The 72,089-nt window shown below is 40.3% G+C and overlaps 1 protein-coding gene across 5 annotated transcripts; it reads right to left on the reverse strand.

Annotated features, from left to right (window-relative positions):
• Positions 1-27,708: 27,708 nt before the first annotated feature.
• On the reverse strand, positions 27,709-58,705 carry SLAMF6 (SLAM family member 6). Of its 5 annotated transcripts, none has more exons than XM_063627003.1 (8): positions 58,528-58,705; positions 38,747-39,079; positions 33,821-34,084; positions 33,271-33,381; positions 32,894-32,932; positions 31,784-31,863; positions 29,798-29,869; positions 27,709-29,447 (listed from the first exon to the last, which is right to left on the reverse strand). In XM_063627003.1, the coding sequence occupies exons 1-8, from the start codon at positions 58,574-58,576 to the stop codon at positions 29,400-29,402; spliced, it is 996 nt and encodes a 331-aa protein (XP_063483073.1). In that variant the 5' UTR covers positions 58,577-58,705; the 3' UTR covers positions 27,709-29,399. The 5 variants fall into 5 exon arrangements, with proteins under 5 accessions (XP_063483073.1, XP_063483072.1, XP_063483074.1 ...); XM_063627002.1 differs by having other exon boundaries at positions 31,784-31,866; XM_063627004.1 differs by lacking the exon at positions 33,271-33,381 and having other exon boundaries at positions 31,784-31,866; positions 58,528-58,672.
• Between the last annotated feature and the right edge of the window lie 13,384 nt (positions 58,706-72,089).

Genomic DNA, 72,089 nt, shown 5'->3' on the forward strand with positions numbered 1-72,089 from the left:
TAAATGGCAAAACCCACAATTATTTTTGCACCAACCTATATAAAGGACATCTGAGCCCTTGGCCCCTTCCTTGGAATGCAGGTTGTGAAAGGAACTGAACTGAGATTCTTTGTCTTGAGCTCGGTGGAGGTTGCTAGCTGAAGGATGCTAAGTGAAAATTCCTATATAAACTGCATGCATTTTATAAACAGTAGCAATTTTTTCTGTCCAGGCCATTGCTCCTGGGCCATTCTGTGTGTAAGTCCTCAATACACTCTATGTCTGGTTTGCTGGTTCTGGGTTTCTTTTTTGGCCTCTTGGACATGGTGCTATCCCCATTGGAATCAACAGGGTTCAAGGATGACAAGTAGCCAATGAGGCCCTGATGCTTGCTAACAGTCATGTGAGTAAACTTGGAAGTAGATCCTTCAGCCTTCAGATGGCTGCAGTCCTGGCCAGCATCTTGACTGAAACCTCGTGAGAAATCCTGAACCAGAACCATCCAGCTAAGCCATTCCTGAATTTCTGAAGCTTGGCAACTGTGAAAGCTAATAAATGTCTCTTTTTTCAAGCTGTTTAATTTTAGGGTCACTTGTTACATAGTGATAGGTAACTAATACAGGTACCATAATTGTTTGACTAGCTTAAGACCTCAAAGATATAAATCTAGCATTGATAATTTTGATCTATTACCTTTATCTTTTTGGCTGATCTTTTTAAAACCATCGTTTTCTATACATCCATAAACTAGACCTTGCCAGTTATCATCTAAAACTGCTCCACTCTTCTGAAATATTAGATTCTATATCCTACCTTTGACTACAGCTTCATATGCTTCTATCTCTTGTGTCATTTCTCCATGCAAATGATAAGGCTTATCAATGACCCACTCATTTATTCCCAGTTTGTCTCCTTTCTGGTTTTGCTTAATTCTTCTACTATGGTCGACCTATTGCTTTTCTGTATGTTAAATACCTATGTCTTTTGGGAGCTGCTTTTCTCCCACTCCGTTTCGTGTTGGTGGAGCTGTCACTCATATGACCTAACCATTCTCACCACAGCTGTGGGCTCCTGACCCAGGTTGACCAAGCAATCCCTACTGGGGATTGATAGGCACACTGTGAAAGAAAGGGTTGGAGTCTGCCTATGGCGTTATGTTTTCTAAGGAATATGTAAGACTAGAACTGCTGGAGATTGTCCTGTTGCGCTTGGATATATTTTAAAGGGAATGAAGTCAAGCAAAGGCAAGCAGAGCTGAGAGATGAAGAGGGACAACATTCTTATGATGTTATTTGAACCATGGATCCTGTTGGACTTGAGGCCATTTCTATTCCTTAGACATTCCAGCTATATAAACCTAAATCCTTTCTTAGCTTTTTTTCTTATACTATTTTGTAACATTTTTGTTTTTTAACAACCAAAAGCATTGTGACTAACACTCTTAGCCTGGACCTCTATTTCAGTTATGAATGCATTTGGTTGCAAATCACCAGAAAACACAAAAACCATGTCTTACATAAATAAGAGTTTATTTGCTCCACGTGGTAAAATCTAAGGTAGGGCAGTCCAGAACTAATGCAGTAGCTCAGCAGTACCATCAGGAATCCAGGTTCTTTCTGTATTTCTGCTCTGCCATCCTTACTGTGTGGATTTTGTCCTACTTGTTGCCAAGTGGCTGCCGCTTCTCTAGGCGCCACAACTGTGCTCTAGGCAGAAGGAAAGAGGGCGCGGAGAGGCTGTATTTGCAGACTTCTGTTTATGTCTCATTGGCCAGAAGTGTGTCCCATGGCTTACCCAACTGCAGGGGAGCTAGGAGATTAAGTGTTTAGCCTTTATCATCTCTGTATTAGAAGTAGGCAAAGGAAAGAAGAGTTGGAAATGGACAAACCCAAGTTGAAAATTTGGATTTTCTCTGGATTCCAGAACTATATCTTACATTTTCACCTGCCCTACAAACAACCAGCTACCTTCTAGCTTTACAAATCATTCTGTGTTTGAATTCTGTGTGTTATTGGATAGAACCTACAAAATTGTAAATAATGGAACTTTTACAAATTAACGGCATTAAGGCACCCAGAACTGTTAGTTCTTTTTATTTTGTTTTCATTAGCCGCCTCTCCTATTCCCTTTAATTGTTATTACAAATCTTTAACACACACTACCTTTATTAAGCCCTCTTCTCATATCCTTTTTACTCTCAAAGGATTGCAGTCCCTTGCTTTGCTGAGAAAATTGATCTATGACATACAAAATTTCTCAGTTTCCTGTAACCAACCTTTCCTCTTTTCTTTGTTTCCTTTCAGTTTTTAAACTAGAACTTACAGCTGTGGTCTTAACCTCACCCACAATCATTGTGCTACAAATTACCTGATGTTTATTTCAGTCATTATTGTATACCAACACTTGTCATCATGTGGTAGTAGGCACACCATAAATATTTGTGGAATACTTATTGAAGCCGCATTACAGAACTTTGCCACATCAATTATTCCTTTTCTCTCCTGAATCTTTTGCTTCTCCCTCTTGTACCTCCTATCTGTCAGTCTGTAAATATATTCAAACTGTTTTTTTTAACCCTGAAAGTAAAAAAGAATCCCAAAAGAACAAAAATCTTCCTTCTAATGTGCTTTTATTCACCTCCTAGCTAACAGCTAATTTTTCTCTTTCTGTACTGAACCAAACTCTCAAAATAATAATTTCCATTTTCAGTCTCTACTTCCATTTTTTCTAGTCATTTCTCAATTCATTGTTTACTGGCTTCAACTCTACCATGTGAATGGAAGGTCCCTGATGATTTCTTACTCACAAAACTCATGTTACTTAAGCTTTATGTAGAATTTAGTTACCCATTTTCTGTTTCTTGTAACTGTCTTCTTCCTTAAATTTTGTGACACTAGGAATTTTTTGTTCCCCTATCAATTTTTTTTTCCTTCTGTTGGGATTCTCATCATCAGTAATGTTACCCAGGGCTTTGTATGTGATCATCTTTTCTTTTCATTAAACACATACTCCTTACAAGATCTTACCAATACCATGGCTTCAGCTGCCACCCAAATAAAAATTGTTCCCAAGTCTGTATCTCTAGTTCCAACCATATTCTTTTGTTAAGACCTTAAAGAGGTAAAAGAATGAATCACATGAATATTTGGAAGAACAACATTTCAGGCAATGGAAATAGCAAGTGCAAAGGCCCTGAGGTAGGAGTGTCTTCATCATGTTCAAAGAAAAGCAAGGAAGCCAGTGTGGCTGGAGCTGAGAGAGTGCAGGAAAAATTAGCAGAAAATGAAGTCAGAGAAGCAGTGGGAGAGTGAAGGTCAAATCACATAAGGTCTTTTTTTTATTTTTTATTTTATTTATTTATTTATTATTATACTTTAGGTTTTAGGGTACATGTGCACAATGTGCAGGTTTGTTGCATATGTATCCATGTGCCGTGTTGGTTTGCTGCACCCATTAACTCGTCATTTAGCATTAGGTATATCTCCTAATGCTGTCCCTCCCCCCTCCCCCCACCCCACAACAGTCCCCGGAGTGTGATGTTCCCCTTACTGTGTCCATGAGTTCTCATCATTCAATTCCCACCTATGAGTGAGAACATGCAGTGTTTGGTTTTTTGTCCTTGCCATAGTTTACTGAGAATGATGGTTTCCAGTTTCATCCATGTCTCTACAAAGGACATGAACTCATCATTTCTTATGGCTGCATAGTATTCCATGGTGTATATGTTCCACATTTGCTTAATCCAGTCTATCGTTGTTGGACATTTGGGTTGGTTTCAAGTCTTTGCTATTGTGAATAGTGCCGCAGTAAACGTACGTGTGCATGTGTCTTTATAGCAGCATGATTTATAGTCCTTTGGGTTTATGCCCAGTAATGGGATGGCTAGGTCAAATGGTATTTCTAGTTCCAGATCCCTGAGGAATCGCCACACTGACTTCCACAATGGTTGAACTAGTTTACAGTCCCACCAACAGTGTAAAAGTGTTCCTATTTCTCCACATCCTCTCCAGCACCTGTTGTTTCCTGACTTTTTAATGATGGCCATTCTAACTGGTGTGAGGTGGTATCTCATTGTGGTTTTGATTTGCATTTCTCTGATGTACAGTGATGATGAGCATTTTTGCACGTGTTTTTTGGCTGCATAAATGTCTTCTTTTGAGAAGTGTCTGTTCATGTCCTTCACCCACTTTTTGATGGGGTTGTTTGGGATGCAAGGCTGGTTCAACATATGCAAATCAACAAATGTAATCCAGCATATAAACAGAAGCAAAGACAAAAACCACATGATTATCTCAATAGATGCAGAAAAGGCCTCTGACAAAATTCAACAACTCTTCATGCTAAAAACTCTCAATAAATTAGGTATTGATGGGACGTATCTCAAAACAATAAGAGCTATCTATGACAAACCCACAGCCAATATCATATTGAATGGGCAAAAACTGGAAGCATTCCCTTTGAAAACTGACACAAGACAGGGATGCCCTCTCTCACCACTCCTATTCAACATAGTGCTGGAAGTTCTGGCCAGGGCAATCAGGCAGGAGACGGAAATAAAGGGTATTCAATTAGGAAAAGAGGAAGTCAAATTGTCCCTGTTTGCAGATGACATGATTGTATATCTAGAAAACCCCATTGTCTCAGCCCAAAATCTCCTTAAGCTGATTAGCAACTTCAGCAAAGTCTCAGGATACAAAATCAATGTACAAAAATCACAAACATTCTTGTACACCAATCACAGACAAACAGAGAGCCAATTCATGAGTGAACTCCCATTCACAATTGCTTCAAAGACAATAAAATACCTAGGAATCCAACTTACAAGGGATGTGAAGGACCTCTTCAAGGAGAACTACAAACCACTGCTCAATGAAATAAAAGAGGATACAAACAAATGGAAGAACATTCCATGCTCATGTTTTGGAAGAATCAATATCGTGAAAATGGCCATACTGCCCAAGGTAATTTACAGATTCAATGCCATCCCCATCAAGCTACCAATGACTTTCTTCACAGAATTGGAAAAAACTACTTTAAAGTTCATATGGAACCAAAAAGAGCCCACATCACCAAGTCAATCCTAAGCCAAAAGAACAAAGCTGGAGGCATCACGCTACCTGACTTCAAACTATACTACAAGGCTACAGTAACCAAAACAGCATGGTACTGGTACCACAACAGAGACATAAATCAATGGAACAGAACAGAGCCCTCAGAAATAATGCCGCATATCTACAACTATCTGATCTTTGACAAACCTGACAAAAACAAGCAATGGGGAAAGGATTCCCTATTTAATAAATGGTGCTGGGAAAACTGGCTAGCCATATGTAGAAAGCTGAAACTGGATCCCTTCCTTACACCTTATACAAAAATTAATTCAAGATGGATTAAAGACTTACATGTTAGACCTAAAACCATAAAAACCGTAGAAAACCCAGGCAATACCATTCAGGACATAGGCATGGGCAAGGACTTCATGTCTAAAACACCAAAAGCAATGGCAACAAAAGCCAAAATTGACAAATGGGATCTAATTAAACTAAAGAGCTTCTGCACAGCAAAAGAAACTACCATCAGAGTGAACAGGCAACCTACAAAATGGGAGAAAATTTTCGCAACCTAGTCATCTGACAAAAGGCTAATATCCAGAATCTACAATGAACTCAAACAAATTTACAAGAAAAAAACAAACAGTCACATAAGGTCTTATATGCCACGTTAATGATCCTAACTTCTACCGGGAGTGCAATGAAAAACCACTGCAGGGTTTGAGCAAAGAAGTGATATACTCTGACTGAAGTTTTAAAAGGATAACTTTGTGTTGAATATAGATTGAAAACAGCAAAATAGGAATCAGAGCAACCAGATTAGCAGTCTATTGCAATAATTTAGATGAGAGATGATGGTGGTGATCTGGACCAGAGTAGTGGCAGTCAAGCAGCTGGTCATGAATACATGTTATTGGAGAGCCAACAGCATATGATGACAGATTGGATGTTGGGTTCTGAGAAAAAGGAGAACTCAAAGATTTTTGGTCTGAGTAACTGGAATGATGGAGTTGCAATTTACTGAGCTGAGAAATACTGTGGGAAAAACAGATTTGAGGGAAGATTAGGAGGTCAGGTTTGGACGAATTAAATATGAGCTATTGATTAGACAATGAAATGTGAAAGTCTTGAGGCAGCTAAAGAATGGAGTTTAGTGGTTAAGTGGGACTAGAGGTATAAATTTGAAATTCATCGTCCTGTAGATGGTATTTAAACTCATGAGGCTAGATGAGTTTATCACTGGAATGAAAATAAAAAGAAAAAGAGAAATGCTTTAAGAACTGAGTCCTTGAGCAATCTGGTGTTAAAAGGCAGGGGTGATGAGAATGAACCAGCAAAGGAAATTAAGGAATGGCCACTATATGGGATGAAAACTAGAAGAATGTGATGTCTGGGAAGATAAGTGAAGACATGTTTCTAAAAGGAAGGAATTGACTATGGCAAATGTTGCTGATAGGTCAGTTAATTTGAGGATTGAGTGTTTCAGTGGGTAAAAATAGTAGGAGGAAAGAAATAGGAATTTTTCTGTAAAGGACGGAAAAAAATGGGGCAGTAGCTAGAGAGAGAGAAGTGGGCTCAAGAGAATTTTGTTTATTAGATGAGAGAAATAAAAGCATGTTTGTAATTTGATGGGAAAGATCCAGTAAAGAGGAAATTTTGTCAAAGCGGGGAAAGGGTAGAATTGCTGGAGTGATGTCCTTAAGTAGGTGAGAAGAGGTGCGTTCTAGTAGAGGAATTGTCCTTTACTAGAAGCACAGTTAATTCATCCATAGTAACAGAAGAGAAGACAGGGTAGGGTATAGATGTAGGCAGGTGGTAAATGTTATGGTGGAAGTGCATAGACATATTCTTCAGATGGCTTCTATTTTATCAATAAGGAAACTGGGAGTGAGGATGGGGGTAGAAGTATTGGAAGGTTCATGCTCTCATTACCTCTCTGCTAGTTGTCTTGGGGAGTGAGAGAATGAACTAAGGAAATAAAGTATAATTATCTGTCAGCATTGAGATTATGGATCATAACTTTCAGTAAGACTAGTCAACATGGTTGTATGCTTTTCTCTAACTACCTTTAGTTGTGCAAATTCAGGCATGATTGAGCCAAACAGTTGGATTTAAGTAGTATTTATTATTATTATTATTATTATTATTTGGCCTGGCAGTTACAACATAAAATTGAGGGACAACGGAGTCAACTGCTTTGTATGAAAGAAAGTGGTGAGAATGACTTTTATTTAAGCTGAATAAGGAGGAAAGTGATGGCACAAGGGGTGTGAGGGATAGTGAATAGTGGTTGGATCAATGGATTGTAGGCCAGAGGATGGAAGTTAAAGGATTGTTGGAGTTGGGGCACAAGAGGAAATGAAAAAAAAGATATAAGGTAGTGAGTAGAGACAGTGGGGTGCTTGAAATTAAGATTATAGAAGGGTTATAGCTTTTGGTACTAGGGTATGACTATGGAAGTGAAAGGCTGAAAGGCTAAAAGACTCAAAAAGGTAGAGGACAGCATCATTGGAGGAGAGGAGGTCAAGGATCAGAAAAGCTGGGCTAATGGGAAGATCATCTACATAGAAAGAATTATGGAGTGGTGTTGAAGAATGTAAGAGTCAACCAGAAGCTAAACTCTTCAAGGAATAGGAGGTGGTGCCCTGAGGATAACAGATGACTGCAACAGGAAGAGTAGTGGTGGTACAATCTTGTAACATGAAATTCAAGGTTAAAATTGCTCATCTTATGGTCATGCATGACCTTCTAGTTACCAAAAATGGATCTGAAGTTTTATACAGAATTTGTCATCACTTCCACTTTCATGAAATTTTTTTTTTTTTTGAGATGTTATGACGCTGGGATCTGTTGGTTTTCCTACCTCTCTATCAGTTCCTGCCCCCAACTCACCCCCTCTTTTTTGTTGTCTCTTGGATTCTGCTTCTCAGTGGCAATTGCCTGGAGCTCCCTACATATCCTCTCTTTTCACAGTTCACACACTTCCTGGGTGATCTCACCAATCTCACGGCTTCAGCTTCCACCCAAATGCATGTGGCTTCCAAATCTGTCTCCAACCCCAACTATGCTCCATTGCTTCAGTCTTGTATTTCTGACTGCCTACAAAGTTGTCCTTGGATGACTTTCAGGCAGCTTAAATTCATTCAAGACTGAATTAGTTATCTTCCTCTCCAAACTTCCTTCTTCATTTTTGAATTTCAGTCTACCACTAAGACACTTTTAACTCATCATAGTCCCTCTTCCTCATCTCCTATATGCAGTCAAGTCACCAATGTCTGTGGATTATATTTCTGAAAGATGAATTCTATTTCTGAAATACTAACACTGATTAAATCCAACTCTGCCTCCTTCAAAGCTATGTCTGCGCAACAAAAAGCTGAGGAAGAAAAACAGAGGCATTGTCCTAGCCTTATAAGTCTAGGAAATATAGTTTAATAGATGTTCTGTTTCTATAACACAAGAAGGTCATCTAAGGAAGATAGAATGGATGTTGAGTATCAATCCACTTTATTGATGTCTCCTGACACTCAGTTACATGAGTCCCTAAAAGAGCATGTTATAGGTTGAGAATCACTCTATTCTTGTGTACCCACACCCGGTAAGAAGTTATTGTTGCAGTTTATTATTATTTGTAAATTTAAAAAGATGAAAGCAAAACAAAAAGTCACTACCTAAGAGTAGCCTTCCTGGTCACCCTATTTAGATAGGCTTCTCCTTGCCATTCTCTAGTTGTTTCTTCATTCGTTTGTCAAATATTTGGAGTATTTTGTATTAGGCATTATTCTGAGTGATAGGAATACAGTAGTGATGAAAAGGGACACAATCCATGCTTTCATTGAACTTAGACTCTAGTGGGGGAGCTGTACAAAAAAAAAAAACCTGTATAGAAATAATGTATTTTCCAATTGTGATCAGTGCTTTGAGAAAACAAAGGGCAACAGAACAGAATGAATGCTGGTGGGGAGACAGGGAACAATTTTAAGCAGGAAAATTAGGGAAAGCCTCTTTGAAGAGATAAGATTATAGTGTAGATATGAATGGTGAGAGGAAGCTAGCTAGACTAAGACTTGGAAGAAGAGAACTCCAAGGAGAGAACAGCAAGCATTAAGACCCTGAGGTGGTACAAGCTTGGCATCTTCAAAGACATGACCAATATCTCCAAAGCCCTCCTTCATAGCACTTATCACAAGATGTAATCATATATTTATTTGTGTGTACCTACTTGGATCTATTATATATTTGCTTACTGTCTGTTATCCCCATGATCTGTTATCCCTTTCAGGATGGAGGCCATTTTTTTTTATTATACTTTAAGTTCTGGGGTGCATGTGCAGAATGTGAAGGTTTGTTACATAGGTATACACATGCCATGGTGGTTTGCTGCACCCATCAACCAGTAATCTACATTAGGTATTTCTCCTAATGCTATCCCTCCCCTAAACCCCCACCCCCTCACAGGCCCCAGTGTGTGATGTTCCCCTCTAGGTGTCCATGTGTTCTCATTGTTCTACTCTCCCTTATGAGTGAGAACATGTGGTGTTTGGTTTTCTTTTCTTGTGTTAGTTTGTTGAGAATGATGGTTTCCAGCTTCCTCCATGTCCCTGCAAAGGACATGAACTCATCCTTTTTTATGGCTGCATAGTGTTCCATGGTATATATGTGACACATTTTCTTTATCCAATGTATCATTGATGGGCATTTGGGTTGGTTCCAAGTCTTTGCTACTGTGAATAGTGCCACAATAAACATACATGTGCATGTGTCTTTATAGAAGAATGACTTTAATCCTTTGGGTATATACCCAGTAATGGGATTGCTGGGTCAAATGGTATTTCCAGTTGTAGATCCTTGAGGAATTGCCACACTGTCTTCCACAATGATTGAACTAGTTTACACTCCCACCAACAGTCTAAAAGTGTTCCTATTTTGCCACATTTTCTCCAGCATCTGTTATTTCTTGACTTTTTAATGATAGCCTTTCTAACTGGTGTGAGATGGTATCTCATTGCAGTTTTGATTTGCATTTCTCATTTATTGATTTGCATATGTTGAACTAGCCTTGCATACCAGGGATGAAGGCAACTTGATTGTGATGGATAAGCTTTTTGATGTGCTGCTGGATTTGGTTTGCCAGTATTTTATTGAGGATTTTTGCTTTGATGTTCATCTGGGATATTGGCCTAAAATTTTCTTTTCTTGTGTGTGTCTCTGCCAGATTTTTGTGACAGGATGACGCTGGTCTCATAAAATGAGTTAGGGAGGATTCCCTCTTTTTCTATTGTTTGGAATAGTTTCAGAAGGAATGGCACCAGCTCCTGTTTGTACCTCTGGTAGAATTCGGGTGTGAATCCATCTGGTCTTGGACTTTTTTTTTGTTGGAAGGCTATTAATTACTGCCTCAATTTCAGAACTTGTTATTGGCCTATTCAGAGATTCAACTTCTTCCTGGTTTAGTCTTGGGAGGGTGTGTGTGTCCAGAAATTTGTCCATTTCTTCTAGATTTTCTAGTTTATTTGCACAGAGGTATTTATAGTATTCTTTGATGGTAGTTTGTATTTCTGTGGGATCAGTGGTGATATCCCCTTTATCATTTTTTATTGCATCTATTTGATTCTTCTCTCTTTTCTTCTTTATTAGTCTGGCTAGCGGTCTATATTTTGTTGACCTTTTCAGAAAAACAGCTCCTGGATTCATTGACTTTTTGAAGGGTTTTCTTGTGTCTCTATCTCCTTCAGTTCTGCTCTGATCTTAGTTATTTCTTGTCTTCTGCTGGCTTTTGAATTTGTTTGCTCTTGCTTCTCTAGTTCTTTTAATTGTGATGTTAGGGTGTCGATTTTAGATCTTTCCTGCTTTCTCTTGTGGGCATTTAGTGCTATAAATTTCCCTCTACACATTGTTTTACATGTGTCCCAGAGATTCTGGTATGTTGTGTCTTTGTTCTCATTGGTTTCAAAGAACATCTTTATTTCTGTCTTCATTTTGGTATTTACCCAGTAGTTTTTCAGGAGCAGGTTGTTCAGTTTCCATGTTGTTGTGTAGTTTTGAGTGAGTTTCTTAATCCTGAGTTCTAATTTGATTGCACTATGGTCTGAGAGATAGGTTGTTGTGATTTCTGTTCTTTTACATTTGCTGAGGAGTGTTTTACTTCCAATTATGTGGTCAATTTTAGAATAAGTGTGATGTGGTGCTGAGAATATTCTTTTGATTTGGGGTGGAGAGTTTTTTTTTTTTAATTTACATTTGGGGTGGAGAGTTCCGTAGCTGTCTATTAGGTCCACCCTGTCCAGAGTTGAGTTCAAGTCCTGGACATCCTTGTTAATTTTCTGTCTCATTGATCTGTCTAACATTAACAGCGGGATGTTAAAGTCTGCCACTATTATTGTGTGGGAGTCTAAGTCTCTTTGTAGGTCTCTAAGAACTTGCTTTATGAATCTGGATGCTCCTGTATTGGGTGCATATATATTTAGGATAGTTAGCTCTTCTTGTTGAATTGATCCTTTTACCATTATGTGATGCCCTTCTTTGTCTCTTTTGACCTTTGTTGGTTTAAAGTCTGTTTTATCAGAGACTAGGATTGCAACCCCTGCTTTTTTTTTTTTTTTTTTTTTTTGCTTTCCATTTGCTTGATAAATCTTCCTCCATCCCTTTATTTTGAGCCTATGTGTGTCTTTGCCTGTGAGATGGGTCTCCTGAATACAGCACGCCAACTGGTCTTTACTCTTTATCCAGTTTGCCAGTCTGTGTCTTTTAATTGGGGCATTTAGCCCATTTACATTTAAAGTTAACATTGTTATGTGTAAATTTGATCCTGTCATTATAATGTTAGCTGGTTATTTTGCACATTAGTTGATGCAGTTCCTTCCTAGCATCGATGGTCTTTACAGTTTGGCATGTTTTTGCAGTGGGTGGTACCGGTTGTTCCTTTCCATGTTTAGTACTTCCTTCAGGAGCTCTTGTAAGGCAGGTCCGGTGGTGACAAAATCTCTCAGCATTTGCTTGTCTGTAAAGGATTTTATTTCTCCTTCATTTATGAAGCTTGGTTTGGCTGGATATGAAATTCTGGGTTGAAAATTCTTTTCTTTAAGAATGTTGAATATTGGCCCCCACTCTCTTCTGGCTTGTAGGGTTTCTGCTGAGAGATCAGCTGTTATTCTAATGGGCTTCCCTTTGTGGGTAACCTGACCTTTCTCTCTGGCTGCCCTTACCATTTTTTCCTTCATTTCGACCTTGGTGAATCTGACTATTATGTGTCTTGGGGTTGCTCTTTTTTGAGGAATATCTTTGTGGTGTTCTCCGTATTTCCTGAATTTGAATGTTGGCCTGCCTTGGTAGGTTGGGGAAGTTCTCCTGGATAATATCCTGAAGAGTGTTTTCCAACTTGGTTCCATTCTCCCCATCACTTTCAGGTATACCAATCAAACGGATTTGGTCTTTTCATGTAGTCCCATATTTCTTGGAGGATTTGTTCATTTATTTTCACTATTTTTCCTTTAATCTTGTCTTCTCACTTTATTTCATTAAGTTGATGTTCAGTCACTGATATCCTTTCTTCCACTTGATCGATTTGGCTATTGAAACTTATATATGCTTCATGAAGTTCTCATGCCATGGTTTTCAGCTCCATCAAGTCTTTTATGTTCTTCTCTGCACTGGTTATTCTTCTTTTTTTTTTTTGAGATGGAATCTCACTCTGTCACCCAGGCTGGAGTGCAGTGGCATGAACTCGGCTCACTGCAAGCTCCGCCTCCTGGGTTCACACCATTCTCCTGCCTCAGTCTCTCAAGTAACTGGGACTACAGGCGCCTGCCACCACGCCTGGCTAATTTTTTCTATTTTTAGTAGAGATGGGGTTTCACTGTGTTAGCCAGGATGGTCTCAATCTCCTGACCTTGTCTGCACTGATTATTCTAGTTAGCCATTCGCCTAACCTTTTTTCAAGGTTCTTAGCTTCCTTGCTTTGGGTTAGAACATACTCCTTTAGCTCGGAGGAGTTTGTTATTACCCACCTACTGAAGCCTACTTTTGTCAACTCATCAAACTCTCTCTGTCTAGTTTTGTTCCCTTGCTGGCAAAGAGTTGTGATCCTTTGGAGGAGAAGAGGTGTTCTGGTTTTTGGAATTTTCAGCCTTTTTGTGCTGGTTTGTCCCCATGTTTGTGGTATTATCTACCTTTGGTCTTTGATGTTGGTGACTTATGGATGGGGTTTTGGTGTGGATGTCCTTTTCGTTGATGTTGATGCTATTCCTTTCTGTTTGTTACTTTTCCTTCTAACACTCAGGCCCCTCAGCTGCAGGTCTGTTGGAGTTTGCTGGAGGTGCACTCCAGAGCCTATTTGCCTGGGTATCACCAGCAGAGGCTGCAGAACAGCAACTATTGTTGCCTGACCCTTCCTCTTGAAGCTTCGTCCCAGAGGGGCACCCACAAGATGCCAGCCAGAGCTCTCCTGTATGAGGTGTCTGTTGGCCCCTACTTGGAGGTGTCTCCCAGTCAGGCTACACGGGGGTCAGGGACCCACTTGAGGAGGCAGTCTGTCCATTATCAGGGCTTGAATGCTGTGTGGGAGAACCACTGCTCTCTTCAGAGCTGTCAGGCAAGGACATTTAAGTCTGCTGAAGCTGTGCCCACAGCTGCCCCTTCCCCCAGGTGCTCTGTCCCTGGGAGGTGGGGGTTTTATCTATAAGTCCCTGACTGGGGCTGCTGCCTTTTGTTCAAAGATGCCCTGCACACAGAAGTGGAATCTAGAGGGGCAGTCGGCTTTGCTGAGCTGTGGTGGGCTCCACCCAGTTTGAACTTCTCCATGGCTTTGTTTATACTGTGAGCATAAAACTGCCTACTCAAGCCTCAGCAATGGCAGATGCCCCTCCCCCACCAAGCTCCAGTGTCCCAGGTCAATCCCAGACTGCTTCACTAGCAGAAAGAATTTCAAGCCAATGGATCTTAGTTTGCTGGGCTCCGTGGGCATGGGACCACCAAGCCAGGCACTGGATGGAATCTCCTAGTCTGCTGGTTGTTAAGACCATGGGAAAAGAGCAGTATCTGGGCAGGAGTGTACCATTCCTCCTGGTACAGCCTCTCATAGCTTTCCTTAGCTAGGAAAGGGAAATCCCCCAACCCCTTGCACTTCTTGGGTGAGGTGACGCCCTGCCCTGCTTCGGCTTGCCCTCCATGGGTTGCACCCACTGTCCAGCCAGTCCCAATGAGTCAAACCAGGTACCTCAGTTGGAAATGCAGAAATCACCTGCTTTCTGCATGGATCTCACTGGGAGCTGCAGACTGGAGCTGTTCCTATTCGGCCATCTTGCTGGACCCTCCCTGATTTGTATTTCTCTAATGACCAGTGATGATGAGCTTTTTTTCATATGTTTGTTGGCTGCAAAAATGTCTTCTTTTGAGAAGTGTCTGTTCATATCCTTCACCCAGTTTTTGATGGGGTTGTTTGTTTTTTTCTTGTAAATTTGTTTAAGTTCTTTGTAGATTCTGGATATTAACCCTTTGTCAGATGGATAGATTGCAAAAATTTTCTCCCATTCTGTAGGTTGCCTGTTCACTCTGATGATAGTTTCTTTTGCTGTACACAAGCTCTTTAGTTTAATTAGATCCCATTTGTCAATTTTGGCTTTTGTTGCCGTTGCTTTTTGTGTTTTAGTCATGAAGTCTTTGCCTATGCCTATGTCCTGAATGGCATTGCCTAGGTTTTCTTCTAGGGTTTTTATGGTTTTAGCTCTTACATTTAAGTCTTTAATACATCTTGAGTTAATTTTTGTATAAGGTGTAAGGAAGGGGTCCAGTTTCAGTTTTCTACATATAGCTAGACAGTTTTCCCAGCACCATTTATTAAATAGGGAATCCTTTCTCCATTGCTTGTTTTTGTCAGATTTTTCAAAGATCAGATTGTTGTAGACGTGTGGTGTTATTTCTGAGGCCTCTGTTCTGTTCCATTGGTCTATATATCTGTTTTGGTACTAGTGCCATGCTGTTTTGGTTACTGTAGCCTTGTAGTATAGTTAGAAGTCAGGTAATGTGATGCCAGATGGAGGCCATTTTTATCTTGTTCAAGGTCACATACCTAGTGTTTAGTTTAGTACCTGGCACACAGTTGGCAGTTAAGTGGTTACTAAGTGAATAACTAAATAATAACTATTTATTAAACAAAATGATGTGTAGGATTCATTGTTTAATAGGTACTTTTTGTTTTCTAAATATAAGATTACAATATTGACTATGCCCCTTTTAATGGCACATTCTGTCCTCTATCACAGGCAGGCTCCTTTCCTGCATCCTTTTTCCTTTGAAAATCTCTGTGCTAAGAAGTTAGATATTGGAATTACTTCCCCCTGTTTCTTTTTTTTTTTTTTTTTACACATGCACACGTATTTTCATTGCAGCACTATTCGCAATAGCAAAGACCTGGAACCAACCCAAATGTCCATCAATGATAGACTGGATTAAGAAAATGTGGCACATATACAATGATAGACTGGATTAAGAAAATGTGGCACATATACACCATAGTATGCAGCCACAAAAAAGGATGAGTTCATGTCCTTTCCAGGGGCATGGATTAAGCTGGAAACCATCATTCTAAGCAAACAATCACAAGGAGAGAAAACCAAACACCGCATGTTCTCACTCATAGGTGGGAGCTGAACAACGAGAACACATGGACACAGGGCGGTGGGGGGCTGGGGGAGGGATAGCATCAGGAGAAATACCCAGTGTAAATGACGAGTTGATGGGTGCAGCAAACCAACATGGCACATGTACACCTATGCAACAAACCTGCACGTTCTGCACATATACCCCAGAATTTAAAGTATAATTAAAAAAAAAAGAAAGAAGAAGGGCTAGGTGAATGTTATGGTAGTTCCAAGGAGAGAAAGTTGGATGTGACGAGGGATGGAGGAAATGAAAATTGGCCTGGACCTTGAAAGCTGAGTTCATCTTAGGAATGCAGAGAATAGAAAGATAAAATTTTAGGTGGCAGGAATAGTGCTGCTCAAGTACCCCCATGGTGCTGTGCAGTGCCCCCCTCACTCATGGAACATTTCCCTGCTAGATCTCACTTTTAACTAGAGCCAGAGTGCTGAACAAGCTGAGTTCGTGGGGTGTGAGCAGAAAGCAACATCACTGTGCTCCCATTATCCCTTTAAAATGTATTCAATGGGGAAATGTCATCCTCTGGCCTCAAATGAAAACTTGTACAATCCAATGAATTTTCTAATCACTGTTAATTAATAAAAGTCAACGTTCCTTTAGGTCATGAAGTATACTGCATTCAGATATTGGAATGCCTCTTCATACAATAATCTGCAATCCAAACTTGATTCCAAGGTCAATCTTCTCCCGTTCCCTGGGTAAGGCCCATGCTAGCTGAGAAGCCTGGAGCTGGGACTTCTCCTTCATCGAGTTTCTAAGTGGTTTCTGCCTCTCTGGAGTTGGAGAAGGGTAGAAATTAAGGCAAGGGGCACATGAAAATTTTTGCTTGCCTGGTGTTCTTGTAAGCTGGCTCTATATTCTTTGAGCACAGCAGATATTCAAAGATGCCTCTTTTTCTTAAGAGACATTTTTGTGGGTTCTTTGGGGGTCCCTCCAAAATTGCTCTGACCTACAGCTCGCTTGATGCAGAGGGTGCACAATTCTGTTCCGGCTGATGGTTTATTCCTTCCACATCTCCCAGGAATGTGGCCATAGCTCCAGCTGAGATCTGGGCTCCACTCTATGCAACGCTACTGAACGGACAGACTACAATCCCACACTGACTGTCTTGCATATAGAACATGGAAAGAGTGTTGTATTTGTATCCCTGAAAAGCTCTCAGAGGACAAGCTGCACGGTGTAGCCATCTCTCCTTTGTATCTTCCATCAGCATCTGGCCAGGACATCTCTTATCCCTCAAACGTCTTGGGTGGGAGTCAGGCTTAAGTCCACTGCAACCTGCAACTTCGAGAGATACACACTCTGCTCTCTGAGTGGTCTTGCTGAAACCCTTCTAGGTAGACTCCAATGAGGGACATTTTCCCTGCCCCTACCCACTGAGCTCAGTGGAGAAGCAGCCTCTACCAGGAAGTCCTCTTTCTTCTAAATCATCTTGCCTCCTGACACTTTCCTATCCTGGTGTAGGTGAGGCACTTAAGAGGGAGCTAACTACTGTTGACCACTGACTTTTCACAAGTTCTTCTGGGTGGTCAATCTCACGACACATTTTGGTGTGTGATAATCTGTTGTCATAGGATCTCAGCCAAAACATCCATGTTAACTTCCTTTCATATAATTCTTTACTATTCTGCAACTTTCCCAAGAGTCAAATCCCCCTTTATTTTTTTCACTTTTATAGCCCAGCCTCAGACACAGTATTCAGGAGTCATTGCTTGAATGAATGAATAAATTAATAGATACTGTAGGATTATATAAAGCAGGGTCCTCAAAAATTAAAGATATCAGCTTGACTGAAGAAGAGGGTTTGTTTAGGGAAGGATCAGGATCTAAAATGGAAGGAAGGGCTTAGATAATTGAGGCAGAAAAAACTTTATAGACCATGAAGCAGAATGGGAAAAAATATAGGTTTCAGGGACAGACGGATCCAGGTGAACACTCAGCTCTGCCATTAAAGTTGACTCTGGACCAGGAGCAAGTTTCTTAACCTCTCTGGCACTCAGCATTCTCACTGTAAAATAAATATCATCAATTCTATCTCATAAGATTGATATAAAGTTTAATTGAGATAGTGTATGTAAAGCACCTGGAATAGGGTTTATCACACAGTGGGTGGCTGACAGAGGGTAATAATAACTTTAAATCATATTTGAGCACATCCTGTGGGTCAGGGACTGTGTTAAATGCTTTATTTAATTATTTTATTTTTTTACTGGTTTTTTAGGTATTTTATTATTCAATACTAAATTCATATTTCTTTTTTTTAAATTTTATTATTATTATACATTAAGTTTCAGGGTATATGTGCACAATGTGCAGGTTTGTTAAATACACATACATGTGCCATGTTGGTGTGCTGCACCCATCAACTCGTCGTTTAGCATTAGATATTTCTCCTAATGCTATCCTTTCCCCCTCCCCACACCCCACAACAGTCCCCAGTGGGTGATGTTCCCCTTCCTGTGTCCATGTGTTCTCATTGTTCAATTCCCACCTAGGAGTGAGAACATGTGGTGTTTGGTTTTTTGTCCTTGTGATAGTTTGCTGAGAATGATGGTCTCCAGCTTCATCCATGTCCCTACAAAGGACATGAACTCATCATTTTTTATGGCTGCATAGTATTCCATGGTGTATATATATGTGCTACATTTTCTTAATCCAGTCTATCATTGCTGGACATTTGGGCTGGTTCCAAGTCTTTGCTATTGTGAACAGTGCCGCAATAAACATACATATGCATGTGTCTTTATAGCAGCATGATTTATAATCCTTTGGGTATATACACAGTAATGGGATGGCTGGGTCAAATGGTATTTCTAGTTCCAGATCCCTGAGGAATCGCCATGCTGACTTCCACAATGGTTGAACTAGTTTACAGTCCCACCAACAGTGTAAAAGTGTTCCTATTTCTCCACATCCTCCCCAGCACCTGTTGTTTCCTGACTTTTTAATGATCGCCATTCTAACTTGGTGTGAGATGGTATCTCATTGTGGTTTTGATTTGCATTTCTCTGATGGCCAGTGATGATGAGCATTTTTTCATGTTTTTGGCTACATAAATGTCTTCTTTTGAGAAGTGTCTGTTCATATCCTTTGCCCACTTTTTGATGGGGTTATTTGTTTTTTCCTTGTAAATTTGTTTGAGTTCATTGTAGATTCTGGATATTAGCCCTTTGTCAGATGAGTAGGTTGCAAAAAATTTTCTCCCATTCTGTAGGTTGTCTGTTCACTCTGATGGTAGTTTCTTTTGCTGTGCAGAAGCTCTTTAGTTTAAGAGATCCCATTAGTCAATTTTGGCTTTTGTTGCAATTGCTTTCAGTGTTTTAGACATGAAGTCCTTGCCCATGCCTATGTCCTGAATGGTATTGCCTAGGTTTTCTTCTAGGGTTTTTATGGTTTTAGGTTTAACATGTAAGTCTTTAATCCATCTTGAATTAATTTTTGTATAAGGTGTAAGGAAGGGATCCAGTTTCAGCTTTCTACATATGGCTAGCCAGTTTTCCCAGCACCATTTATTAAATAGGGAATCCTTTCCCCATTGCTTGTTTTTGTCAAGTTTGTCAAGGATCAGATAGTTGTAGACACACGGCATTATTTCTGAGGGCTCTGTTCTGTTCCATTGGTCTATATCTCCCTTTTGGTACCAGTACCATGCTGTTTTGGTTACAGTAGCCTTGTAGTATAGTTTGAAGTCAGGTAGTGTGATGCCTCCAGCTTTGTTCTTTTGGCTTAGGATGGACTTGGCAATGTGGGCTCTTTTTTGGTTCCATATGAACTTTAAAGTAGTTTTTTCCAATTCTGTGAAGAAAGTCATTGGTAGCTTGATGGGGATGGCGTTGAATCTATAAATTACCTTGGGCAGTATGGCCATTTTCACAATATTGATTCTTCCAACCCATGAGCATGGAATGTTCTTCCATTTCTTTGTATCCTCTTTTATTTCATTGAGCAGTGGTTTGTAGTTCTCCTTGAGGAGGTCCTTCACATCCCTTGTAAGTTGGATTCCTAGGTATTTTATTCTCTTTGAAGCAATTGTGAATGGGAGTTCACTCATGGTTTGGCCTCTGTTTGTCTGTTATTGGTGTATAAAACTGCTTGTGATTTTTGCACATCGATTTTGTATCCTGAGACTTTGCTGAAGTTGCTTATCAGCTTAAGGAGATTTTGGGCTGAGACGATGGGGCTTTCTAGATATACAATCATGTCATCTGCAAACAGGGACAATTTGACTTCCTCTTTTCCTATTGAATGCTTTTTATTTCCTTCTCCTGCCTGATTGCCCTGGCCAGAACTTCCAGCACTATGTTGAATAGGAGTGGTGAGAGAGGGCATCCCTGTCTTGTGCCAGTTTTCAAAGGGAATGCTTCCAGTTTTTGTCCATTCAGTGTGATATTGGCTGTGGGTTTGTCATAGATAGCTCTTATTATTTTGAGATACATCCCATCAATACCTAATTTGCTGAGAGTTTTTAGCATGAAAGGTTGTTGAATTTTGTCAGAGGCCTTTTCTTCATCTATTGAGATAATCATGTGGTTTTTGTATTTGGTTCTGTTTATATGCTAGATTACATTTATTGATTTTCATATGTTGAGCCAGCCTTGCATCCCAGGGATGAAGCCCACTTGATCATGGTGGATAAGCTTTTTGATGTGCTGCTGGATTCGGTTTGCCGGTATTTTATTGAGGATTTTTGCATCAATATTCATCAAGGATATTGGTCTAAAATTCTCTTTTTTGGTTGTGTCTCTGCCAGGCTTTGGTATCAGGATGATGCTGGCCTCATAAAATGAGTTAGGGAGGATTCCCTCTTTTTCTATTGATTGGAATAGTTTCAGAAGGAATGGTATCAGCTCCTCCTTGTACCTCTGGTAGAATTCGGCTGTGAATCCATCTGGTCCTGGACTTTTTTTGGTTGGTAAGCTATTAATTATTGCCTCAATTTCAGAGCCTGTTATTGGCCTATTCAGAGATTCACCTCCTTCCTGGTTTAGTCTTAGGAGGGTGTATGTGTCGAGAAATGTATCCATTTCTTCTAGATTTTCTAGTTTATTTGCATAGAGGTGTTTATAGTATTCTCTGATGGTAGTTGGTATTTCTGTGGGATTGGTGGTGATATCCCCTTTATCATTTTTTATTGCATCTATTTGATTCTTCTCTCTTTTCTTCTTTATTAGTCTTGCTAGTGGTCTATCAATTTTGTTGATCTTTTCAAAAACCAGCTCCTGGATTCATTGATTTTTTTGAAGGGTTTTTTGTGTCTCTATTTCCTTCAGTTCTGCTCTGATCTTAGTTATTTCTTGCCTTCTGCTAGCTTTTGAATGTGTTTGCTCTTGCTTCTCTAGTTCTTTTAATTGTGATGTTAGGGTGTCAAGTTTGGATCTTTCCTGCTTTCTCTTGTGGGTATTTAGTGCTATAAATTTCCCTCTACCCACTGCTTTGAATGTGTCCTAGAGATTATGGTATGTTGTGTCTTTGTTCTCGTTGGTTTCAAAGAGCATCTTTATTTCTGCCTTCATTTTGTTATGTACCCAGTAGTCAATCAGGAGCAGGTTGTTCAGTTTCCATGTAGTTGTGTGGTTTTGAGTGAGTTTCTTAATCCTGAGTTCTAGTTTGATTGCACTGTGGTCTGAGAGACAGTTTGTTATAATTTCTGTTCTTTTACATTTGCTCAGGAGTGCTTTACTTCCAACTATGTGGTCAATTTTGGAATAGGTGTGATGTGGTGCTGAAAAGAATGTATATTCTGTTGATTTGGGGTGGAGAGTTCTGTAGATGTCTATTAGGTACGCTTGGTGCAGAGCTGAGTTCACTTCCTGGATATCCTTGTTAACTTTCTGTCTCATTGATCTGTCTAATATTGACAGTGGGGTGTTAAAGTCTCCCATTATTATTGTGTGGGAGTCTAAGTCTCTTTGTAGGTCACTAAGGACTTGCTTTATGAATCTGGGTGCTACTGTATTGGGTACATATATATTTAGGATAGTTAGCTCTTCTTGTTGAATTGATCCCTTTACCATTATATAATGGCTTTCTTTGTCTCTTTTGATCTTTGTTGGTTTAAAGTCTGTTTTATCAGAGACTAGGATTGCAACCCCTGCCTTTTTTTGTTTTCCATTTGCTTGGTAGATCTTCCTCCATCCCTTTATTTTGAGCCTATTTGTGTCTCTGTACGTGAGATGGGTTTCCTGAATACAGCACACTGATAGGTCTCGACTCTTTATCCAATTTGCCAGTCTGTGTCTTTTAATTGGAATATTTAGCCCATTTACATTTAAGGCTAGTATTGTTATGTGTGAATTTGATCCTGTCATTATGATGTTAGCTGGTTATTTTGCTCTTTAGTTGATACAGTTTCTTCATAACCTTGATGGTTTTTACAATTTGGCATGTTTTTCACTGTCTGGTACCAGTTGTTCTTTTCCATGTTTAGTGCTTCCTTCAGGAGCTCTTTTAGGGCAGGCCTGCTGGTGACAAAATCTCTCAGCATTTGCTTGTCTGTAAAGGATTTTATTTCTCCTTCACTTATGAAGCTTAGTTTGGCTGGATATGAAATTCTGGGTTGAAAATTCTTTTCTTTAAGAATGTTGAATATCAGCCCCCACTCTCTTCTGGCTTGTAGGGTTTCTGCCGAGAGATCAGCTGTTATTCTGATGGGCTTCCCTTTGTGGGTAACCCGACCTTTCTCTCTGGCTGCCCTTAACATTTTTTCCTTCATTTCAACTTTGGTGAATCTGAGAATTATGTGTCTTGGAGTTGCTTTTCTCGAGGAGTATCTTTGTGGCATTGTCTGTATTTCCTGAATTTGAATGTTGGCCTGCCTTGCTAGATTGGGGAAGTTCTCCCAGATCATATCCTGTAGAGTGTTTTCCAACTTGGTTCCATTCTCCCCATCACTTTCAGGTACACCAATCAGACGTAGATTTGGTCTTTTCACATGGTCCCATATTTCTTGGAGGCTTTGTTCATTTCTTTTTATTCTTTTTTCTGTAAACTTCTCTTCTCGCTTCATTTCATTCATTTCATCTTCCATGGCTGATACCCGTTCTTCCAGTTGATTACTTCAGCTACTGAGGCTTGTGCATTCGTCATGTAGTTCTCATGCTGTGGTCTTCAGCTCCATCAGGTCCTTTAAGGACTTCTCTGCATTGGTTATTCTAGTTAGCCATTTGTTTAATTTTTTTTCAAGGTTTTTAACTTCTTTGCCATTGGTTTGAACTTCCTCCTTTAGCTCGGAGTAGTTTGATCTTCTGAAGCCTTCTTCTCTTAACTCGTCAAAGTCATTCTCCGTCCAGCTTTGTTCCATTGCTGGTGAGGAGCTGCATTCCTTTGGAGGAGGAGAGGCACTCTGAATTTTAGAGTTTCCAGTTTTTCTGCTCTGTTTTTTCCCCATCTTTGTGGTTTTATCTACCTTTGGTCTTTGATGATGGTGGCGTACATATGGGTTTTTGGTGTGGATGTCCTTTCTGTTTGTTAGTTTTCCTTCTAACAGTCAGGACCCTCAGCTGCAGGTCTGTTGGAGTTTGCTGGAGGTCCACTCTAGACCCTGTTTGCCTGGGTATCAGCAGTGGTGGCTGCAGAACAGCGGATATTGGTGAACTGGAATTGCTGCTGCCTGATCTTTCCTCTGGAAGTTTTGTCTCAGAGGTGTACCCGGCCATGTGAGGTGTCAGTCTGCCCCTACTGGGGGGGGTGCCTCCCAGTTAGGCTACTTGGGGGTCAGGGACCCACTTGAGGCAGTCTGCCCATTTTCAGATCTCTAGCTGCGTGCTGGGAGAACCACTACTCTCTTCAAAGCTGTCAGACAGGGACATTTAAGTCTGCAGAGGTTACTGCTGCCTTTTGTTTGTCTGTGCCCTGCCCCCAGAGGTGGAGCCTACAGAGGCAGGCAGGCCTCCTTGAGCTGTGGTGGGCTCCACCCAGTTCGAGATTCCCAGCCACTTTGTTTACCCCATCAAGCCATGGCAATGGTGGGCACCCCTCCCACAGCCTTACTGCTGCCTTACAGTTTGATCTCAGACTGCTGTGTTAGCAATGAGCGAGGCTCCGTGGGTGTAGGACCCTCTGAGCCAGGTGTGGGATATAATCTCCTGGTGTGCCGTTTGTTAAGCCCATTGGAAAAGTGCAGTATTAGGGTGGGAGTGACCCCATTTTCCAGGTGCCGTCCATCACCCCTTTCTTTGACTAGGAAAGGGAATTCCCTGACCCCTTGTGCTTCCCGGGTGCGGCCATGCCTCACCCTGCTTTGGCTCATGCATGGTGCACTGCAGCCACTGTCCTGCACCCACTGTCCAGCACTCCCCAGTGATATGAACCCAGTACCTCAGTTGGAAATGCAGAAATCACCTGTCTTCTGCATTGCTCACGCTGTGAGCTGTAGACTGAAGCTATTCCTATTCGGCCCTCTTGGCTCTCCCTCTATTTCCCCCTGTGTCTTAAATTGCCATGAATTCACCTTGTGTTTTAAATTGCCATGAATTCATCTTGTGTTTTGGATTGTGTTGGATCCTGAGAGGGATGTTCTACTTTCCTTGGGTCATTAGAAGTCAAAGGGAGAATGAAAAACAGAATTTAAGGTGATTATGAGACATCCAGGAAAATATCCAGTCAGCAGAACCTAGGGAAACAAATCTAACTATGGGACATAAATATTCAGAGAAACCAAGCTAGGGAGAGGTAAGGAGAAGCCAGAAAGACAAAACTAGGATGATGTGACTTAATGGGCATTAAAAAGAGGGAAACCTCAAGGATGATGGGGGGATTGTTTAATGTCAAATGCTGCAGAGAGCACCAGAATGCAGAGAAAAGATCCCTGCCTCTAGAGGTTGGTATCCTTCAAGAATGCAGCTTCAGAAGAGTGGGCTAGGGGTGAGGAAGCAAAAGCTTTGGATATGGCCATTCATTCTAGAGGTCTGGTAGTAAAAGGTCAGTGATGATGTCCCCTTCCTTTCTTCCCACAGGGAGTGCTTTTAGATAGCCTCTGGGAAGGGGAAAGTCAGGGGTCAGACTTGCTCCCTCCCCATTTGAGAAGTCACTTCTTAGCCCATTCTTTTCATCACCTTGAAACTCAGGGTGAAATGTCTATCCAGTGACCTTGGGCAGGGTAGCCTTCTCTCTGTTCTGCATCTAGCTGTGGCCCTGCTTCCTCATATCAACGTATACACTGAACCCTGAGGGAGGCTAAACGATAAAAGCTTCAGGCAAGTGTCCTAAAGCTACACGGGGTTCAGGTGTTGGCTTGAGGGGATGGGGTGTGGACAAGTGAGATCAGACATTGTTATTTTGGGGCTAGTTAATGTGCTCTTTTGACCAACTTGATGTGGGGCAAAGCTTCATGGTGTAGGTAAGAGGTTGGAAACTTAACTCTTTTCAGTACTAGGTAGGTATCTTAAGTGAGTGAAGTAGGCAGGGCAGGCCAGGAGTGAAATGTGAAGTGCAAGCCCCATTTAGAATAGAACAGAGGCTACTCAGCACCAGCTAATTGTTGCCTCATGGGGATGTGGTCCCAGTATGCATGAGGCACAGAAGTAGGAAGGAGAGTCTGGATTATTCTAGGAGCTGAATAAAGAACAGTGTGGCTGGAATGCTGTGAAAGAAGGAGTAGAGATGTGAGTAGGGGTCTTGTAGGCCTTGTCAATGCTTTGCGACCACCTAGCGGGAATGACTGGGGGCTGGCAGAGTGGGAAGAGTATTTTTATTCCCTTTCCAGGACAGCCAATCACAGCTATCTTACCTTATTCAAAGTAGTTTAATGGGGCTACCATTTCCTCAATTCTACAATAAAAATATTAAAGAACAAGCTTACCTCCTGGGCAAAGAAAGTTTGTTTTTTGGTAGGAATTTTATAAGCATTGCATGTTTTCTTCCCTGCTTGCAAAATGCATGATTTATCTTTTGGGAATGGGGCATCTGGGTCTTAATGTATTTAACTTTAGAACAATAGATTAGGTTATTGTTGATTAAATCCATTTGTTTCCCACAAGAAAACAAAAGTGATTAGTTATATGGTGAGTACTGGGTAGTTTTCAGTTTTGTAAAGGAGATCTGTTCAAGAGTGTCCCATAACAATGATACCATTTACTGATATGAAAAAGCATAGTAGAAGAAAAGGCTTGATAAGAGAAATCAAGAGTTTTGATTTTTTTTTTTTTTAGAGTCTCACACTGTTGCCCAGGCTGGAGTGCAGTGGCATGATCTTGGCTCACTGCAACCTCTGCCTCCCGGTTTCAAGTGATTCTCCTGCCTCAGCCTGCTGAGTACCTGGGATTACAGGCACCCACCATCACACCTGGCTAATTTTTGTATTTTTAGTAGAGACAGGGTTTCACCATGTTGGCCAGGCTGGTGTCGAACTCCTGACCTCAAGTGATCCACCCGCCTCGGCCTCCCAAAGTGCTGGGATTACAGGCATGAGCCACCGCATCTGCCCAAAAGTTTTGATTTTTTAAAAAACTTTGATATATCTACCAGATATGCAAATGGTGATGCCAAGTAGGCAGTTAATGAGGTAAGCCAGGAGGTCAGCACTAAAGATGTGTTTGGGAACCATTAGCTTATAAAGGCTATTAAGGCAATAGGAATGGCTGACATCAGGTAAGAAGAGTACTTAGATGGAGAAGTGAAAGGGACCCATATGTGAGCCTTAGCTTCAGTCTTTACTGGTCCTGTGGAGGAGGCAGTGGATCTGCAAAGAGCCTAAGCAGCTAGGAAGGAAGGAGTAAAACTTGGGGAATGTAGTGTCACAGAAGCCAGGAGAAGAGAATGTGGTATTTGTGATAAAATGGGAGAAGATTGAAGAGATTGAAAGAAATATAACAATCAGGAATTCTATGTTTTAGTAGCTGGTCTATAATGACATGTGAGCTTAGCTTTCTTATGAGTTCTTTTCTTACTCACCTCTTAGCTATCCATAGATACGCCCTTAGTTTTTGTTTTGTTTGTGATCCTCCCCAGTGCAGTCCAGATTCAGGGTAGATTCTGGTAGATTTCCTGCTCTAGATGGATTAGTAGTGCCTTCCATGACATATCCCCTAATTTTCTTGCTGGTTTTGGGCACCCTAGATGTTGCAAATTTTTTCTATCTGCACTGACTTTACAGATTATTCCTTTTCCCTCTCTCAAGAACCTTGGAATTCTTCAAAGTTTCCACACACACAAAAAAGCTTTATATATATATATATATATATATATATTTTTTTTTTTTGGGTCCCCTTGAAAGGAAAGCACTCTCTTACCTGCCCAGTGAGATTTCCTGAGCTTCAGGTCATGTTGCACAGACATGGCAGTAGCCCTCTTTTTACTCTTTTTTTTGAAGTCTCCATGAACCTAGAACCTATTCCTTGGAAACTCTTCCTTCTTCTTGATTAAGCTTCCCTATCTTGTCCTACTCCACTAACTAATACTGTAATTGATGGCTGGTATTTGAGATTAATTAACTTTGATTCTTGATTAAGCTTCCCTATCTTGTCCTACTCCACTGACTAATACTGTAATTGATGGCTGGTATTTGAGATTAATTAACTTTGATGAGCTTTGTTTTTTTCTATTCTTTTCAGCCATTATTTCAGTTTTTCCCCATTCCAACTCTCCCACCCCTTCCGTTTGAATCTTGTGGTCTTGAGAGCTGATCTGTGTCACATGTCTTGTGCTGAAGGTTTGTGAGATGATTCTGTGTAATTCAGTAATAATAATTAATTTTTACTATTATTAATTTATACGAATTATATCAGTAATTATACCAGCAATGCTGACTGACATTTATTGAGCTCCTTTATGTGGCTGAGAGCTATGCTAAGGACTCCAGGTGTATTGTCTTATTTTATTTTCACAAAACCCCATTACATATTCATTTATTTATTAAAAAATGTTTTTGAACACTTGCTATATGCTAGATACTGCGTTAGGTGCTAGGGTTACACTGATAAACAAAATAGTTATTGTCTCTGTTCCTGAAGAGCTTAGGGTATAGTGGGAGAAATAGATGTTAAACAAGTAAAAATAAATATTTAATGATGTGATAAATGACATATAAGAGAATAATAAGATCTATTTTATTTTATTTTATTTATTTATTTTTTGAGACAGAGTCTCACTGTGTCACCCAGACTGGAATACGCTGGCACGATTTTGGCTCACTGGAACCTCCGCCTCCTGGGTTCAAGCAATTCTCCTGCCTCCGTCTCTCAAATAGCTGGGATTTTAGGGGTGCACCACCACGCCTGGCTAATTTTTTTGTATTTTTAGTAAAGACGGGGTTTCACCAAGTTGGCCAGGCTAGTCTTGAACTCCTGACCTCAAGTGATCTCCCCCCTTGGCCTTCCAAAGTACTGGCATTACAGGCATGAGCCACCATGCCCAGCCTGGAAGACTAATTTTAGATAGAGTGGTCTGGGAAGGTTTCTCTTAGGAGGTGACATATTTAAATTAAGACCTAGAGAACAGGAGGACCCCAGCAGGCAGGGGAAGGGCCTGCAGGAAGATGTAAATAATTAACATAAAGAACTTTTCCTTTAATAGAGGAGCTGAAAGAAGATCAGGGAAGCTACATAGAGAGTGTCGGAAGAGTAATGCTAGCTGAGGCTGGAGGTGGGCCAGACCATCCAGGGCCATGGAAACTGGATTTCTTTCTGAGTGCATTGGGAAGCCTGCAGGGTTTTAAGCAGGCAACTGAATAATCCAATTTATATTAAAAACATTACTCTGGTCGTCTTGTGGAGAGTGGGTTGGAGAGGGACAAGAACAAAAATGAGGAGAACTGTTCTGAGCTTCAGGTAGGATTCAGGTTAGAGGTGGTGATGGTTGGATACAGGATGCTGGTCAAGGAGTTGGAGGAGAAGTGGAAGGTCCAAGAAATATTTCTGAGGTAGAGTCCAAAGGGCCTGGTGACAAAGACACTGGAGTCAGGGATGACTTAGATTCTTGGCTCAAACAATGGAGCTGATGTGATACCATCCTCTTCCTTTTTCAGTCTGGGAGACTAAGGCTCCAAAAGGTTAGGCAATATGTCCCAGGAGATGTGTCTAATAAACATTGTACAAGTTAAGCATTCCAAATCCAAAAATCCAATATCCAAAATGCTCCAAAATCTGAGAGTTTGAGCACTGCATCAACATGAATGAAACTCAAGGGAAATGCTCACTGGAGCATTTTAAATTTCGGATTTTTGGATTTGGATACTCAACCACTAAATATAATGCAAATATTCCAAAATCTGAAAAAAAATTGTAATCTGAAACATTTCTAGTCCCAAGCATTTCAAAGGGATGCTCAACTTGTATCAGGATATGAGCATGGGCCCATCCAACTCCAGAGACTACACATGTAACCAACACACTGTATTATTTCTCAATAAGTCAATCCTGCTGCTTTCTAAAAGGAGAGAAGTGGTTGTCTTCTGGATTACAAACTCTCTGTCAACCATAATTCCATTTGCTTAGTTATCAAAGAGAGAGTCAATGTGCTGGTGTGTTATCTTAACATGTTTTGGCCTGAAGTGGATGGGAAAATATTATTTGAATCACATGCTGGAAATAATGTTATCCTTAGGTGTTTGACTCAGGTAAGCAGGTTTAAATCCAAAGGACTGGAGGTGATCATCCTATCCTAGATATTCAAATTCTGTTGCTGCGAACAAGAGGAACCAAGCTTCCTGTTCTTTGTTCTCTCTCATGGGATCAGAAGATGTGTCATTTCTGAATTCCTTTGAGGCCTTTCAGCAACTTACACGACATTGTCAAGGGCAGTTGCCCTGGAAAAAGTGGGTTTACTCTGTGGGAAAAAGAGGAAGATGAAGTAGGTTAATTGGAACTGGAACCTCAGCCCACCTCTCATAACTACAGAGAGAGGATTGGAGACTACAGACAGGCAGGTAGTAGATATATTGATAGCATAGGGCAGGATTAAATTAAAAATCGTGTAATTTGAAAACTCAGTTATGCATGGTGATCCTAATACAAAATAACTTCTTGCATATGTTTTGGTGATGTCCTGAGAGTTTCCGTATGCTGTTGGTGTTTGTGCATCTGTAAAATGACCCTTTTATTTTTACTTTATTTGCAAAATCATAGGTCTGTGGAGAGAGGCAAGACTATAAAAACGTGGAGCAATTGTGGGCTTACCTCTTTGGAGTGATTAATTGTGGAGTAAATTGTGATAGTATCATTTTTTATAGGTGTCCAGATTTCCGTTTCCTGTAAAAAGAATCATACCAATTTGGCTTACACAGAGACAAAGAAGTTAATGCACAGATACATTCTTAGGAAATACTGTGTGACAAAAAAGAGAATATGTCAAAGTTCTTCCAGAGGAAGGGCGGGGAATGTTCAGTGGAAGACCAAGGACGACTAGCTATTAAACTTGCGAGGGTTTAGTGGCATTTCCTGAGCCCTAAACAGAACAGCAACACTGCAGCAAACCAGTGGGCTCAAAAGCCAGAGAAAGGCAGCCTTGCTGTACGAAGGGAAGGAAGTATTCTTGTCCTTTGTCCAGCTCTACTTTCCTTCCTCCATTTTTAAGAAAAAACTTATATACCAGATAGTTATATTATATGTTTTGTCTCAAATTTTTACTAGCTATGACTGAAACTGCCCATTTTGCCTGCTCCATCTTTTGCTATAATTCTAACTGCCTTGTCATCATGTCACTGGGGTCTCCTCAAGCATGGGGAATTGGTAGGATAGGAACACTCGGCCTTAAGAACAGCTCTGCCTGGAATGCACATTACAGAAATAATAACAGAAGTCCCTACGGCCCTCAAAGAACCTACTCAAAGATTTTAACACTTTAAATTAATGAAGAAGTATTTAGAGAATTATCAAGATCTCGACTGGGCACAGTGGCTCATGCCTGTAATCCCAACACTTTGGGAGGACGAGGCAGGTGGATCACTTGAGCGCAGAAGTTTGAGACCAGCCTGGGCAACACGGTGAAACCCCGTCTCTACAAAAAGTAGAAAAATCATCCTGATGTGATTGTGCTCACCTGTAGTTGCAGCTACTTGGGAGGCCGAGGTAAAAGGATCACCTGGGCCTCAGGAGGTTGAGGCTGCAGTGAGCTGTGATTGTGCTACTGCACTCCACCCTTGGTGACAGAGTGACACTCTGTCTCAAAAAAACACAAAAAACAAAAAACAAACAAACAAAAAACCAAAAAAACCTCAAACTCTCCAAAGCACATTTTTTTTTTCTTTTTGCTAAGGAGAAAGCTAACAAATTTGTGGGAAATTAGTTTTTTGATTTGTCTAAGTGTGAGTTGACTTGTCTTCAGGAGGAATTTGCAAAGGCAATAGAAATGTCTGAGCAAGTGAGAGTACCCCTTCTTGCTTCCTGTCATCAAGGAGCATACTTTGCAAATATAGGTGAAGGGAATCCAAGATTTCTAGCTAGATCATTGCTTACATCATTTGGAAAATCCTAAGCTTTCCCGGCTTGTTTTTCAGAAAACTGGCCTCACAAAATGTATAGTATTATTTAGAGACGTGCCACCTGCAGGTCCTTTATTTAGGGGTGGTGGGGAGTTGCAGATGCATGACAGATGAGTTGCTGATGCTTGACCAAGGCCATCCTGTTATGTTGCTAGATGAAAGGGGAGGAGTGAACCATTGCTCGTGGTTTAGTGGCCTCTACTGTGCCCCCTTCCCCTCTTGAGAGACTACTTCTGAGCTCCTCTAAGACCCCTACATGTAGAGTGAGAAGTCAGCCGCCTGCTATAGAACTATGTCCATAGGAAACTTTCAAACTTAGTGGAACTCTGACCCATTCAGCAAGTATTTACTGATCATTATGCTAGGATATAGGGCAAGAGAGAGGAAGACATAATTTGTACTTTCAGTCAGCTTGTAATTAAGCTGAAGGGACAAGACTTACTGATGCATCAAGCAGTTGGAGAGTTGGAGAACCGTGTAAGGCAGGGTATGAATAAACATTCCCTTAAGGGCGAGAAAGGCAGACACCAGAGTGGTCTAGCACATAACTTTGCAGCCCCTGTCGCTGTGGCTGTCTTCTCCCCTCAGTGGTCATTTGATCAGTCAGATGGTTATGGTGACAAGTTTGTGAACAATGGCTGTAAAACTGACAACAATGGCGTATAAAGCTGAAAGGACTCACCCTGTTTGAATGAGTGACTGAAGCATACACAGTGTTGTTCGTTGGAGAGACTGAAACATACTCTATGTTCCCTGCGGACTCTGCTGTTAACATAGGAAGGCACAGTCAATGGCACAAGGACTCTGGGACTTCTCTCCCAGGACTTCGCCCTCCCCAGAGCACACTGTGTCCCCAGATAGGCAGGTGTTTGAAGCATCGCCTTTCCTGAGGGATCATTCATTCTTGACAGCCTTTGGAGCTCTGGGTGAACCTTCTCAGTCAGGTGGTCTATTTCTGACCACATCTCTTGGGGTAGGAGGTGGTGTTGAGGTCCCCTAAAGCCTCAGAGTCTCCCTCAGGCTTCACATGTAGGTCAGGAGGCTCCTGGGACCAAATAGCACTGCCTATGGAAGAGCTAAAGACACCTCGTTGGCAAACATAATGGAGCCAGTTATTTCAGATACGGGATATTATTAAGCTTTTCAGAGGTCCCTATAGTGGGTTTGATTATTTTGGAGATGAGGAACTGGAGGCTCAGAAAGCTTAACTGACTTGTGCAAAGCCATACAGGCAGTGATGAAACAGGAACTCAAGTGCATGTCTTCTGACTTCAAACCTTATGTCTTTTCCTCTGCAAGTGATGTCATGCATCACTCATGCATGAAATGAGACCCAAAGCCAATCTGAGTCCAGAGCCTGTGTTTGTGTTTCTATATCATGTTTTCTCTTTCCACTGTGTCTATCCATTGCCCAGACCCTGGCTGAACAGTAATGATGCAGTCAGACAGTTTGGTTTTGTGCCTTGGATGCTCTAATCCTGCCTGTGCCCTGGACTTGCTGGGTGACAAGGGATGATCCCTTTCACTGGGACTTAGTTTCTCCATCAGCAGGGTGGTGAACGAACCTGACATCACCAAGATAAACTGTGTGAGCGACTGGTTCACATGCCTATGCCTGTGAACCATGTAGGACCCATGATTACAGATCATCTCCCCTCACACCATGTGGTCTGAGTAATGACATTCTGACTCCTTCCTCTGTCATTATCCAGCCCTCTGCCATCCCCCTCTCTCTTCCATTTGGCTCTTCCCATCTGCTTTATGTTGGAGAGTTAAGAGTCTGAATGCTCACCGGGGCCCTGTGTTCGCTGAGTAGACAAAGGTAGGGAATCTGAAAAATAAAACCAGAAAATTGAAATGTGTGACAGGAGTGGGAGAGGCATTTCACCCCCAACCCCATGAGTGTTGGGATGTGGTGGGAGGGGACCCAAAAGGAAGGGCAAGCAGCCCTGAGACAGGGTCCCACTTTTCCCAGTAGGACATTTCTCTCAGGATATTAGCAGGTGCAAGATCACACCCAGGGATTATCTCAGTGGACTAGCTGAGCCAGGGTTTGCAGCCTCCCTCCCTCCTCCTGTCTTCCACAAGAGGTGCTTGGGAATCAGAGGCCCCAAACTCTCAATCTCTGGAACCTTCGAGAAGAGACAAGTAGGAAGAAAGGAAACCTGCCTCTTCTTTTCCTCAAAACAAGTAACAGCAGTATGATGAAAATGGTGACTATGCATATCCCAGAAACCATAAACGGAATCATTTTGGTATCTGTATATTGCATTTTAACATCTGAAAAGAGAAAAAAGAAATGACATTTGAGACACATCAATTGAGGCCCACTGTTCTTGAAGCCTCCGTGGAGCCTCTTCTAGGCCATCTTTGGGGACTAGGTAGGTTTGTCTATACCCGGAGGCTCTGGGGTGGGAGTCCTATGTGGCAGGCAGGGGAGGGTGGGGCCCAGTGGAGTTAGGGAGAGAAAGCAATCCTACATTCCCAGGCCTTTGATTTTGGGTTCTGAGTGGGTTGGAGGAGGGGTTGGGGAATAGAGAGGAAGGAAGGAGAGTCCTCTGGGAGTACTGAGAGATGCAGAGCTCCAGAGGGCATCTGTCCCCTCCCAGCAGCATTTTCTGCCTCCCACTGGGCCACTGTTTTGGAAATTATGTAGGATGCGAGGACGCGGTAAACCCCATAGCTGCTCAAGGCTCTCAGACCTGAGGGAGGCTGTTACCTCTGCAAAGCTTCTGGGCAGAGACAGAGAAGGATAAATTACTGACAGCATTCTCTGCTATGCAGGTGTAGTCCTGTTCACTGGAAATCCTGGGGTCCCAGGAGATAGTGAGGTTTGGCTGACTTGAAAGTGTGTTTCCCAAGGCCTCCCATCTGAATGAGGCATTGTCATCTGCATCCTCCACAGAGCAAGTCAGATGGAGCTCGCAGGTCTTATTCTGAAATAGCTGACTGTGACTGGTAACTTGTATGTTCCTCAGTTGTCCTGTTTGCAGAAAAAAAAAGATCCAGATTAAGGACAAATGTCTTGGCTCAGCCCCCTGTGAAAAGTATCCTTCACCTCAATGTTTTGTATTTCACCTTTGCTGTGTGTTATGGTCTGTAGACTCTGTAAATGACTCTGCTTATATTGCCTAATTGATGGTAGCAAGGTCTGGGATTACCAAATGATGCGGGCCATCAGTATGGGGCAGGATAGTCAGCAGAAGAAGTGGGAAGGGAAAGACTGAGGTTCCCATCAACTAGTTGGGTAGTTTTGGGGTGGTCATTTTATATTTTTGGTCTCCAGTTTATCCCTGGGGTTCCTTCTAGTCCTTGCACTCTGCCCCTGTGTAAAGACAATTTGGAGACCAGGCCAAGAACTCTGAGGGCACCTCAGTGAGGTCAGAAGCCAAGAGACCAGGTGGAAGAGTCCTGTTTCCTCTGCTATCAGAATTACCTAACTGGGGTGGAAGATGGAAGCATCACTTCCTTGGGGAATTTGAATCTATGGGGATCCTGGTTCCTACTGTATCTAAAGCTGGTTCCAATAGTGAGAAAGAGACTCAGATGTAGAAGGTCAGCAAGACAGAAAGAAAAATGCTGAGAACCAAAGAAGTGGGGAAGGAAGAAATGAAGAAGCTGAGAGAGCAAGCAAGCAATTCTGGGGAGGAAAGAAGTGCAGCGTATCTAGGCATGTGAGATGACATGTGATGCAGATATTTCTGAGAGCAAAGGCCAGGAAATATTGCCTAATAAGATGTAACTGTGAACCAATTGGAACATGGGAGCAAGACAGAAAAGGCCACTGACTTAGCCTTGGCCTGAGGTTTGAAGTAAAGATGACCCAACCAGGAAGAGAATGACTCCAATTCTCGGATTAGAAGAGACCGAGTAGCGCTTTAAGCTTAGTTGAGTAGGGGTTGTGGAGTATCTGTATTGAAATCTTGCCAGAACAAAGTATTCATGTATGGGAAAAGTGTTGGATTTGGAGTCAAGACCTGAATTTTGTAATTTACTGGCTACATGACCACGGACAAATTGTTGCTCTATCCAAGCCTCAGTTTCCTTATCTGTAAGACCAGGTAATAATACCCACTTCTCAGGTAATTTTGAGGAATAAATGAGACAGTGCCTAGTACAGGGATGGCAAATATTTGGCATGAAAGTCACATCTCCCTCATCCAGTGTTGATGGCTGAACTGAAAAAAAAAATCCATCTTGTTACCTTTTTCCACTTAATGAATATGTGAGGACATTTCCACATGTATGTAAGTGTGTAAGTATATCTCAAACTTGGTATAGTCTAAAGGACTCCTGTTTTTCTCTCCCAAACCTTCTCAACCTGCAGTTTTCCGCATCTGACTTGTTGACAACTGCATCCTTCCTATCACTGAGGCCAAAACCCCTGGAGTTATCGCTGACTCATATCTTCATCTCATACTCCCACATCAGGAAATCCTGGTGGCTTTACCTTCAAAATATGTCCAAAATGCAACCACTTCTCACCATCTCCACCTCTACCACCCTGATCCAAGCTAGCATCAACTCTTGTTTGGACTATTGCAATGGTCTCCTAATTGGCCCATTGGCTTCTACCCTTCCCCCTTGAACTCTATTCTCAACAGTGCAGCCAAAGGAATCCTTTAGACAAGTAAGTCAAATCATATTACTTGTTTGCAAAACCTTCTGATGGCTTTCAGTGTCACTGAGAGTAGAAGCCAAAGTCTTTGTGATGGCTCTCAGTCCTTTTGCAGTGTGGCCCCTGTTTCCTTTCTGGCCTCATTTTCTATTACCTCCTCCTTACTCTGCTCCTGGACTTTCGGCCTGCTTGGTGTTTCTTGAGTAGGCTAGGCACAGGGAATCTTGCTATCTATGCTGGATGGCGTGTCTTCCAGTTATCTGCATGGCACACTTCCTCACTTCCAACAGGTCTTGGCTCAAATGTCATCTTTTCAATGAAGCCTGATCTGATCACTCCTTTTAAAATTGTCCCCTGCTCCCTGGCACTCTTGATGCTTCTTATGCTGTTCTAATCTCTCCTTTGTTCATACCATTGAGGGCTTTCTTACATGCTATATCACTTGTTTATATGTTATGTGAATTGTTTGTTACCTGCCTCTACTTCCCTTCCAGAATGTCCGCTCCATGAGGACAGTGATCTTTGTCTGTTTTGCTCACTGATGTATTCCAGGTGCCTATAACAGTGCCTTGGACGTTATCCATATCTAACAAATATTGTTGAGTCAATTAATAAAATTATCATGGCTTCAACATTTTCTTAACACTGAACTCTAGGCAGTTGTATTAGTTTGTTTTCACACTACTATAAAGATACTACTTGAGACTGGGTACTTTATAAACAAAAGAGGTTTAATTGACTCACAGTTCTACATGGCTGGGGAGGCCTCAGGAAACTTACAATCATGACGGAAGGGCAAGGGGAAGCAAGTCACGTCTTGCATGGCAGCAGGAGAGAGAGAGAAAGGGCAAGGAAGTGCCACGCTTAATACCATCAGGTTTCATGAGCGCTCACTATCATGAGAACAGCATGGAGGAAACCTCCCACATGATCAAATCACCACCTACAAGGTCCCTCCCTTGACATGTAGGGATTACAATTCGAGATGAGATTTGGGTGGGGACACAGAGCCAAACCATGTTAGCAGTCACTCCCAATTAATTGGTATTGGCCCATAAAATCAAAGCTTTGCCATTCATATCCTGGCACATACCAAGAGATTGATCAATGTTAAAAATCAAACCTAACTTATACCTTGAAATGCTTTGCACTATTGTAAAACTACCTGGTGTAGCTTACACAGTTCTCTGTGTATGTGACTTTGAAGGAGATGGCACTCTAAAAAGCCCTGAAAGAGATCAGCATTGAGCCTCAAGAGGGTGGTTGTCGCAAGATAAGTCATACCTGGTCTTCTCAACAATGTTAGAGGAACATTATCTCCGCAAATATGATGAAGCCTGGTACCCATTTCAGGCTTTCCATTGGATGAGTCTCTCTTCTCTCCAGTGTCCTACACTGCCTTGATAATTACTGGTCACCCAGGGTGATTCTGCCTGTAGTGGGTTGAATAATGACCTTAGAAAAGATCTGTCTGTGTCCTAATTCCCAGAATCTGAATATTACCTTATTGGAAAAAAGGGTCTTTGCAGATGGAATTAAGTTATATGAGATTATCCAGTATAATCTGGATAGTCCCCAAACCCAATGACAAATGTTCCCATAAGAGAAAAGCAAAGGGATGTTTGAGACAGACAGAAGAGAAGGAGGCAACCTGACTATGGAGGTAGAGATTGGTGTGATGCAGCCACAAGCCAAAGAAAACCAAGGAATGTTGACAGCAACCAGAAGCTGGGAGAGGCAAAGAGCAGATTGCCCGCTATGGCCTCCAGAGGAGGCACAGCCCTGCCCACACTGTGATTTTGGACTTCTGGCCTCCAGAACTGTGAGAGAATATGAATTTCTGTTACACCACCTACTTTATGGTATTTCTATTTCAGCAGCCTCAGGAAAGTAATACATTGCCCCAGGGTGATTTTTCCTTTTTAGTTAGAATCGCTTGTATAGAAGTTTTCCAGACATCACCTCTTTCCCATTACATTTACCTGTTTGGTGTTCTATTCTTCAAGGACATGACTTTGACTAATCTAACACGATAAACCTGCCAGATATTCAGGGGATACTAAAAGTTAACATGTAATCTGTCTGTGGAGACATTTTATTTTAACAGTGCTTTTTTGAGTACCATGTCTTAACCCAAAGGACTCTGAGTGAATTTTAGACACTACAGGCCCTCAAGTGGATAAAAATTACAGAATTTCAGTGGCCTTTAATGTTTTCTGGTCTGATTGCCAATTTAATGCTTGAATCTCCTGCTAAGTGATTATTCTAAAGCCATTAATGGCATCTCTGAATATCACTGATTGCTAGAGAGGTATTTTCTGATATTGACTCATAAGAAATCTCATTATAGTTTCCATAATTTTATATTGATAACATTTTCGTTCTTTTTAATCTTGGGAAGGCAGATTGTTGACTGGTGATTAATATATGCCATCGGGGGAAAATATTGTTAAAAATCAAATAACCTTGACAGAAAGGATGTTTCTCATTATCAGCCTATCTTTGCAGATAATTTTCTAGGTAGACCACTGTTCTGTACACAGACCACTCTACTGGGTCAGACTAGCCTTTGTGAAAAGGGAGGTGTCGTGGCAGGTAGTTATGTGGGAAGTGCTACCATTACTATCTCTGTGACTTGTAGGCAAATCACTGTGACTGAGGCTGTGCCTCAAGGGTATAAGGTCTGTACCTACCTCATGAAGACTTTGTGAGAATTACATGGCAAATACATGTAGTGCACAAGGCAACACTATCATAAATATCTGATTTCCATTACTTCTGCTACAAAAGGTTGAAGAAGACCATTTTATCGGAGTGAAGTAATTCTGGGCTGGGACACAAGACTTAGGCTGTGTCCTCAGCTGTCATTAACTGGCTTTGCAATGTCATTGTGTTGACACGGACTCAATGACTCCAAATGCCATATTCTTTACCACTAGGCGACAGTGCACATTTGAAGTCACATAGGATTGAAATACACGTATATTTTTCGGTCCATATGGAATTAAACCCCATATTTTGACTTACTTAATATCCTCAGAGTGTAACTGGACAGCTTTGAAGAGGTCTCTGTGGATATCTGGGCACTGTAAGAGCATGTGTCTTCCATCTCCAGGTTTCTGAGTTGCAGGGAGTAGGACTGGGTGAAGTTCAGTCGCTTTCCCTGTTTTGGATTAGTTATGTGGATTTCTGGACTTTTGGTTTCACAGAGTACTATGAAGGCAAGAGATGTTCCATTGCAAAGCCAAGTGATGATGTTGACCTTCTCTCCTGCAGGAAGCTCCAGGGGAAGAGTTACTGACTCCCCCAGAATCCCGTTCACCATCAATGGGGTTGAGCTGCTTTGTGAAACTATGTTCCCTGTAAACACAGAAGGAAAGGTTTTAAAAATGTTCCTGACCATCTCCCTGCCAAGTCCTGCACCCTTTCACCTAACTCTGCCAGTCTGTTAGAGCTCTCTGATACCAAAACTCAGAGATATGACAGAGTAGGAAAGGGTAAGGAGATGTTTCTAAATGAATAATCACAGTCCCAGAGCTTCACCTCCAGCAAAATGTCAGCCATTCTTGGTTAGTAGGCAGCTAGTCTAGATGAAACTGGCCCAGTCCACGCTGGGTCCTACACTGGCTGGTCACTTCTAGGTCATAACTGTACTTTGTGATCCTAGCCTCTGAATTTCTGAATTCCTTGGACATTAGGTTGAGGGGGACAGGAAACTATAGCCGCGAAAAACTGCAAGTCTTTGCTAATAAAGCATAATTAAAGCCTGATATTTACTGATTACCTACTGTGTGTCCAACATAGTAGGCTTGTGCAACTTAGAAGGCTGGTAACAGGGACTAATATCAGGGATTTATAGGATAGTCATTTCTTCTTATACATTATTTCACTGACACTGACTACAGTCTGTGAGGCAGCCAGGATGGATATTATTACTTCCATTTATAGATAAAGGAACTGAGCCACAGAAAAGTTAACTAATTTTCCCAGGGTTGCACAGCTAAAGAATAGCAGAGTCAGGATTCAAACCCAGGTCTTCTGACTCCAGTGACTTTGTGCTCTCTTCATGATACCAGAATTTTTTTTTTATTCTCTCAGAAAGATTATAGTGTAGTTATTGAGGAGACAAAATGGATACATATAGAAATAATAAATATAATTTCAAAGTAACACATGATGGCCACATTCTTGTGAGCTTATTCAGAACTATCAATGTTTAAGCAAAAACGGTGAAATGGTCACAATGATTCTTAAAGACGATGCTTCTTAGCATCCTTTCCCAAATTCTTAGCAATTATCACACTATTTTGTAGTCGTGTTCACCGGTTTGTCTAACTGACCATGCCTTAATTAGCCTTGCATGTCAGTACTCAGCACCATGTCTGACACATAGTAGAGTCTGTGGAAATGTTCTAGCAGGTCAATGAATAAATAACCATAACCATTACCTCAACCTTCTCAGGATCTCTTGCTTCTTTTTCTTAAAAATTTCAACTTTTATTTTAGATATGGGGGTACATGTGCAGGTTACATGGGTATATTGCACCCAGATAGTGGGCATAATAACTAATAGGTAGTTATTCAACCCATTACCTGTTCCCTTCCTTCCCCCTCTAGTAGTCCACAGCATCTATTAATCCCATATTATGTCCATGTGTGCTCAGTGTTTAGCTCCCACTTATAAGTGAGAGCATGTAGTATTTGGTTTTCTGTTCCTGTGTTAGTTTGCTAGGATTATGGCCTCCAGCTCCTCCAGTGTTGCTGCAAAAGACATGATTTTATTCTTTTTTATGGCTGGTTAGTATTCCATGGTGTATATGTGCCACATTTTCTTTATCCAATCCATCATTGATAGGAACCTAAGTTGATTCTTTGTCTTTTCTATTATGAATAGCATAGTATGAACATACAAGTGCATGTGTCTTTTTGGTATAATGATCTGTTTTCCTTTGGCTATATACCCAGTAATGGGATTGCTGGGTTGAATGGTAGCTCTGTTTTAAGTTCTTTGAGAAATCTCCAAACTGCTTTCCACAGTGAAAATTTACATTTCCCAATAACAGTGTATAACTGTTTCTTTTTCTCTGCAACCTCACCAACTGGGACCTAGCACCTATTTTTTTTTATTTTTTGACTTTTAATAATAGCCATTCTGACAGAATGAAGGGTCCAGTTTCAATCTTCTGCATATCGCTATACAAAAATACAAAAAAGTTTATTAATGTATTCTGAGTTTTCTGTTCTCTTCCACCTGTCATTCTGACAGAATGACTATTATTAAAAAGTCAAAAAAGTGTATTTGTCCATTTTCACACTGCTAATAAAGACATACCCAAGAATAGTAATTTATAAAGGAAAAATGTTTAATTGACTCACAGTTCCACATGGCTGGGGAGGCCAAGGTGCTCACAATCATGGCGGAAGATGAAGGAGGAGCAAAGTCACGTCTTACATGGTGGCAGGCAAACAGAATGTGTGCAGGGGAACTCCCCTTTATAAAACCATCAGATCTCATGAGACTTATTCACTATCATGAGAATAGCACAGGAAAGACCTACCCCCATGATTCAATTACCTCCTACTGGGTCCCTCCCAGGACATGTGGGAATTATGGGAGCTCTACAGTTCAAGATGAGATTTGGGTGGAGACACAATCAAACCATATCAAAAACCAAACCAGCATCTATTGTTTTTTTTTTTTGACTTTTTCATAATAGCCATTCTGACTGGTGTGAGATGGTATTTCACTGTGGTTTTGATTTGGATTTCTCTGATGATTACTGATGCTGAGCATTTTTTTCATGTTTGTTGACTGCTTGTATATCTTTGTTTAAGAAGTGCCTGTTCATGTCCTTTGCCCATTTTTTAATGGGGTTATTTGTCTTTTTGCTTATTGGTTTAAGCTCCTTATAGATTCTGGATATTATAACTTTTGTTGGATACATAGTTTGCAAATATTTTCTCTCATTCTGTAAGATGTCTGTTTAATGATAGTTTCTTTTGCTGTGCAGAAGCTCTATAGTTTACTTAGGTTCCACTTGTCAATTTTTGTTTTTGTTGCAATTGCTTTTGGGGACCTAGCCAAAAATCATTTGCCAAGGCCAATGTCAAGAAGGGTATTTCCTGTTTTTTTCTAGGATTTTTATAGCTTGAGGTTTTACATTTAAATATTTGATCCATCTTGAGTTAATTTTTGTATATGGTAAAAGGTAAGGGTCCAGTTTCAATCTTCTGCATATGGCTAGCCAGTTATCCAGCACCATTTATTGAATAAGGAGTCTTTCCCCATTGCTTGTTTCTGTTGGCCTTGTCAAAAATCAGATGGTTGTAAGGGTGTGGCTTTATTTCTGAGTTTTTTGTTCTCTTCCTGTTGTCTGTGTGTCTGTTTGTGTACTGTGCTTAGAATTGCCTTGACTATTTGGGCTCCTTTTTTTGATTCCATATGAATTTTAGAATGTTTTTTCTAATTCTGTGAAGAATGACATTGGTAGTTTGATAGGAATAGCATTGAATCTAGAAATTGCTTTGGGTGGTATGGCCATTTTAATGACGTTGATTCTTCCAATCCATGAGCATGGAACGTTGTCATTTCTGAGAGTTTCTTCTTTCTTATGAGAGGAGCTGAATAGGGGAGAAAATGTCTCTTGGCGTCCTAGTGCTCAGCTCCTGGGTGAGCTTGCACTTCCTCTCTCTTTCATGAATTGTCATATGGGTTCCAGGCACATGAGCATTGCTGTCATCAACATCTTTCCCATCAGCATTTTAACACGCTGTTATTTGTCATCTTGACTCCTCTTTCCTCTGAATCACATGGGTGAATACCACAAGCAACATTTTGAACAGAATATCCAGATACCAGAGAATACAATGATATGATTCTATTTATTTAAAGTTGATAAACAGACAAATCTATGCTGTCAGAAGTCAAGAGAGTGGTTACCTTTGAGGAGGAGGGAGAGGTGGTGAATAGGAGGGAGTATAAAGGAAGGATCCTGGAATGCTAATAATGTCCTATCTCTAGATCTGTATTTGGCTACACAGATTTGTTCATTTTATAATTCATTGAGCTGACATTTAAGATTCGTATAGTTTTTCTCTTTGTATTTCAGCTTAAAAAGTTAAAACAGTAACAAAAGCACAACAAAACAAAATCATGTCTATGGTCTATAAGGACCAAAATGATCTGGCCATTTCTCTTTCTTTGACCTAATTCCTATATTCTCCCCCTTGTTCACTTTGCTCCAGCCTGCTTGGCTATTCCTTGAACAGGCCAGGGCTTTTGCATTTGCAATCCTTTCTGTCTGGAATGTACTTTCTCCAAGTATCCATGCAGCTCACTCTTTTGCCTCTATAAAGTCATTAATGCAAACATTCCTGCTCAGAGAGTTTAAAGAAGTGTGACCACTCTTTTCACACCATCAGCCCCCATCCACCCTTGCACATCCAGCTGCCTTTGGATTTACCATCTAGTACTTACCATCCAGTATACTTTATAATTTACATATTTGTTTTTGTTTATTTTCTCACCTCTCCACTAGACTGTAATCTCTATGGAGACAAAGATTTTTGTCTGTTTTGTCTACTATTGTGAACATTCTTGAACAGTGCCTGGCATATAGTAAGCATCCCATGAATATTTACTGAGTGAATGGACATATCTCCATTCCATCTCTTGGAGGTTTTCTGTCTGGAATGTTAAAGCTCAGTTCCTTTGGGTACGGGGTCTGGGCTTACTCAGTGGTCCAAGGACTCACCAGGAGCTGTTCTTCCCTTGCCTAGAACACTCCTTTAAGTTTCATTGATTTTATAGGTTGAAATAATTAGTTTATGTAACAAGCCATTCATTCTAATATTTGCTAACTTCTGTGCTAATTCAATTAGTAAAACCTTAGGAACCATGGCATTCAGACCATATTTATTAGGTCTGTTTTATGTACCAGTTTCTGGACCGGAAACTGGGAATATAAGATACTGTCAGTCCTCTGGGTCCATCATCTGATAGAGGAGCCTGACAGGTAAATGAGTAGTTAGTTCTGATGTGGTGGGTTGGGCATTGAGCTAGTGTAAGGCTTGCCTCTGCATTGCCCCCGTATCACTATTGCACTTACACGTGCAATTGCAAGCAGTCCTTTCTCTTTGTTATAATTACAAGATTATTTTCCTTTCTTTTCCATAATCTTGAGGTCTGGGATTCTGATTATTATTTCTATATTCCTAGAACTTAGCACACAATTTCTAGCTCAATAAATGTTGAATTGTTAGAGATATGTGCTCCATGGGAGCAAAAATTTAGAGAATCATGAACTGGGGACAGTTGGGGGTTGTCAGGGAACAGTTCACAGGAGATGACACTGTAGTAAAGTCCTGAATAAAAACTATGAGTTCTCCATTACTTAATTATTAGTAATTTTTCCAAGAATGTCTTGCCCTTTTTTTTTTTTTTTTGCACTGCTTTTCCCTCTGCTTAAAATGCCCTTCTTCACCTTTCCTACATGGTAAGCTCCTATTTATCCTTCAAGGATGAGCTAAAATATCTGTTTGCCTCTGCTTATATTTATGGGGATTTTGCATTGGTACATGGGGAAGGGGAGAAAGGAGTTTGTGGTGAAGGAAAGGGAGAAGGAGCACAGGATAGACGATATGGTAGGAATAATTCCTCACAGACCCAAAACCAAACCAAAGCAAAACTAGATTTGAGACAATATGCTTAGGAACAGTGAAGGTCAGATGCTACTGAAAATGTTTAAAAGACCCTACGTGAGACTTTGGACAGGAGCAGAGCTGCTTCAGGGCCAAGGTGTTGTGGTGTGGCCCAGAGGGCACACGGAGGTCCTTTTCTCTGCTCTGCCAGGAATCAACACTGATGCTTTGGGAGCATCCGGGACCAGCACCCTTGGCATGGATATTGATGTTCTTGGAATAGGCAGGGCATCTAAATTGCTCTGCTGGCATCCTGTGTGGAGGATTAGAACCAGAAAAGGAGATTAAGAATGGGAAAGATGCCTCATGTTGGCCACAACTCGTAGGCTGCTTTGGGGACTCATGGGAAGCTGTCCTTTGAGACTCTCATAAGTCACTGGGGAACCCCCTGCAACATGAAGGTGGTGCTGAGGTCTTGCCCATCCACTGGTGAGGATGTCAAGACAGCAGACATTTGGGGTACATTTGTTTACAAGTTTCATCTACTATATGATGTGTTTTGGGGAACTCAAATAATATCTTAGTCAGCATTGTATTTCCTCATAACCTGATTCAGGGAACTCAGTGAATGTTAAGTAGATTGGGATTAGAATAGAGAAGTTTTTCAGGGTTACCTGATTAGTGGAGGGTTAGTTTGGAAGGTGTTAAAAAACATGAAGTATTTTTGAAAATTGGCAAAGTATAAAGAGAGCAGTGTCTTAGGAAAGAGAGGAGAGAGGTAGAACTAAGCAGATTCTGAAAAAGAGAGAAAAGTCAAGAAACTTTGGGGTTTCTAACCTGCGGGACTGGCTTAGGCCCATCTATGGCTAACAGGGATATAGCAAGCTGTGTTAGCTCCGCAGGAGGCAAGTACAGTATGAAAGAGAGTAGGGGCTGATTTCTCAAGAGAATTAAAAGAGAAGGGAAGAAAAACATAGTCAGGATATTGAGAAGAAGGTAGGACAAACGGAAGTTACTCTTTAGGGTAACAGAGTCCTGAGCAAATTTGGAGCAAAGGGAAGCAGCTGGGAGAAAAAGAAAAAACTTAAGATATGGTGAAAGGGAGTGTTCAAAACAGTGTCATTTCTGAGGAGAAAGCCAGGTTGGGCTTAGGAGCATAAGTGAAAAGGTTAGTCTTGGGTAGAGGTGGTTCTCCTTTTCTTTTGAGACTGAAAAGAATAAGGTTAGAGATCTCAAAAGACTTAGAGGGTAAAGGGGAAGAAGTTGGAATATTTCACTTACGTTGTTCTCAAAGTTGTTCTAAGAGAAGTAGATCTCATAGAATCTAGAGGAAGACGGATGAGACATGTAAAAGCTGCTATGAGGAATTTGTTAGGAAACTGACAAGTCATCAATAAATGAGTGTGGAAGCAGTGAGGAGGAATTGGCCAAGGTTGGTTGACAGGCACCATTCATGGAGTCCATCCAGTTTTGCATTGTATGGTGCGAAAGTGATTGTGGATTTTGCCATTAACTTCAATGGGAAAACCCGCAATCACTTTTGCACCACACTAATAACTTTCTCCAATGATTATAGCACATGTAGCCCAGGAACAGGGAAAGAAGTTGCTGGGGATCACCTAATACTAGCAATAGGCATAGTATAGGCAGATGTGGCATCAAAGGGGAGAGGGATTTCAGGGGAATGGTGACTACTTTGTTGAAATTGCTGGCCTAAAGTCTGAGGGTCAGTGAAATTAGTGAAAATGGCACAATAAATAACTGCAAGGGTCCATCCCTCCACAAAAAACATGCATACTCATGCGAACACACACAGAGTGAGCAAATATTGTCAGAATCAACTTTGTCAGAACTATAGAAACTACTCAAAGGATTATAGCAACCAAGCAAATGATGAGTCAAAAAAAGAGGCAACTTAAAAATGCTAGGAGTTCTAATCTGGCCAACATGGTGAAACCCTGTCTCTACTGAAAATACAAAAAAATCAGCCAGGCAGAGTGGAACATGCCTGTAGTCCCAGCTTGGGAGGTTGAGATGGGAGAATTGTTTAAACCTGGGAGGCGGAGGTTGCAGTGAGCCGAGATCACGCCATTGCACTCCAGCCTGGGTGACAGAGTGAGACTCTCCCTCAAAAAAAAAAAAAAAAAAAGGAAAAAAAGGAGTTAAAAAAAGTCAAATACATAGAAACGAAGTATAAAGCAGTGGTTATCAGAGGTGGAGAGAGGGAACAGGGAGGAAATGGGGAGATGTAGGTCACAGGGTACAAAGTTGCAGATATGTAGGGTAAATAAGTCTAGGAATCTAATATACAACATGAAGGCTGTACTTATATGATTGTATTGTATACCGAACACTTGCTAAGAGTAGATTTTAGATACTCTTACCATACTTGCACGAAAAGGGTAACAGTGCAAGATAATGAATATGTTAATTTGCATGACTAGAGTAACCATTTCACTGCATATATCAAAATGTCATGTTGTACAGCTTAGATATATACAATTTAAAAAATGATTGGGGAGCTTTGCAGAATGTTTGATTGCCCCTTCCCTGATCTCTTTTCTCCAACTTGGTAGCAGTCTTGAAGACGGCCGTCTACATTTTCAGTAGCAGACTATGGTCACTGGTTCCAGCAGGCATAGAGCAGACCTGGTTCTGAAAGAATTGTATTTGTCTGTTTTCAACTATCTGGATGCTCCCTAAAGAACTGAGGAAAAGCACTTGTCTTTGTTTCAACTACCTCTCTTTCAGGTAGAAAATTAGCCATGCAGAGGACATTCTCATTTCTGCCAAGGGACAGACAAAATGCTTCATTAAGTGGGTCCCTTATCCTGTGACTCCTGACTGGGTGAGACTCCCCAACAGGGGTTACCAGACACTTTATACAGGAGCACTCCCACTGTCATCAGTTTGGTGCCCCTCTTGGATGGAGCTCCCAGAGGAAGAAGCAGGCAGCCATCTTTGCTGTTCTGCAGCCTCCACTGGTGACACCACCAGGGTGGAGAGGGACCCAGGTGAATAGGGTCTGGAGTGGGCCCCCAGCAAACTGCAGCAGCCTTGCAAAAGAGGGTCCTGTCTGCTAAAAGAAAAACAAACAGAAAGCAACAACAACAGCATCAACAAAAAAGTCCCCACAAAAACCCCATCCAAAGGTCAGCAGACTCAAAGATCAAAGCTAGATAAACTCAGGAAGATGAGAAAGAATCAATAAAAAATGCTGAAAACTCAAAAAGCCAGAGTGCCTCTTCACCTCCAAATGACTGTAACACCTCTCCAGCAGGGCACAGAACTGGCTCAGGCTGAGACGGATGAACTGATAGAAGTAGGCTTCAGAAGGTGGGTAATAATGAACTCTGCTGAGCTAAAGGAGTATGTTCTAACTCAATGCAAAGAACCTAAGAATCACGATAAAAGATTACAGGAGCTATTAATCAGAATAACCAGTTTAGAGAGGAACATAACTGACTTGATGGAACTGAAAAACACAACATGAAAACATCACAATGCAATCATAAGTATCAATAGTTGAATAGACCAAGTGGAGGAAAGAATTTAAGAGATTGAAGACTATCTTGCTGAAATAAAATAGGCAGACAAGATTAGAGAAAAAGGAATGAAAAGGAACAAACAAAACCTCTGACAATTATGGGATTATGTAAAAAGACCGAACCTACAACTGATTATGGTACCTGAAAGAGACAGGGTGAATGAAACAAAGTTGGAAAATATACTTCACAATATCATCCAGGAGACTTCCCCAAGCTAGCAAGACAGGCCAACATTCAAACTCAAGAAATACAAAGAACCCCAGTAAGATACTCCATGAGAGGATCAACCAAAAGACACATAATTATTAGATTCTTCAAGGTCAAAATGAAGGAAAAAATGTTAAGGGCAGCCAGAGAGAAAGGCCAAGTCATCTACAAAGGGAAGCCCATCAGAAAAACATCAGGCCTCTCAGCAGAAACTCTACAAGCCAGAAGAGATTGGGGGTCAATATTCAACATTCTTAAAGAAAGAATTTTCAACCCAGAATCTCATATCTGGCCAAATGAAGCTTCATATGCAAAGGAGAAATAAAATATTTTTCAGACAATCAAATGCTGAGGGAATTCATCCACCACCAGTCTTGACTTGCAAGCTCCTGAAGGAAGCACTAAATATGGAAAGGAAAAGCCATTATCAGCCACTACAAAACATACTGAAGTACACACTGAAGACCAATGAAACTGTGAAGCAACTACATCAATAAGTCTGCAAAATAACTAGCTAGTGTCATGATGACAGGATCAAATTCACACATAACGATACTAACTTTAAATGTAAATGTGCCAAGTGCCCCAATTAAAAGACACAGAATGGCAAGCTGGGTAAATTGTGAAGACCCATTGGTGTGCTGTATTCAAGAGACTCATCTCATATGCAAAGACACACATAGGTTCAAAATAAAGGGATAGAGGAAAATCTACTAGGCAAATGGAAGCCAGAAAAAAGCAGGGATTGCAATCCTAGTTTTGGACAAAATAGACTTTAAAGCAATAAAGACCAAAAAAGACAAAGAAAAGCATGGTAAAGGGTTCAATTCAACAAGAAGAACTAACTATCCTAAATATGTATGCACCCAATACAAGAGCAGATTCCTAAAATAAGCTCTTAGAGACGTACAAAGAGACGTAGACTCCCACACAATAATAGCAGGAGAATTTAACATCCCACTGTCAATATTAGACAGATCATTCAGACAGAAAATTAACAAAGATATTCAGGACTTGAACTCAGCTCTAGATCAAGTGGACCTGATAGACCTCTACAAAACTCTCCACCCTACAACAACAGAATATTCATTCTATGCATTGCCACATGGAACTTACTCTAAAATTGATCACATAATTGGAAGTAAAACACTCCTCACCAAATGCAAAAGAACTGAAATCACAACAAACAGTCTCTCAGACCACAGCATAATTAAATTAGAACTCAAGACAAAGAAACTCACTCAAAACCACACAGCTACATAGAAATTGAACAACCTGCTCCTGCATGACTCCTGGTTAAATAGTGAAATTAAGGCAGAAAGCAAGAAGTTCTTTGAAACCAATGAGAACAAAGAGACAATGTATCAGAATCTCTGGATGCAGGTAAAGCAGGTGTTAAGAGGGAAATTTAGAGCACTAAATGCCCACATCAAAAACCTAGAAAGATCTCAAATTGAAATGCTAACATTAAAACTAAAAGAACTGGAGAACCAAGAGCAAACAAACTCCAAAGCTGGCAGAAGACAAAGCTGGCAGAAGACAGTTCAGAGAAGAACTGAATGAGACAGATAAAAGAAGAATGCTTCAAAAAATCAAGGAGTCCGGAATCTGGTTTTTTGAAAAACTAATAATATAGATAGACTGCTAGTTAGCTAGACTAATAAAGAAGAAAAGAGAGAAGAATCAAATAGACACAATAAAAAATGTTAAAAGAGGATATCACTACAGACCCCACAGAAATAAAAACAATCATCAGAGAATACTATAAATACCTCTATGCACATAACCTAGAAAATCTAGAAGAAATGGATTAATTCCTGGACACATACACCCTCCCAAGACTGAACCAGGAGGAAGCTGAATCCCTGAATAGACCAATAACACATTCTGAAATTGAGGCAGTAATAAATAGTCTAAAAAGAAAAAGCCCAGGACCAGAAGGATTTGCAGCTGAATTCTACCAGAGGTACAAAGAGGACCTGGCACCATTTCTTCTGAAACTATTCCAAACAATTGAAAAGGAGAGACTCCTCCCTAATTCATTTTATGAGGCCAATATCACCCTGATACCAAAACCTGGCAGAGATACAACAAAAAAGAAAGCTTCAGGCCAATATCCCCGATGAACATTGTTGCAAAAATTCTCAATAAAATACTGGCAAACCAAATACAGCAGCACATCAAAAAGCTTATCCACCCTGATCCAGTTGGCTTTATTCCTGGGATGCAAGGCTGGTTCAACATATGCAAATCAATAAATGTAATTCATCACATAAACAGATCTAAAGACAAAAACCACAGATTATCTTAAGAGACACAGAAAAGGCCTTCCATAAAATCCAACATCCCTTCATGTCAAACACTCTCAATAAACCAGGTATTGATGGAACATATCTTAAAACAATAAGATACATTTATGACAAACCAACAACCAATATTATGCTGAATGGGCAAAAGCTGGAAGCATTTCTTGTGAAAACCAGCACAAGACAAGGATGCCCTCTCTCACCACTCCTATTCAGCATAGTATTAGAAGTTCTGACCAGGGCAATCAGGCAAGAGAAAGAAATAAAGAGTGTTCAAATAGGAAGAGAGGAAGTCAAATTATCTTTGTTTGCAGATGACATGATCCTATATCTAGAAAACCCCATCATCTCAGCCCAAAAGCTTCTTAAGCTCACATGCAACTTCAGCAAGATATCAGGAAACAAAATCAATGCAGAAGTTACAAGCATTCTTATACACCACACCCAGGCAAGCAGAGAATCAAATCATGAATGAACTCCCATTCACAATTGTTACAAAGAGAATAAAATACTTAGGAATACAGCTAACAAAGGAAGTGAAGGACCTCTCCAAAAAGAACTACAAACCACTGCTCAAGGAAACCAGAGAGGACACAAACAAATGGAAAAATATTCTGTGCTCATGGATAGGAAGAATCAACATCATGAAAATGACCATACTGCCCAAACTAATTAATAGATTCGCTACTATTCTCATTAAACTATCATTGACATTTTTCACAAAATTAGAAAAAACTATTTTAAAATTTATATGGAACCAAAAAAGGGCTCATATAGCCAAGACAATCCTAAGCAAAAGGAACAAAGCTGGAGGCATCATGCTACTGGACTTCAAACTATACTATAAGGCTGTAATAACCAAAACAGCATGGTACTGGTACAAAAACAGACACATAGACCAATGGAACAGAATAGAGAACCCATAAACAAGACTGCACATCTACCACTATCTGATCTTCAAAAAACATGACAAAAACAAGCAATGGGGAAAGGATTCCCTATTTAATAACTGTTGCTGGGAGAACTGGCTATCCATATGCAGAAAATTGAAACTGGGGCCGGGCGCGGTGGCTCAAGCCTGTAATCCTAGCACTTTGGGAGGCCAAGGTGGGCGGATCACAAGGTCAGGAGTTCGAGACCATCCTGGCCAACATAGTGAAACCCTGTCTCTACTAAAAATACAAAAAATTTAGCAGGGCATGGTGGCTGGTGCCTGTAGTCCCAGCTACTCGGGAGGCTGAGGCAAGAGAATGGCGTGAACCCGGGAGGCAGAGCTTGCAGTGAGCCGAGATGGTGCCACTGCACTCCAGCCTGGGGGACAGAGCTAGACTCTGTCTCAAAAAAAAAAAAAGAAAAAAAGAAAATTGAAACTGGACCCTTTCCTCACACCTTAGACAAAAATTAACTCAAGATAGATTAAAGACTTAAATGTAAAACTCAAAACTGTAAAAACCCTATAATACAATCTAGGCAATACCATTCAGGACAAAGGCATGGGCAAAGATTTCATTATGAAATCACTGAAAGCAATTGCAACAAAAGCAGAAATTGACAAATGGGATCTAGTTAAACTGAAGATCTTCTGCATAGCAGAAGAAACTATTATCAGAGCCAACAGGCAACCTACAGAATGGGAGAAAACTTTTGCAATCTATTCATCTGATAAAGGTCTAATATCCAGAATCTACAAGGAATTCAAACAAATTTACAAGAAAAAAATCAAACAACCCCATTAAAAGGTGAGCAAAGGACATTAACAGACACTTCTCTAAAGAAGACATTCATGCAGCCAACAAATGTGAAAAAAAGCTCAACATCACTGATCATTAGAGAAATGCGATTGAAAACCACAATGAGATACCATCTCATGACAGAATAGTGATTATGAAAAAGTCAAGAAACAACAGATGCTGGTGAGGTTCAGGAGAAATAGGAACACTTTTACACTGTTGGTGGGAATGTAAATTAGTTCAACCATTGTGGAATACAGTGTGGCACATCCTCAAAGATCTAGAACCAGGAATACCATTTGATCCAGCAATCCCATTTCTGAGTATATACCCAAAGGAATATAAATCACTCTGTTACAAAGATATATGCATGCATATGTTCATTGCAGCACTATTCACAATAGCAAAGACCTGGAATCAACCCAAATGCCCATCAATGACTGACCAGATAAAGAAAATGTGGAACATATACACCATGGAATACTATGCAGCCATCAAAAGGAATGAGATCATGTCCTTTGCAGGGATGTGGATGAAGCTGGAAGCCACTATCCTCAGCAAACTCATACAAGAACAGAAAACCAAACACTGCATGTTCTCACTTGTAAGTGGGAGCTGAACAATGAGAACACATGGACACAGGGAGGGAAACAACAAGCACTGGGGCCTTTTGGGGAGTGGGGTTGGGGGAGGGAGAGCATTAAGAAAAATAGATAAAGCATGCTGGGCTTAATACCTAGGTGATGGGTTGGTAGGTGCAGCAAACCACCAGGTCACAGCTTTACCTATGTAACAAACCTGCACATCCTGCACATGTACCCCAGAACTAAAAATAAAAATTAAAAGAAAAAATGTATTAATTAGTTCCCCCAACAAATATTTTCTGAATATCTGTAACTATGAATTCCATTAAACTTACTCTTCAGGTATTAAAAAAAAAAAAGAAGATGTTTATGTGGCCAAGAAACATGAAAAAAAGCTCAACATCACTGGTCATTAGAGAAATGCACATCAAAACCACAATGGGATACCATCTCGCACAGGTCAGAATGGCAATTATTTAGAAGTCAAGAAAAAACAGATGCTGGCAAGGCTGTGGAGAAATAGAAACTCTTTTACACTGTTGGTGGGAATGTAAATTAGTTCAACTATTCTGGAAGACAATGCGGGGACTCCTCAAAGACCTAGAGGCAGAAAGACAATTTGACCCAGCAATCCCATTACTGGGTATATACCCAAAAGAATATAAATCATTGTTATAAAGATATGTGTATGTGCATGTTCATCACACGTGTATCTTCATTGCAGCACTATTCTTAATAGCAAAGATATGAAATCAACCCAAATGCCCATCAATGATAGACTGGATAAAGAAAATATGGTACGTGTACACCACGGAATACTATGCAGCCATAAAAAGGAATGAAATCATGTCCTTTGTAGGGACATGGATGAAGCCAGAAGCCATTATTCTCAGCAAACTAATGCAGGAACAGAAAGCCAAACACTGCATGTTCTTTAAGTGGGAGTTGAACAATGAGAACACAAGGACACAAGGAGGGGAATGACACACACTAGGGCCTGTTGGGGGTGGGGCAGGGGGGAGAGAGACCATCAGGAAAAATAGCTAATGTATGCAGGGCTTAATACCTAGGTGAGGTTGATAGGTGCAGAAAACTACCAGGGCACATGTTTACCTATGTAACAAACTTGCACATCCTGCACGTGTATCCTGGAACTTAAAATAAAATAAAATGATAAAAAAGAAAAAAAGATAAAAATAGGTAAATTGTGCTTCATCAAAATTAAAGACTTTTGTGCATCAAAGAACATTATTAAGAAAGTGAAAAGACAACCTACAGAATGGGAGAAAATATTTTCAGATCATATATAAAGGTCTGGTTTCAAGAATATATAAACAACTCTTATAACTCAATAGCAAAAAGACAAATAATTCAACTAAAATGGGCAAAGGACTTGAATAGACATTTCTCCAAAGAGGATATACAAATGGCCAATAAACACTTAAAAAGATACTCAAAATCATTTGTCATTGGGAAAATGCAAATCAAAACCACAATAATATACCACTTCACACCTATTAGGATGGTGATAATAATTTTTTAAAAAAGGAAAAAAACAAGTGTTGATGAGGATGTGGAGAAATTATAACTCTTATACACAGCTAGTGGAAATGTAAAATGGTACAGCTATTGTGGAAACAGTTGGCAATTTTCCAAAAAGTTAAGCATAGAATTATATGATCCAACAAATCCATTCCTAGGTATATACCCAGATAAAAACAGGTAGTCAAATACTTGTAAACATAGTAGCACTATTCGCAAGAGCCAAAAGGCAAAAACAACCCAGATGTCCACTGATAGCTGAATGGATAAATAAAATGTAGTATATACAGAATATAAAATACTATTCAGCCAAAAAGGAATGAAGTACTGATACATGGTTTCAACATGGGTGAACCTGGAAAACATGATGCTAAGTGAAAGAAGTCAGACACCAAAGGTCATATATTGTATGATTTCATTTATATGAAATTATCCAGAATAGGTAAACCCACAGAGACAGAAGGCAGATCGGTATTTGCCAGGGGCTGGGGGGAGGGGAGAATGGGAAATGACTGCTTACTGGGTACAGGGTTTCCTTTTGGGATGATGAAAATGTTTTAGAATAATAGAAGTGGTGGTTTCACAACATTGTGAATGTACAAAATGTCACTTTAAAATTATTACATTGTGTTACAAGAATTTCACCTTAATAAAAAATGTCTGAGTGTGAATAGAGAAACAATCAAAGCTGAATCTGGGTTAAGGGACCGAAAACAGAGGCATGGACACCTGGAGGTCACATTGGAGATGGCAGATTCTGAGAGGTGGAAAAACACGTGTCTTTGAGGATAATGAAAAAATATAAAACAGCTCTCTGCCTGTTGAGCACAATAAACATTTGAAAGATGTGGATGGTTGGTAAAAAGTAGATAACACTGCTCGGGGGCCATCGGGTCACAATCTCTTCACAGAAGAGCATTGCACATTTTGACTCAACCTCAGAATCAGCCCTCATGTGTTTGCTTTACTTACATTTCCAACCACTGTTCTCTCCTGAACCTCAGAATACCTATATCTGCTTCCTGCAAACACACTCAAAGTTAGTTCCTATTTCTTCCTCCCTACAATCCCAGTATGACTGAAGTCCATTGGAATTTAGAACCTTGCTGCTCACTGTGGTCCATGGACAGGCAGCATTGTTGTCACCTGGGAGCCTGTTAGAAATGCAGAATCTCAGTCCCTATTCCACAATCAGCATTTTAATAAGATTCCCCCAAGTAATTTATATGCACATTTAAGTTTGACAAGTTTCCAAATTTCCATCTATAAAAGTCAAAATGAAGAAACAAATGAGATTTATTTTCTCTAGGAAGTCATGATGCTTGATTTTAGTTACAATTACTGTTTTGTTCTGTTAGTTTTGCCACCCAGGGCTTGAGTTAAAGGAAATGGGATTACTTTTCAATATGGTTTGTCTTTTCCACTAAATTTTCTAAAAGGAGTCAGGATAGTGCCCAACCCACTTGAAAGAACGTAGGCTGGCATGAGTCATTGTTTTTCATGGTTGTTTCAAAGATTGATTTCATTTGCCCCACACTTTTGCAACAGTGGTCTTCTTTCCCTTGCTAAACCACTCCAGGCTCTTTCCTGCATCAGGGCTTTTGCACACATGATCCCTTCTGCCCTAAAATCTTCTTCATTTGACTTTTCCTGTTTAACTTTTCACACCCTTTAAATATCAGATGAGATGTTACTTTTCCAGAAAGTCCTTTCTTCATCACTCAGTCCAAAGCAGGTCCCCGTGTTTTTCTCTTTCAAGGTGCCCTGCTTATTTTTTATGCTGGCCTCACCTTTTGTAATTATGTACGCATTTGTGTGAATATATGACTGTGTGTAAGCTAAGTAGCATAGTGAAGTGGCTATGAGCACAGACTCCCGAGCCAAGCTTCCTGATTTCCAGTTTTAGCAGCCACTTCTCTCCTCCTGGGTCTCGGAACACCTGCATCTGCCTCCTGCAAACTCATTCAAATGTGTTTCTCTTTCTATACCCATTTCCCCCATAAGTGTGGGGCAGTGAGCAAGTTACTTTAGTGTTCTGTGCCTTTTTTCCCCATCTGTGAAGTGGAGATTGGAGCACTGTATATTTCATAGGGTCATTATAAGAAGTATTCATGGAAATAGGGAGAAGAAGAGGAGTTTTAACACAAGGACATTCAGAATATTTTATTCTAGAGGTGGAAATAATTTTGCAGGGTGGTAAAAATGAAGCAAAAACTCAAGATTCTGCTCCCAGGTCAGGAAGGGGCTCTTGAATGAAGGAAAGAATTCTCTCTCTTTCTGCATTTTATATATATTTCCCAAAGTTCTGTTCTCATTCCAGTTTTCTCCTCAGCTTAACATATCTCTACGCCATTGATTTTTAAGTCTCTAGCCTCAGCTCTACCCCTAGTCCTAAGTTCCCAGGAACTTTCACCTAACTTCCTCATCTATAGCACACTGACATCCTAAAATCAGTAGGTCCAAAACTGAACTCACCTTCCTCCTGTGGCTGCGCTCCACCTTCCAATTTTGTCACTTTCTTTGGCTATCCTGTCTGAAATTTCACTGCCCTCTTTACCATATTTCATCTCTCCCTTTCCTTCTTGATTTATTTCTTCCTTATCACTACCCAATACACTATTTTACTTGTTTATCTTTTTTTACGGTTTGTCTCCTGCTAAAATGTTAACTCCATGAGAGCAGCAATTTTTGCTTGCTTTGTTCATGATGTATTCATGCAAACTAGAACAGTGCCAAGCATTCAGTAGGTGCTCAATGAATATTCCTTTCTCATTCCAATTACCAATTAATCTACCTAACTCCATATTGATGGGATCTCTTGCTTCGGTCCCTTCTTTCTCTTATGCTGCTGCCACACTCATTCAACTGTTATTGTTTCTCATAACTATTACAAGAGCTTGTCACATGCTGGCTAATGAAATTTGGGCAAATTATTTAAATTAACTTCACCTCAGTTCTTCATTTTAAAATGGAGATAATAATAGTATAAATTCATAGAATTCTCATGAGACTCATAATGTGCGTACAGCACCTGGCACAATACTTGAAATACAATAAGCGCTCAGTGAATGCTTCCTACTTTTATCTGCTACCCTGGGCTAGCTCTGGACTAGATTTCCACTGGTCTCCTGGCCTATCTCTGCCTGAATGCTACACTTTGTCTCCCCTGGACCACTTGTAGTTCCCCAAATATGATATGAATCTTCATCTTCTCCATATAATGGAGAGCAGGAAACAAGAAGCCAGCTGGATCAGTTCATTCTTTTCTCACTGCCATATATAATGCATTGCTGGACTAGCTAGCCCTAACTTGCACTAAAGGAGGGGAGAGATGGAAACCTTTTTTTTTTTTTTTTGCAACGAGCAAAAGGTGAGAGGGTTATTTTTAGCGTGTTTGGTTGGGCCCAGAAAATTTGGCTCAACTGAATAATAGGTTTTTAGTACTTTTTTTTTTTTTTTATACTTTAGGGTTTTAGGGTACATGTGCACAATGTGCAGGTCAGAAATGCAAATCAAAACCACAGTGAGATACCATCTCACACCAGTTAGAATGGCCATCATTAAAAAATCAGGAAACAACAGGTGCTGGAGAGGATGTGGAGAAATAGGAACACTTTTACACTGTTGGTGGGACTGTAAACTAGTTCAACCATTGTGGAAGTCAGTGTGGCGATTCCTCAGGGATCTAGAACTAGAAATACCATTTGACCCAGCCATCCCATTACTGGGTATATACCCAAAGGACTATAAATCATGCTGCTATAAAGACACATGCACACGTATGTTTATTGCGGCACTATTCACAATAGCAAAGAGTTGGTTTTTAGTACTTTAGATGAGGATAGTGAACTTCAGGAAGGATAAGTGACCTCCTTGAGGTTCACAGTACGATAGTAGATAAATTGGTATGAGGGCCCATTTTCTTGATCTTGGTACGCTTTATAACACAAGATGCTGGTCATAAACCACAAACAGTCTTGTCTTCAAAAGCTTATTTCCTCTGCCCCAGCAAATAACTTTCTTACATGCAGATACAATTGAAATTGTTCACCGACAACCATCTCAGGCTTATCGCATCCAAAGTTGAGAGGAGATAGTAGTATATCAGGTAACACTGTCAGCGTCCCCTTTCCCACCCCAATCCCTGGCAGAGAGCCAGACAGACACCTGTGTACAGACGATTTAAGTTCAGCAAGCTGCACAAAACCAGGGAGTCACTCAGTGACTACACCGGTCTGGATTGACATTTACCTGGGCCAAAGCAGAAGACAAACAGGAGCGACTGGAACAGCCACAACATGCTTTCCACGGTGAAGACTGGTGCTTGAGACCTTGAGGCAGTCAACGTTTTTGCCCTTCTGTCATAAACTGAAAATACTTTTTACTGAGACTTCCCCTTCCTCTCAGAGGCGTGGTGACAACTTCTTCCCCTGCACTAAAAATCCTAATTTGTAACTGTGTTAATTTTTTGTTTACTTTTTTCTGAGCTAAGTGCACAAATCTTTTTTTTTTGAAAAGAAGATAAAGTCCTTTATTGCATCTTTCATAAACTTATATGTAAAAGTCTGTAAGGAATTTCCTAAAATCTACTAGAACAAATAAATGAGTTCAGCAGGGTGAAAAGATACAAAACCAAAATATAAAATTCAATTGCAATTGTATATACTAGCTATGAGTAATCTGAAAATAAAATTAGAAAAACAATTCCACTCTAATTATATCAGAAAAAAATATTTAAGAATAAAGCTAAGAAAAAGCCAAAAGAAAACTGATTTTTTTAATTATACTTTAAGTTCTAGGGTACATGTGCACAACGTGCAGGTTTGTTACATATGTATACATACGCCATGTTGGTGTGCTGCACCCATTAACTTGTCATCTACATTGGATATTTCTCCTAATGCTATCCCTCCCCTTGCCCCCCACCCCATGACATACCCCAGTGTGTGATGTTCCCCTACCTGTGTGCATGTATTCTCATTGTTCAGTTCCCACCTGTGAGTGAGAACATGCGTTGTTTGGCTTTCTGTTCTTGTGTTAGTTTGCTGAGAATGATGGTTTCCAGCTTCATCCATGTCCCTGCAAAGGACATGAACTCATCCTTTTTTTATGGCTGCATGGTATTCCATGGTATATATGTGCCACATTTTCTTTATCCATTGTATCATTGATGGACATTTGGGTTGGTTCCAAGTCTTTGCTATTGTGAACAGTGCTGCAATAAACATACATGTGCACGTGTCTTTATAGTAGCATGATTTATAATCCTTTGGGTATATACCCAGTAATGGGATTGCTGTGTCAAATGGTACTTCTAATTCTAGATCCTTGAGGAATCGCCACACTGTCTTCCACAATGGTTGAACTAGTTTACACTCCCACCAACAGTGTGAAAACGTTCCCATTTCTCTACATCCTCTCCAGCATCTGTTGTTTCCTGATTTTTTAATGATCGCCATTCTAACTGGCATGAGATGGTATCTCATTGTAGTTTTGATTTGCATTTCTCTAATGACCAGTGATGATGAGCTTTTTTCATATGTTTCTTGGCCGCATAAATGTCTTCTTTTGAGAAGTGTCTTCATATCCTTTGCCCACTTTTTATTGTTTTTTTTTTTTCTTGTAAATTTGTTTGAGTTCATTGTAGATTCTGGATATTAGCCCTTTGTCAGATTGAGTAGGTTGCAAAAATTTTCTCCCATTCTGTAGGTTCCCTGTTCACTCTGATGGTAGTTTCTTTTGCTGTGCAGAAGCTCTTTAGTTTAATTAGATCCCATTTGTCAATTTTGGCTTTTGTTGCCATTGATTTTGGCGTTTTAGTATTGAAGTCTTTGCCGATGCCTTTGTCCTGAATGGACATGCCTAGGTTTTCTTCTGGGGTTTTTGTGGTTTTAGGTCTAACATTTAAGTCTTTAATCCATCTTGAGTTAATTTTTGTATAAGGTATAAGGAAGGGGTCCAGTTTCAGTTTTCTACATATTGCTAGCCAGTTTTCCCAACACCATTTATTAAATAGGGAATCCTTTCCCCATTGGTTGCTTTTGTTAGGTTTGTCAAAGATCAGATGGTTGTATATGTGTGGTGTTATTTCTGAGGCCTCTGTTCTGCTCCATTGGTCTATATATCTGTTTTGGTACCAGTACAATGCTGTTTTGGTTACTGTAGCCTTGTAGTATAGTTTGAAGTCAGGTAGCGTGCTGCCTCCAGCTTTGTTCTTTGGCTTACAATTGTCTTGGCTATATGGGCTCGTTTTTGGTTCTATACGAAATTTAAAGTAGTTTTTTCTAATTCTGTGAAGAAAGTCAATAGTAGTTTGATGGAAATAGCATTGAACCTATAAATTACTTTGGGCAATATGACCATTTTCATGATACTGATTCTTCCTATCTATGAGCATGGAATGGTTTTCCATTTGTTTGTGTACTTTCTTATTTCCTTGAGCAGTGGTTTGTAGTTCTCCTTGAAGAGGTCCTTCACACCCCTTGTAAGTTGGATTCCTAGGTATTATATTCTCTTTGTAGCAATTGTGAATGGGAGTTCACTCACGATTTGGCTCTCTGTTTGTCTATTTTTGGTGTATAGGAATGCTTGTGATTTTTGCACATTGATTTTTGTATCCTGAGACTGCTGAAGTTGCTTATCAGCTTAAGGAGATTTTGGGCTAAGACAATGGGATTTTCTAAATATACAATCATGTCATCTGCAAACAGAGACAATTTGATTTCCTCTCTTCTTATCTGAATACGCTTTATTTCTTTCTCTTGCCTGATTGCGCTGGTCAGAACTTCCAATACTATGTTGAATAGGAGTGGTGAGAGAGGGCATCCTTGTGCTGGTTTTCAAAGAGAATGCTTCCAGCTTTTGCCCATTCAGTATGATAATGGCTGTGGGTTTGTCATAAATAGCTCTTATTATTTTGAGATATGTTCCATCAGTACCTAGTTTATTGAGAGTTTTTAACATTAAGGGATGTTGAATTTTATCAAAGGCCTTTTCTACATCTATTGAGATAATCATGTGGTTTTTGTCATTGGTTCTGTTTATGTGATGGATTATGTTTACTGATTTGCATATGTTGAACCAGCCTTGCATACCAGGGATGAAGCCAACTTGATTGTGATGGATAAGCTTTTTTTTTTTTTTTTTGAGATGGAGTCTTACTCTGTCACCCAGACCGGAGTGCAGTGGTGCAATCTCAGCTCACTGCAAGTTCCACCTCCTGGGTTCATGCCATTCTCCTGCCTCAGTCTCCTGAGTAGCTGGGACTACAGGTGCCTGCCACCATGCCCAGCTAATTTTTCTGTATTTTTAGTAGAGACAGGGTTTCACTGTGTTAGCCAGGATGGTCTCGATCTCCTGACCTCATGATCCACCCACTTCAGCCTCCCAAAGTGCTGGGATTACAAGCATGAGCCACCGCACCCGGCTGGTGGATAAGCTTTTTGATATGCTGCCGGATTCAGTTTGCCAGTATTTTATTGAGGATTTTCACATCGATGTTCATCAGGGATATTGGCCTAAAATTTTCTTTTTTTGTTGTGTTTCTGCCAGATTTTGGTATCAAGATGATGCTGGTCTCATAAAATGAGTTAGGGAGGAGTTCCTCTTTTTTTATTTTTTGGAATAGTTTCAGAAGGAATGGCACCAGCTCCTCTTTGTACCTCTGGTAGAATTTGGCTGTGAATCCATCTAGTCCTGGGCTTTTTTTGATTGGTAGGCTATTAATTACTGCCTCAAATTCAGAACTTTTTATTGGTCTATTCAGGGATTTGACTTCTTTCTGGTTTAATCTTGGGAGGGTGTATATGTCCAGGAATTTATCCATTTCTTCTAGATTTTCTAGTATTTGTGTAGAGGTGTTTGTACTATTCTCTGATGGTAGTTTGTATTTCTGTGGGATCAGTGGCGATGTCCCCTTTATCATTTTTTATTGTGTCTATTTGATTCTTCTCTTTTCTTCTTTAGTCTGGCTAGCTATCTATTTTGTTGATCTTTGCAAAAGAACAGCTCTTGGATTCATTGATTTTTGAAGGGTATTTAGTGTCTCTATCTCCTTCAGTTCTGCTCTGATTTTAGTTATTTCTTGTCTTCTGCTAGCTTTTGAATTTGTTTGCTCTTGTTTCTCTAGTTCTTTTAAGTGTGATGTCAGCTGTCGATTTTAGATTTCTCTTGCTTTCTCTTGTGAGCATTTAGTGCTATAAGTTTCCTTCTACATACTGCTTTGGCTGTGTCCCAGAGATTCTGGTACACTGTGTCTTTGTTCTCATTGGCCTCAAAGAACTTATTTATATCTGCCATAATTTTTTTATTTACCCAGTAGTCATTCAGGAGCAGGTTGTTCAGTTTCCATGTAGTTGTGTGGTTTTAAGTGAGTTTCTTAATCCTGAGTTCTAATTTGTTTGCACTGCGGTCTGAGAGACAGTTTGTTATGATTTCCATTCTTTTGCATTTGCTGAGGAGTGTTTTACTTCTAATTATGTGGTCAGTTTTAGAATAAATGCAATGTGGTGCTGAGAAGAATGTGTATTCTGTCAATTTGGGGTGGAGAGTTCTGTAGATGTCTATTAGGTCCACTTGTTCCAGAGCTGAGTTCAAGTCCTGGATATCCTTGTTAATTTTCTGTCTCATTGATCTGTCTAATATTGACAGTGGGTTGTTAAAGTCTCCCATTATTATTGTGTGGGAGTCTAAGTCTCTTCGTAGGTCTCTAAGAACTTGCTTTATAAATCTGGGTCCTTCTGTATTGGGCACGTATCTATTTAGGATAGTTAGCTCTTCTTGTTGAATTGATCCCTTTACCATTATGTAATGCTCTTCTTTGTCCTTTTTTATCTTTGTTGTTTTAAAATCTGTTTTATCAGAGACTAGGATTGCAACCTCTGCTTTTTTCTTCTTTCCATTTGCTTGGTAAATATTCCTCCATCCCGTTATTCTGAGCCTATGTGTGTCTTTGCCCATGAGATGGGTCTCCTGGATACAGCACATTGATGGGTCTTGACTCTTTATCCAATTTGCTAGCCTGTGTCTTCTGATTGGGGAATTTAGCCCATTTACATTTAAGGTTAATATTGTTATGTGTGAATTTGATCCTGTCATTATGATGCTAGCTGGTTATTTTGCCCATTAGTTGATGCAGTTTCTTCATAGTGTCGATGGTCTTTAAAATTTGGCATGTTTTTTGCAGTGGGTGGTACTGGTTGTTCCTTTCCGTGTTTAGTGTTTCCCACAGGAACTGTTGTAAGACAGGCCTGGTAGTGACAAAATCTCTCAGCATTTGCTTATCTGTAAAGGATTTTATTTCTCCTTCACTTATGAAGCTTAGTTTGGCTGGATATGAAATTCTGGGTTGTAAATTCTTTTCTTTAAGAATGTTGAATATTGGCCCCCACCCTCTTCTGTCTTGTAGGGTTTCTGCCGAGAGATCTGCTGTTAGTCTGATGGGCTTCCCTTTGTGGGTAACTCGACCTTTCTCTCTGGCTACTCTTAACATTTTTTCCTTATTTCAACCATGGTGAATCTGAAGATTATGTGTCTTGGAGCTGCTCTTCTCGAGGAGTATCTTTGTGGAGTTCTCTGTATTTCCTGAATTTGAATGTTGGCCTATATTGCTAGGTTGGGGAAGTTCTCTTAGATAATATCCTAAAGTGTGTTTTCCAACTTGGTTTCATTCTCCACATCACTTTCAGGTACACCAATAAATGTAGGTTTGGTTTTTTCACATAGTCCCATATTTCTTGGAGGCTCTGTTCATTTATTTTCATTCTTTTTTCTCTAATCTTGTCTTCATGCTTTATTTCATTAAGTTGATCTTCAATCACTGATATCCTTTCTTCTGCTTGATGGATTCAGCTATTGATATTTGTGTATGCTTCACGAAGTTCTTGTGCTGTGTTTTTCAGCGCCATCAGGTCATTTATGCTCTTCTCTAAACTAGTTATTCTAGTTAGCAATTCCTCTAACCTTTTTTCAAGCTTCTTAGCTTCCTTGCATTGGGTTAGAATATGCTCCTTTAGCTTGGAGGAGTTTGTTATTACCCACCTTCTGAAGCCTATTTCTGTCAATTCATCACACTCATTCTCCTTCCAGTTTTGTGCCCTTGCTGATGAGGAGCTATGTTCCTTTGGAGGTGAAGAGGCATTCTGGTTTTTGGAATTTTCAGCCTTTTTGCACTGTTTTTTCCCCCATCTTCATGGATTTATCAACCTGGTCTTTGATGTTGGTGAGCTTCAGATGGAGTTTCTGTGTTGACATCCTTTTGGTTAATGTTGGTGCTATTCCTTTCTGTTTGTTAGTTTTCCTTCGAACAGTCAGGCCCCTCTGCTGCAGGCCTGCTGGAGTTTGCTGGAGGTCCATTCCAGACCCTGTTTGCCTGTATCATTACGGAGGCTGCAGAACAGCAAAGATTGCTGCCTGTTCCTTCCTCTGGAAGCTTCATCCCAGAGGAGCACCTGCCAAATGCCAGCTGGAGATCTCCTGTATGAGGTGTCTGTCAACCCCTGTGGGGAGATGTCTCCCAGTCAGGAGGCATGGGGGTCAGGAACCCACTTGAGGAGGCAGTCTGTCCCTTAGCAGTGCTAGAGCACTGTGCTGGGAGAACCACTGCTCCCTTCAGAGCCAGCAGGCAGGAATGCTTAAGTCTGATGAAGCTAAGCCCACAGCCGCCCCTTCCCCCAGGTGCTCTGTCCCAGGGAGATGGGAGTTTGATCTCTAAACCTCTGACTGAGGCTGCTGCCTTTCCTTTAGAGATGCCCTGCCCAAAGAGGAGGAGTCTAGAGGGGCAGTCTGGCTACAGTGGCTTTGCTGAGCTGCCCTGGGGTCTGCCCAGTTCAAACTTTCTGGCAGCTTTTTTTACACTGTGAGGGGAAAACCGCCTACTCAAGCCTCAGTAATGGTGGACGCCCCTGTCCCCATCAAGCTCGAGCTTTCCAGGTCAGCTTCAGACTGCTGTGTTGGCAGCAAGAATTTCAAGGCAGTGGATCTTAGCTTGCTGGGCTCTGTGGGGGTGAGATCCACTGAGCTACACCACTTGGCTTCCTGGTTTCAGCCCCCTTTTTAGGGGAATAAATGGTTCTGTCTCACTGGTGTTCCAGGTGCCACTGGGGTATGAGAAACAAAATAAAACAAAACAAAAACCTCCTGCAGCTAGCTTGGTGTCTGCCCAAATGGCCGCCCAGTTTTGTGCTTGGAACCCAGGGCCCTGGTGGTGTAGGCATCTGAGGGAATCTCCTGGTCTGCGGAATGTGAAGACCATGGGAAAAGTGTAGTATCTGGGCTGAAGTGCACCGTTCTTCATGGGACAGTCCCTCCTGGCTTCCCTTGGCTAGGGGAGAGATCCTCAACCCCTTGCGCTTCTGAGGTGAGCTGGGTACCTCAGCTAGAAATGCAGAAATCACCCAACTTCTGAGTTGATCTCACTGGGAGCTGCAGACTGGAGCTGTTCCTATTTGGTCATCTTGCCCAGAAGTCAAGTGCACAAATCTTAATTGTGCAATATGAATTGGAAATTTCACTTTCCATCTATATACTTTTTCCATTTGGAGGTAATTATTTTACTGTGGTAAAATAACCTAAATTATATATTGTGGTTATGTAACCTAAAGTTTATCATTTTAAGTGTACAATTTAGTGGCATTAATGCACAATGTTATGCAGTCATCAACACTATTTCCAAAGCCTTTTCATTACCCCAAACAGAAACAGTGACCATTAAGCAATGGCCCCCCATTCGCTTTTCCTTCAGTCCCTATAACCTATAATCTACATATTGTTCCTATTAATTTGCAGGCACCTTATATAAGTGGAATCATACAACATTTGTCCTTTTGTGTCTGGCTTATTTCACTTAGCATAATGTATTCAAGGTTTATCCATGTTGTAGCATGTATCAGAATTGTATCCTTTTTTATGACTAAATAATATTCCATTATATGTATGTACCACATTTGCCTATCTATTCATCTATTGATGGATGATTGGGTTGTTTCTATCTTTTGTCTATTGTGAATAATGCTGCTGTGAACATTGCTATACAGGTATCTATTTGAATTCCTGCTCTCTGTTTCTTTGGATTCACCTAGGAGTGAAATTTTGGGATCATATGGTAATTCTATGTTTACCTTTTCAGGAACTGCCAAACTGTTTTTCATGATGGCTTCATCATTTTTCATTCTCACCTGCAATTGGAAAAAGGGTTCTAATTTTTCCATATCTTTGCCAATATTTTTTATTTTTCATTTTTTGATAATGATTATCCTATTGAATGTGAAGTGGTATCTCATTATGGTTTTGACTTGTATTTCCTTAATTGCTAATAATGTTGAGTATCTTTTCATGTGCTTATTGGGCTTATTGGCCATTTGTATATCTTCTTTGGAATAATGTCTATTTAAGTCCTTTGCCCAATTTTATGTTGGATTATGTGGTTTTTTTTGGCATTGTAGAGTTTTTTTTTTTTTTTTTTTTTTTTTTTTTTTTTTTTTTTGAGACGGAGTCTCGCTCTGTCGCCCAGGCTGGAGTGCAGTGGCTCAATCTCTGCTCACTGCAAGCTCCGCCTCCCGGGTTCACGCCATTCTCCTGCCTCAGCCTCTCCGAGTAGCTGGGACTACAGGCGCCCACCACGAAGTTCTTTATGTATTCTAGATATTAATTCCTCATCAGATATTTGATTTGTTAATATTCTCTCCAATTCTGTGTGTTGTCTTTTCACTCTCTTCACAGTGTCTTTTGATACAGTATAATTTTCTATTTTGGTGAAGTCTAATTTTTTTTTTTTTGAGATGGAGTTTTGCTCTTGTTGCCCAGGCTGGAGTGCAATGGTGTGATCTTGGCTTATGGCAACCTCTGCCTTCTGGGTTCAAGTGATTCTCCTGCCTCAGCCTCCCAAGTAGCTGAGATTACAGGCATGTGCCACCATGCCTGGCTAATTCTGTATTTTTAGTAGAGATGAGGTTTCTCCATGTTGGTCAGGTTGGTCTTGAACTCTTGACCTCAGGTGATCTGCCTGCCTTGGCCTCCCAAAGTGCTGGCATTACAGGCATGAGCTATATATATTACAGATATAGAAAGAAATATCTAGATTTGTTTTGGTGCCTGTGCCTTTAGTGTCATATTTAAGAAATCATTGCCAAAGGCAATGTCATTAAGATTCTGTATAAGTTTTCTTCTAAGATTTTTATAGTTTTAACTCTTACAGATAAGTCTTTGTTATGTTTTCGGTTAATTTTTATATATAGTATGTGGTAGGGGTCCAACTTCATTCTTTTGCCTGTAGATGTCCAGTTGTCCCAGAACCAATTGTTGAAATGACTGGCCTTTCCCTCATTGAGTGCTTTTAGAGCCCTTGCCAAAGATCATTTAACTACATATTAAAGGGTTTACTTCTGGGCTCTCGACTCTGTTTCATTGGTCTGTATTTGATTACTGTACCTTGGTAGTAAGTTTTGAAATCAGGAAGTATGAGGCCTCTAACTTTCTTCTTTTTTGAGGCTATTTTGGCTATTTGGTGTCCCTTCAGATTCAATATGAATTTTAGTATGAGTTTTCCTATTTGTGCAAAAAAATCTTTGGGATGTGATAAGGATTGCATTGAATCTGTAGATTGTATTGCCATCTTAATAATATTAAATCCATGAACACAGGATGTCTTTCCATTTATGTATGTCTTCTATAATTTCTTTCAGCAATGCCTTAGAGCTTTCAGTGTACAAGTACTCCCCTCCTTGGTTAAGTTTATTCCTAAGTATTTTATGCTTTTTGCTGTTATTGTAAATTAAATTGTTTTTCTTATTTTTTAGATTGTTTATTGTGAGTTTACAGAAATGGAACTGATTTTTACAGTTGATTTTGTATCCTGCAACTTTGCTGAATTTTTAATTAGCCCTAACAGTTTGTGTGTGTGTGCTTGTGTGGATTTTATACATATGAGATTATATTATCTTTAGGATTTTATACATATGAGATTATATTATCCATGAACAGAGATCATTTTGCTTCTTCCTAATTAAGACGTCTTTTATTTCTTGTTCTTGTCTAATTTTTCTAGCTAGAGCTTCTAATGCTACATTGAACACAAGTGGTAAAAGTGAGCATCTTGTCTTTTTCCTAATCATAGGAGAAAAAGTTATAGTCTTTCACCATTGTATATGATGTTAACTGCGGATTTTTTTTATTTATCTTTTTTATTTTTATTTTTTATTATTATACTTTGGGTTTTAGGGTACATGTGCACAATGTGCAGGTTTGTTACATATGTATCCATGTGCCATGTTGGTTTGCTGCACCCATTAACTAGTCATTTAGCATTAGGTATATCTCCTAATGCTGTCCCTCCCCCATCCCCCCACCCCACAACAGTCCCCGGAGTGTGATGTTCCCCTTCCTGTGTCCATGTGTTCTCATTGTTCAATTCCCACCTATGAGTGAGAACATGCGGTGTTTGGTTTTTTGTCCTTGCGATAGTTTACTGAGAATGATGTTTTCCAGTTTCATTCATGTCCCTACAAAGGACATGAACACATCAGTTTTTATGGCTGCATAGTATTCCATGGTGTATATGTGCCACATTTTCTTAATCCAGTCTATCATTGTTGGACATTTGGGTTCATTCCAACTCTTTGCTATTGTGAATAGTGCTGCAATAAACATATGTGTGCATGTGTCTTTATAGCAGCATGATTTATAGTCCTTTGGGTATATACCCAGTAATGGGATGGCTGGGTCAAATGGTATTTCTAGTTCTAGATCCCTGAGGAATCGCCACACTGACTTCCACAATGGTTGAACTAGTTTACAGTCCCACCAACAGTGTAAAAGTGTTCCTATTTCTCCACATCCTCTCCAGCACCTGTTGTTTCCTGACTTTTTAATGATGGCCATTCTAACTGGTGTGAGATGGTATCTCATTGTGGTTTTGACTTGCATTTCTCTGATGGCCAGTGATGATGAGCATTTTTTCATGTGTTTTTTGGCTGCATAAATGTCTTCTTTTGAGAAGTGTCTGTTCATATCCTTCGCCCAATTTTTGATGGGTTGTTTGTTTTTTTCTTGTAAATTTGTTTGAGTTCATTGTAGATTCTGGATATTAGCCTTTTGTCAGATGAGTAGGTTGCAAAAATTTTCTCCCATTCTGTAGGTTGCCTGTTCATTCTGATGATAGTTTCTTTTGCTGTGCAGAAACTCTTTAGTTTAATTAGATCCCATTTGTCAATTTTGGCTTTTGTTGCCATTGCTTTTGGTGTTTTAGAGATGAAGTCCTTGCCCACGCCTATGTCCTGAATGGTATTACCTAGGTTTTCTTCTAGGGTTTTTATGGTTTTAGGTCTAACGTGTAAGTCTTTAATCCATCTTGAATTAATTTTTGTATAAGGTGTAAGGAAAGGATCCAGTTTCAGCTTTCTACATATGGCTAGCCAGTTTTCCCAGCACCATTTATTAAATAGGGAATCCTTTCCCCATTGCTTGTTTTTGTCAGGTTTGTCAAAGATCAGATAGTTGTAGATATGCGGCATTATTTCTGAGAGCTCTGTTCTGTTCCATTGATCTATGTCTCTGTTGTGGTACCAGTACCATGCTGTTTTGGTTACTGTAGCCTTGTAGTAGAGTTTGAAGTCAGGTAGCATGATGCCTCCAGCTTTGTTCTTTTGGCTTAGGATTGACTTGGCGATGCGGGCTCTTTTTTGGTTCCATATGAACTTCAAAGTAGTTTTTTCCAATTCTGTGAAGAAAGTCATTGGTAGTTTGATGGGGATGGCGTTGAATCTATAAATTACCTTGGGCAGTATGGCCATTTTCACGATATTGATTCTTCCAACCCATGAGCATGGATTCTTCCATTTGTTTGTATCCTCTTTTATTTCATTGAGCAGTGGTTTGTAGTTCTCCTTGAAGAGGTCCTTCACATCCCTTGTAAGTTGGATTCCTAGGTATTTTATTCTCTTTGAAGCAATTGTGAATGGGAGTTCACTCATGATTTGGCTCTCTGTTTGTCTGTGATTGGTGTACAAGAATGTTTGTGATTTTTGTACATTAATTTTGTATCCTGAGACTTTGCTGAAGTTGCTAATCAGCTTAAGGAGATTTTGGGCTGAGACATTGGGGTTTTCTAGATATACAATCATATCATCTGCAAACAGGGACAATTTGACTTCATCTTTTCCTAATTGAATACCCTTTATTTCCTTCTCCTGCCTGATTGCCCTGGCCAGAACTTCCAGCACTATGTTGAATAGGAGTGGTGAGAGAGGGCATCCCTGTCTTGTGCCAGTTTTCAAAGGGAATGCTTCCAGTTTTTGCCCATTCAGTATGATATTGGCTATGGGTTTGTCATAGATAGCTCTTATTATTTTGAGATTCGTCCCATCAATACTTAATTTCTTGAGAGTTTTTAGCATGAAGGGTTGTTGAATTTTGTCAAAGGCCTTTTCTGCATCTATTGAGATAATCATGTGGTTTTTGTCTTTGGTTCTGTTTATATGCTGGATTACATTTATTGATTTCTGTATGTTGAACCAGCCTTGCATCCCAGGGATGAAGCCCACTTGATCATGGTGGATAAGCTTTTTGATGTGCTGCTGGATTCGGTTTGCCAGTATTTTATTGAGGATTTTTGCATCAATGTTCATCAAGGATATTGGTATGAAATTCTCTTTTTTGGTTGTGTCTCTGCCAGGCTTTGGTATCAGGATGATGCTGGCCTCATAAAATGAGTTAGGGAGGATTCCCTCTTTTTCTATGGATTGGAATAGTTTCAGAAGGAATGGTACCAGCTCCTCCTCGTATCTCTGGTAGAATTCGGCTGTGAATCCATCAGGTCCTGGACTCTTTTTGGTTGGTAAGCTATTGATTATTGCCACAATTTCAGAGCCTGTTATTGGTCTATTCAGAGATTCAACTTCTTCCTGGTTTAGTCTTGGGAGGGTGTATTTGTCGAGGAATTTATCCATTTCTTCTAGATTTTCTAGTTTATTTGCATAGAGGTGTTTGTAGTATTCTCTGATGGTAGATTGTATTTCTGTGGGATTGGTGGTGATATCCCCTTTTTCATTTTTTATTGCATCTGTTTGATTTTTCTCTCTTTTCTTCTTTATTTGTCTTGCTATCTGTCTATCAATTTTGTTGATCTTTTCAAAAAACCAGCTCCTCGATTCATTAATTTTTTGAAGGGTTTTTTGTGTCTCTATTTCCTTCAGTTCTGCTCTGATTTTAGTTATTTCTAGCCTTCTGCTAGCTTTTGAATGTGTTTGCTCTTGATTTTCTAGTTCTTTTAATTGTGGTGTTAGGGTGTCAATTTTGGATCTTTCCTGCTTTCTCTTGTGGGCATTTAGTGCTATAAATTTCCCTCTACACACTGCTTTGAATGTGTCCCAGAGATTCTGGTATGCTGTGTCTTTGTTCTCGTTGGTTTCAAAGAACATTTTTATTTCTGCCTTCATTTCATTATGTACCCAGTAGTCATTCAGGAGCAGGTTGTTCAGTTTCCATGTAGTTGAGAGGTTTTGAGTGAGTTTCTTAATCCTGAGTTCTAGTTTGATTGCACTGTGGTCTGAGAGACAGTTTGTTATAATTTCTGTTCTTTTACATTTGCTGAGGAGAGCTTTACTTCCAACTATGTGGTCAATTTTGGAATAGGTGTGGTGTGGTGCTGAAAAAAATGTATATTCTGTTGATTTGGGGTGGAGAGTTCTGTAGATGTCTATTAGGTCTGCTTTGTGCAGAGCTGAGTTCAATTCCTCGATATCCTTGTTAACTTTCTGTCTCGTTGATCTGTCTAATGTTGACAGTGGGGTGTTAAAATCTCCCATTATTATTGTGTGGGA

Source organism: Symphalangus syndactylus, chromosome 12, assembly GCF_028878055.3.
Source record: "Symphalangus syndactylus isolate Jambi chromosome 12, NHGRI_mSymSyn1-v2.1_pri, whole genome shotgun sequence".
NCBI classification, from domain to species: Eukaryota; Metazoa; Chordata; class Mammalia; order Primates; family Hylobatidae; genus Symphalangus; species Symphalangus syndactylus.

Bases quoted from the DNA above. Each gene is read 5' to 3' on its own strand.
- SLAMF6 (XM_063627002.1), bottom strand. From the start codon at position 58,576: ATGTTGTGGCTGTTCCAGTCGCTCCTGTTTGTCTTCTGCTTTGGCCCA. The intron at 32,933-33,270 runs GCAGGTTTCCTT...TTTATTTTTCAG, and splicing joins TGTTTTGAGGAAAAGAAGAG to ATTCCCTACCTTTGTCTACT. The intron at 29,448-29,797 runs GTAAGCCCACAA...TTTTTCCCACAG, and splicing joins CAATTAATCACTCCAAAGAG to AGTAAACCCACTTTTTCCAG.